Source organism: Anabrus simplex, chromosome 2 (assembly GCF_040414725.1).
Source record: "Anabrus simplex isolate iqAnaSimp1 chromosome 2, ASM4041472v1, whole genome shotgun sequence".
Classification (NCBI taxonomy): domain Eukaryota; kingdom Metazoa; phylum Arthropoda; class Insecta; order Orthoptera; family Tettigoniidae; genus Anabrus; species Anabrus simplex.
The window spans coordinates 1137983600-1138055688 of record NC_090266.1 but is presented as its reverse complement, the minus strand read 5'-3'; the positions used below and the strand labels follow the sequence as shown (position 1 = coordinate 1138055688).

The window sequence follows — 72089 nt, the reverse complement described above, 5'->3', positions numbered from 1 at the left end:
AATGCAATGATGCACATTAGCGCTCCTAGTGGTCCTTAAGTGAAACAATGCACTGACTCACATTATTGCTCGTAGTGTTGCTTAAGTGAAACAACGCACTGATGCATATTAGCGCTCGCAGTGTTGCTGAAATGAAACAAAGCACTTATTCAATTAGCGCTCGTAATGGTGAGAAATGATACAAAGCTCTGATTCACGTTAGCGCTCGTAGCGGTGCTTAGGTAAAACAATGCATCGACTCACATAAGCGTTCGAAGTGGTCGTTAAGTGAAGCAATGCACTGTTTCACGTTAGCGCTCGTAGTGGTCCCTAAGTGAAACAATGCAATGACTAACATTAGTGTTCGACGTGGCCCTTAATTGAATCAATGCACTGATCTCGTATTGGTACTTAAGTGAAACAATGCACTGACTCACATTATTGCTCGTAGTGGGGCTTAGGTGAAAAAAAGCACTGATGCATATTAGCGCTCGCAGTGGCGCTGAAATGAAACAATGCACTGATTCACATTAGCGCTCGTAATGGTGCTGAAATTAAACATGCACTGATTCACATTAGCGCTCGTAATGGTGCTGAAATTAAACAAAGCACTGATTCACATTAGCACTCGTAATGGTGCTGAAATTAAACATGCACTGATTCACATTAGCGCTCGTAGTGGTCAATAAGTGAAACAATGCAATGACTAACATTAATGTTAGATGTGGCCCTTAATTGAAAAAAATGCACTGACTCACGTTAGAACTCGTAGTGGTCCTTAAGTGAAACAATGCACTGACTCACATTAGCGCTCGTAGTAGCCATTAGATGACACCATGCTCTGACTCACATTAGCGCTCGTAGTGGTGCTTAGGTAAAACAATGCATCGACTCACATAAGCGTTCGTAGTGGTCGTTAAGTCAAACAATGCACTGATTCACATTATCGCTCGCAGTGGTGCTTAGGTAAAACAATGCATCGACTCATATTAGCGCTCGTAGTGCTCGTTAAGTGAAGCAATGCACTGATTCACGTTAGCGCTCGTAGTGGTCCCTAAGTGAAACAATGCAATGACTAACATTAATGTTCGATGTGGCCCTTAATTGAAAAAATACACTGACTCACGTTAGAACTCGTAGTGGTCCTTAAGTGAAACAATGCACTGACTCACATTAGCGCTCGTAGTGGCCATTAGATGACACCATGCTCTGACTCACATTAGCGCTCGTAGTGGTGCTTAGGTAAAACAATGCATCGACTCATATTAGCGTTCGTAGTGGTCGTTAAGTGAAACAATAAAATGACTCACATTAGCGCTCGTAGTGGTCCTTGGGTAAAACAATGACTGATTCACATTAGCGCTGGCCGTGGTCCTTAAGTTAAACACTGAAATTACTCATATTAGCGCTCGTAGTGTTCCTTAATTGAAAAATGCACTGATACACATTAGGGCTCGCAGTGGTCCTTAAGTGAAACAATTCTCTGACTCACATTACCGCTCGCAGTGGTCCTTAAATGAGAAATGCAATGACTCACATTAGCGCTCGTGGTGGTCCTTAATGAAACAATGTAATGACTCAGATCAGCACTCGTAGTGGCCCTTAGGTGAAACAATGCGCTGACTCACATCAGCGCCCGTAGTGGCCCTTAAGTGAAGCAATGACCTGACGCACATTAGCGCTCATAGTAGCCCTTTAAGTGAAAAAGTGCAATGACTTACATTAGCGCTCGCAGGTTTCCTGAAGTGAAACAATGCACTGATACACATTAGAGCACCCAGTGGTCTTCAATTGAAACAATGCACTGGCTCACATTAGCGCCCCTAGTGGTGCTTATGTGAAGCAATGTACTGATTGACATCAGGGCTCGAAGTTTTGCTTATTTGAAACAATGCATTGACCCACATTAGCGCTCTTAGTGGTCCTTAAGTGAAACTTGCATTGACTCACATTAGCGCTAGTAGATGTGCATAAAAAACAATGTACTGATTCACATTAGCGCTCACAGTGGTGCTGAAGTGAAACAATGCACTGACTCACATTAGCGCTCACAGTGGTGCTGAAGTGAAACAATGCACTGACTCACATTAGCGCTCGTAGTGGTCCTTAAGTGAAACAATGCACTGATTCACATTAGCGCTCGTAGTGGTCCTTAAGTGAAACAATGCACTGACTCACATTAGCGCTAGCAGTGGTCCTTAAGTGAAACAATGCTCTGACTCTCATTAGCGCTCGTAGTGGCCCTTAAGTGAAACCACGGCCGACTTGATGCGTCGCTATAGCTAGCGCTTCGAGGGATCCAGTCGGCCGTTATGTAATCGAGCGGACAACGATGATTAAGAAAAGGGTTGTAATGTTTAGGAATAAGTAAAGAATATATCCTCATTTTTAACCTTAAATTCGTAGCTTATATCCCTAGGATGTGTCCAACAATGATTTGCTTGCCTCAGTGGCTGGAACTGTGGATTTTTTTTTTTTTTGGGCACCTCCCTGTTATCAGTAGCGATGACGGTAGAACACAATGAAGGTGCGTGCATGTCTTGTCATTTCAACGGCACTGATAGAAGTGAATTGCAGATCTCCTCGTTCTACACTTATGTCTGTAATGTTTATTTAGTTTATTGTCAGTTTCTGTTTAGTTTTTTGTAAAAATTCCATGGGGTTCCTCCCCCGCACTGGCTAAGCGCCTGCCTTTTAATGATAGTTTTATTACTAAATGGAAACCATTTTCAAGTGAATAGGAGTCAACCAGCCATATAACCAAATGTTTATATCGTTTGCCAATTCGAGCACAAATAATGGTAATGATAATTTCGTGCGGCTATTTCTAGTCGAGTGCAGCCATTCTAAGGCAGACCCTCCGATGAGGGTGGGCGGCTTCTGCAATGTGTAAGTAACTGCCTGTTATTGTGGTGGATGATAGTGTTATGTGTGGTGTGTGAGTTGCAGGTATGTTGGGGACAGCACAAACACCCAGCCCCGAGCCACTGGAATTAACCAATGAAGGTTAAAATCCCCAACACGGCCGGGAATCGAACCCGGGACCCTCTGAACCGAAGGTCAGTACGCTGACCATTCAGCCAACATGTTGGACACAAATAATGGTGATATCGAAGTAGTACGTCACATTAGCTTGGGTATTCGGATGGGGATAATAGAACTGAAGGTAGAGAAGGAACAAGAGAATAAAGATTAATTACGTTTCCTTTGATGATATATTTTAATATAATTTCACTTAATTCAGTTTCACTACCACGTCACATTGTTTCCACAAAATACAATCACGTAAACATAATAGTTGACTTATTTTATTTCACTCTTGGCAATATTCGGAATATTAAATGAATGAATTATGCAGACTGTAAACGAGGAGCTTACTCTTGTTGCAAGCCATCTCATCACACTAACGGTGATCCCTAGTTGGAATTGCCTGGTAACTTACCATTAACTAGTAGGATGGAAGACTCTTCTCTCGAACAAAAGTATTTGTGTTCTACCGATTCACTGGCAGGGCAAGAGTAAGTCACGCCTTAAAAATGCGTGTTTTCGAATTGATCCGATGGTTATAGGAATTTGGAAATAAAGTAATTAGTGAGGTCGAACTGGACCGACGGTTAGTACAGGTGGTGGGGTCGAACTGGTCCGACGCTAAAATATCAAAGACAAGAATCGAAGAAGCCTATTGTCCGCTCATATACTTTACCGACTGTCCCAATAAAATTACACAGGACACGGAAAACATTGTACACTTCTACTAGTACTTCACTGCACTCAGACTATCTGAGAACTGACACTGAGCTTAGAGAAATGAAGCACTTGTTGAGGGATGGTGGGTAAGGTTAGTAACCCATTTGGCAATTCCTTCCTCTACCTGCCAACTACCAGTCGGTCCAATTCAACAGCGACCTTTCGTTATGGAACAAAAATATCTTTGGGATGTTTTGACCGTCGGACCAGTCCGGTACTACCCTTAAAAATAACCTGTGAGAGGTAATGAAGTGGGATTAGTTGCATCACACTCTTCAATTCTCTCGCTCCGAATATTGCATCCCGAATGGTCACCTTCTACACACTGGCCTTTAGATACGTCAAAGAATCCTGTTTCACACCGGTCCATGACTGGATGGTAGTTACCATTCTCGTCTTGAGCGCAGAAATAAAACAAACGGTCGTTATTTGGTACTGGAAATACTGCACTGGAACCGTTACAAAGAGGTTGAACTTTAGGACAGCCTTGGGAAAGAACATCACACATCCCCGTACAGGAATCATAAACTTCATTCCCGGAACATTCGTGGCAAGGCACAGCATCCGTTCCTAACCTGCAATCGAGGGAACGCTTACAATCATACAGATCAGGGTAAATCCCTTCCTTGACACAAGTTATTTTATCAGAATTTGGTAGGCAGCTTCCCATTTCTTGAGTGCAATCACACACACCATTTACACAAGAACAGTAATCACTTCCACAGTCACGTATATGGTTCCAAATGTAATTATTGTCCCCATTCGGATCAATACAAACTCCCATTCTTCTACAAGTTGGATCACATTTGATGCCATATGTGTCACAAACGTCAATGGCACTCTCTCCGTCTCCAATGAAGACCAATGTTACCTGAAAACAGATAGGAACATTCCATAGATATACAACTAACAGATAAAGACTAGAAACTTGATTTCAACAAACACAGAATAATTTTCTGGCTGCACGATCTAAAGAAATAAAACCGGTTAGAGGCTGTGCAGATTATTTTAGTTCCTTGAAGTCACATCAGTTTACACCGCAAAGCTGTAATCAGGGCCGAAAAACTATTGCAACGCCCCTGGGCCCAAATAATTTTGAGCCCCTTCTTTAAACTTGATATGACAAAATTGCAATTACTATTATATTTATATAATGAATAAATTAATAAAGTAGAATGTCTCCAAGGTAAAATATCAAACATATATACAGTTAAATAATAATAATAATAATAATAATAATAATAATACGACATGGCGTTAGTTACAGACTCATTAGATAATGCTCAAGAACAAATACGAGAATTACAGAAACAAGCGGCCAAATTAGGACTGCAAATATCATTTGAAAAACAAAATTCATGACAAGCATCATTATTGCCCCTCAAAATATGATAGTTAACAATAACATAATATCTCGCTCATATTGCTTTAAATACCTGGGGAATGGATAACAAACAACAGAAAAGAAAAGGTAGCTATAGATATAAGAGTAAACAAAATGGAAAGGATGTTTCATATGACAAAAATATATACAATAAGAAATCTCTATCCTTCTACTTGAAATTAAGACATCAAACAGTGGCCCGGCCAGAAATTGTATATTATAATCTTTCAATGGTCTCTAGATCGAGTATGAAGGAGCCATTAAAAGTTATAATAACAAAGATCAACGGAAACTGTGCAGAAGTACACGTCCAGCAAGAATACGTCCAATCTATACGTCCAACTAGGTCCGTAAACCGAGATAACTCACTCATTTAATAGGAAATTTAATGGAAATAAATGAGGAGAAATTCATAAGCTCAGAACCCCGTGGTGTTCGTATAATTGAGTTAATAAAGCTTGAATTGGGATACGAATAGAGGCCAGCAAATAAAAGATTACATCAACAGCTGAGAAGAACTCAAATCTTGTATGTAACATTCAGGTCCAGGAATGTCACACGGCGGAGGCCATGGAACGGTTTTGAGTAGTGCAAGTTTAATTTTCAAGAAGGCGTATGTGGAGTAATGGATGGTATGCATTAATATGAATGAATAGCAGAATGTGTTCCTTTGCGTATTTCCAAAAATTAAGAGAGTGACCGTGTTAGATAAAATGTTCCTCAGATGCCAAACAGATGGAAGGGAGATTACAGTATGGTAATTTTGATAGGAAGAATGAAATGCGAACTGATGTATTATTGTAGTATTATAAAAATAAGATTTTGTTTTTATGACAATGAATGATAAAACATCGAAAGAAGGTTGTCTAAAAGAACAGCTCTGGTACACGTTGAGAGAAGGAATTGAGGAAATTGTAAGGAATAGAAAGATATTATAAGATATTAAGAGTTCAGTAGCATATTGTGTAACATTAATACGCGAAAATAAGGCGAGTGTCGTACATAAAACTAAGATACTTTAAAAAATCTTATTGCATTGTATTAATATTACTTGTACAAGCTTCAGATTGGAAGGACGACGGACCTGGTTTATCATTATAATGAATCCAAATAAGATTATACAGAATATACAGTACATTGCCTCTTGTTCTAGAACCTGAATATCGTATAAACGTTCATGTGGAAATGGAAATCTACAACCTGTATTCCAGTCAGTGACCGGGTCAGAGATGGAATGAATGAATCCCCCATCTTGCGGCGAGGATAGAAATTGTGCCGGCTGCCGAAGCCTGTCGCACTCCTCTGGGGCAATGATTAATGACTGACTGATGAAATGATATTGGAGAGTGTTGCTGGAATGAAAGATGACAGAGAAAACTGGAGTACCCAGAGAAAAATCTGTCCCGCCTCCGCTTTGTCCAGCACAAATCTCACATGGAGTGACCGGGATTTGAACCACGGAACCCAGCGGTGAGAGGCCGACGCGCTGCCGCCTGAGCCACGGAAGAAAACGTTAATGTAAATTTCACAAATACTGTATTTTCCTTAAGGATTGTATTTATTTTGTATCCCCGTAAGAGCTGAAATTTTGTAGTGAAGAAAAAGTAAGGTCTGATGAAAGAGTCAAAGTGAGCTCTACTTGTAAGCTTGACTGCCAACCCTCATACTTCTCAAGTATCTACTCACCAAGCCCAGGAGGAACACGTACGAAGACATCTTCGTTGTTTAATTCGTTTTGGAGTTTACTTCTGTGAGACTTCTGTTCCTTATAAGGTTGGGATAAAATCAGATAACAATACTTCAACACGCACATTATCATCAGTTTGAGTGGGGTTGATAATAGGCCTATAGGTAGAAGTCCTCATTCATCTTTCTCTTCTTATCAATGGACTCGTATTACCGATAAGACTTGCTGGGGCGTAAACACACGTATCAATGGGAACATTTTAATTGAACTTTGTCCACTATGCTTCAGTTCTGTCAAAACAAAGTTGATTTCATAGCTGCAATCGAAGAGTATCACAAATAGAAGGAATGAGAAAACAATCTCTCTTTCTCTCTCTCTCTCTCTCTCTCTCTCTCTCTCTCTCTCTCTCTCTCTCTCTCTCTTTCTCTCTCTCTCTCTCTCTCTCTCTGTTCAAAAAGTATATATACACAGTTCATTATCGAGCTTGAACTCCTAATATCCCTATATCGTCGAATGCCTTTGCACGTTTATTGTGATGTGATAGGGCCTGTATGACGCTCGAGCCAAATATGCTGAAGATGGAAATTTATAACGTTATGGTCACTAGTAGCACACAGTGCCATGAACTTCCAAACGAGTATAAGCCCATCCAACTAGAAAATTGAACATTTTAAATGAAATTTTTCGATGACTATTCTTAATAATAATAATAATAATAATAATAATAATAATAATAGTGGCTTTACGTCCCACTAACTACTTTTACGTCCGGCTCCATGGCTAAATGGTTAGTGTGCTGGCCTTTGGTCGCAGGGGTCCCGGGTTCGATTTCCGGCAGGGTCTGGAAATTTAACCATCATTGGTTAATTTCGCTGGCACGGGGGCTGTGTGTAGGTGTTGTCTTAATCATCATTTCATCATCATCATCATCATCATCATCATCATCACCACGACGCGCAGGTCGCCTACGGGTGTCAAATTGAATGACCTGCATCTGGTGGGCCGAACATGTCCTCGGACACTCCCGGCACTAAAATTCATACGCCATTTCATTTCAACTACTTTTACGGTTTTCGAAGACGCTGAGGTGCCGGAATTTAGTCTCGCAGGAGTTCTTTTACGTACCACTAAATCTACCGACACGAGGCTGACGTATTTGAGCACTTTCAAATACCACCGGACAGAGCCAGGATCGAACCTGCTAAACTGGGGTCAGAAGGCCAGCGCCAAAACCCTCTGAGCCACTCAGCCCGGCATGGTTCTTCTTCTTCTTCCGCAGCTTTCTCCCACGTCCTGGTAAGGTCGCGGGTGCAAACTGTGTCGCACAGGTGGATTTAGCCCTGTTTTATGGCTGGATGCCCTATCTCACGCCATCCCAACATGGAGGAGTATATTCACTATTGCATGTTTCTGAGTTGGTTGACAGTATGGTGTGCTTTGAGTGTATGAAGAGTTGTAGATAGAGGAAAAATAAAAACACTTAGTCGCCAAGTCACAGGAATTGATCAAACACGCTAAAATCCCCGACCAGACCGGGAATAGAACACGAGCCCTCTGAACGGAAGGTTACGACGTTGACAATTCAGCCGAGAAGTCGGACGAAAAATTATCATTATTATATATATATATATATAATTAGCTGGAGCCATCAAGGACCACGTTAAGTCTTGTTGCATTTGACACTGAACTTGGCCTTCTTTATAGACCAAATTTCCCTCATTCTTTGTGAGTGGGCCTGCTTACGCTCCTCTGTCCAAGGGGCACCGTGTCTTCTCTTCGGTTGCTCGTCTCGGTTTAGCCCGTTCGTCAATATATTCTTGCGGATGAGATCTCTGTTAAAGGCGTCTTCAGCTGAGATATGTAGCATTTGCAGGTCTTCTTTGGTATTTCTAAACCAGGGAATTGTGGTTTTGGGTTTTGAATCAAAAAAGTGAAAGATTTCTTTAGTTAACTTTCTTCTGTCCATTCTTTTCAGATGACCGTAAAAAGTATTGTGCCCGTCTTTTTCTGATTGTGTCTGTAATTTTCTCTATTTTGCTCTAGACTTCCTTGTTGGATCTCTTTTGATGGATTCCATTTCTGTACTTTGATCCCAAGATTCCTCTCACAATTTTGCGTTCTCTTTTCTCCAGTTCTTCAAGGAGTCCTTTGTTGGCATTTAGAGACAGGGTTTCGGCTGCATATAGAACTACTGACTTCAGAACTGTTTCATAGTGACGTATCTTGGTGTTTTGGGAAAGGCATTTTTTGTTGTAGATTGTGCGGGATGTTTGGTAGGCTATTTCCAGTTTGCGTACTCGCTCCTGAAGTGCTTCTTTGTCCAGTCCATTTTTCATGATGATCTCACCCAGGTATTTGAATTGTCTACTCGGGTGATGTCCCCGTATTTTGTATGGAGTTTTGGTGGAGCCTCTTTGATGTTAGTCATTACTTCTGTTTTCTCAAACGATATGTGCAAACCAGTTTGTTCGGCAATTTCCTTTAAAATTTCAACTTGAGCTGTAGCGGTTTCTATGCCGTTTGAGAGAACAGCAATATCATCGGCAAATGCTAAGCAGTCTGTTGCGATCCCCTTGGATTTGGTTCCTATTCTCAATGGACTGTAGTTGGTTTCCTGTAATCTCACCCGCCAGGTTCTGATGATCTTTTCAAGAACACAGTTGAAGAGTATCGGGGATAGCCCATCACCTTGTCGGACTCCTGTTTTGATGTCAAAGGAATGCGAGAGACATCCGTGGAACTTCACCTTGGATTTTGTATCGGTCAGGGTGGCTCTAATTAATGCCAGCAGTTTCAAATCAACTCCAAATTCATTTAAGATCTTTAGCAGGACTTCCCGGTCAATGGAGTCGTACGCTTTCTTAAAGTCCACAAAGACAGACACATACTGCTTGGACCTTAGTGTACAATATCTGATGATCGTTTTGAGATTTTGGATCTGTTCAGCTGTTGAGCGACCTTTTCTGAACCCTCCTTGGTATTCACCTATTTGATGTCCGACATGTGCTTCCAAACGCTCCAGGATGGCAAGTGATAGAATTTTGTAACTCACGGGTAGCAAAGATATTCCTCTGTAGTTGTTGATGTTCTTCATGCTGCCTTTTTTGTGTAATGGATGGATCAAAGCTATTTTCCAATCTTCGGGTAGGGTCTCCTTGTTCCAAATTTCTTCTATTTGCTTTTGCAAGATATCAAGTGATTCTTCTGGGGCATATTTCCATAGTTCTGCTACTACTGAGTCTACCCCCGGCGCTTTGTTATTTTTGAGACGGGCAATGTGGCGCTTTATTTCATCTCTGTCGGGTGGTCTGGAATCTGGGTACCTGAGTAAGGGTTCCTTGGTCTCAATGGCGCTTTGCGGTTTAGAGCAATTAAGTAAATTCTTGAAGTAATCTGCCAGAATGCTGCAATTTTCTTCATTTGACGTCGCCAATGTTCCGTCCGTTCGCTCAAAGCATAGAGATGGTGGTTTATAGCCAGTGAGTTTGCGTTTGAAGGCTCTGTAGTACTCTCTGCTTTCATTCTTCCTGAAGTTTTGTTCTATCTTTTCAATGAGAGATTTTTCGTATTTACGTTTCTCAGTTCTGAACACCCTAGCTGCTTGGGCACGTTGGGTTTTGTAGGTTTCCCAATCATTTTCTGATTTCGTAGAGTTGTACTGTTTCCACGCAATGAGTCTTTCTTGGAGGACTGATTCGCAGGTACTATTCCACCAGGCATGCTGTTTGCTTCTCTTGATTTCTGCAACGCCTTTGGCGGCCTCAACAAGGAGACTTTTGGCGTTGTTAAAGTCACAGTCATTTGGTCTAGCCTTCTCCTGGAACTCCTCGACCCTTTGCCAAAGTTTATCATTGTCGAAGCGTGTGATCTGTTTGGTTGTCTTCCTTGTGTTTGCGGGAATTGGTTTGAATTTGATAAGAGACATATAATGATCTGAGGCCACATTGATGCCTTTCTTTACTTTGACATTCATAATCTCAGGGCTGTTTCTCCTGGAGATTGCAACATGATCAATTTGGAACTCTCCGAGAGCTTGGACGGGAGAACGCCAAGTCATTTGCTTTCTGGGTAGATGGCGAAAGTGGGTCGACATGACTTGCAGGTTGTGATTTGCGCAAATGGTCACCAGTCTTTTGCCGTTGGGATTGGTTCTTTTGTGAGCAGGGTAATTTCCTATAACTTTCTTGTACTTCTTCTCTCGAACTTGTTGGGCATTGAAGTCACCCAAAAGAAGCTTGACATGGTGTTTGGGGATTTTGTTCAATTTTTCATCCAGTAGGTCCCAGAAATTATCAACTTCGTCTGGATCAGACTTGTTCTTATCGTTTGTAGGAGCATGTGCGTTAACTAGGGCGTAGGTTTTGTTCGCGCATTTAATTGTGAGTATAGACAATCTGTCATTCACAGGTTCGAAATTTGCAACCGATTTAAGGATCTTGGTTCTAACAGCAAACGCGGTTCCAAGCATCACAGCTCCATTGAGGATTCCTCTTTGCGCTTTGCTCTTGAAAAATCGGTAGCCTTCAGATTCAAAAATCTCTTCATCTGGGTACCTTTTTTCCTGTAGGGCCACTATGGATATCTGATTTTTGTGAAGAGCATTGGTGAGGGTTTTCAGCTTGCCAGTTTGTGTAAGTGAATTTATGTTGAAAGTTGCTAGAAAGGTTTTAGATTTTGGCCTGAGTTTTTGACACTTCGGGGTACACCGAGACGCTCCGACTCGTCTCATGCATGATGTCGAGTCTCCCCCAGAATCCGAACGAGACTCGTGCGCCGTGGCGTTCACGACGAGGGATTTATCCGAAGATTTACCCCCTGGGGTATGTTTCTTGAAATGTTGTGCCATCATGCTTTTTGACTTGACTTTGCTTTGGACGGGTACCCATCCTTTTACAACTAGGTTTGTTAGCCCTAGAGGTTGCCTCAAGATGTTTTCTGGCTTCTGGTCATTTAGCAGTCTTCGCCGTAACCCTGGCAAGGGACTAGTTTTTTTTTCACGGTGGTATTTTATTTCCCTACTACCCTCTGACTCTGCTGGCGAGCTTCCCCAATTCCAATGGGACGCGCCCGATGGAGGTAACCGGTAAATCCCCACACGGGTATTATTATTATTATTATTATTATTAGTATTATTATTATTATTATTATTATTATTATTATTATTATTATTATTATTATTATTATTATTATTATTATTATTATTATTACATCCATTTAGGAAGCCTCGGCTTGTGCCGGGCCGGTAACATAATGGGCTGATTCGGCCTAAGCAAAGAGTCACCCTCTTCATTATGAAACTATAGGTACATATATCTACAAATATTTACAACATATACATGTATGCAATAACTATGCACAGATGATGTCGCTAAACAACTTCTTATCTCCCCGTTTTGGGAATCTATTCTTCAGTATTACTGGAACTGTGGCCTGGAACTCCATGCTGTTTGGCGTAAGTCAGAGGAAAAGTCGTTTCTAGAAATGTTCTCACAATGTGGCAGGTGCTCAGGAGGGTGGCTTTCTATAGATCAACGTATGTGTGATGATGTTGGTTTAATGCGGCCAGAGAGCTGTGCAAGCTTTTTGGAATACACCAGTACATGATATTACTATTGGAACTGTGATGACTGATTCTAGTTTCCACAGGCGTTGTACTTCTATTGCCAGTTCTGTGTATTGTGATATCTTTGTGGCTATTGTTGTTTGTAGATTGGATGTGTTTGGACAAGCAATTTCTATAAGAGATGCGGATCTTCTTGATTTATCGATTAGAATAATATCTAGCCTATTGTTGCTGAGCGTGACATCGGTTGTGACTTCTCGGTTCCATAGTACTTTGTATGGAGAGTTATTATTATTATTATTATTATTATTATTATTATTATTATTATTATTATTATTAATTCCAGTGGAAAAGACCCATTTTACATATTAATCAATATCCAAAATACTGATGAAATATTTTAGGTGGCACAGAAACGAGATCTGTTGAGTAACAATGAACATGACCTAAAACTCAAGAAAACGCTATACACAAAAAAGTACAAAAATTGTTTTTAAAAAAGCGCGAAAGGTGGAGAAGTATTTTTTACTAAGAAGTTTAGTCTATCCAGAGGCGCATTATATGGCGATTGAAAAACGCAAAAGAACTTTCCTTTAAAAATTATATGTCGGGTGATATCCCGCTTCCCAGCCTTTGAATACATTCGAGTGTGCCATTTGTTTCATAGCTTGTCTTTACATGCCTCCAACTGAAAATTTCTCTTGGTCTTGTTCTGAACGAACAGCGGAAGTGCGCATTCTCCACCAATTCTGGGCCGTCAATTAGCACGAATATATCCTTCATTGACTATTTCCAGCCATGTCCTCAAAATGAATCGAAAGCTCTAATTCTTTAAAGAATCGATTGACCTTCAGCATCTTTTAGTGTACTTATTTTTCTCATAGTGATTCGAACTTGCGATTAGAAGTTCATTAAATATTTTCATTAACATGCGAAAAGTTTTAGTCTTCTTTGCTGAACTTAATATCAGCCTTTATTCACTTTGTAGATAATGTTTTATGAATCTTATTTGGAGGCCTAATTCCAAATCACATATCTACAATAAGATATTATATAAGCTTATCATAAGTGTCATCAATCTTGCCTAGTAACAACTCTGATCTTCAATTTCCTTGTAAGAGATAATTCCACTTAAATCGAGGACGAAATTCCTGGAACTTCAGTATCAGTTTGATGTATTAATTATAGGCTGTATCCATACATGTACAATTCGTATTGTAATCGGGAGATAGTGGGTTTGATCCCCACTGTCGGCAGCCCTAAAGATGGTTTTCCGTGGTTTCCCATTTTCACACCAGGCAAATGCCGGGGCTGTACCTTAATTAAGGCCACGGCCGCTTCCTTCCAATTCTCAGGCCTTTCCTATCCCATCGTCGCCATAAGACATATCTGTGTCGGTGCGACGTGAAGCAAATAGCAAAAAAAAAAAAAAAAATCGTATTACAGCATTCCTCTTAAATGCTGTGATGTAAATTAATGATTTAAAATCAATGAACGCAACTTAATACGAAATATTGTGTCAGTACACTACAGGGGTATTCACTTTTAATATCAGAGTAACTGTAAATGAGACGATAATGAATTGCTACGCCGCTTACATCGATTATACAGTACACATCGATGTATTATGTGTTGAGTTTCCTTTAGCATTTAACATAATTTTACATACAAGCTGCGTCTAAAAATTCGGTGAATGATACCATAACAGAAAGAAAACGGAAGTTACATACAAAAGACCTTTAGTCGCCTTCAAATTATTCTCCAAAATACACTTCTGGCAACGTGTATACAGCTGCTGAAAAATTACAGCGAAAGCGTATTTTGGAATCGACCGAAGCACACATGTCGCACATCTTTGTATACCGGGTGAGTTGGCCGTGCGGTTAGGGGCGCGCAGCTGTGAACTCGCATCCGGGAGACAGTAGGTTCGAACCCCAATATCGGCAGCCCTGAAGATGGTTTTATGTGGTTTTCCATTTTCACACCAGGCAAATGCTCGAGCAGTACCTTAATTAAGGCCACGACCGCTTCCTTCCCATTCCTATGCCTTTCCTTTCCCATTGTCGCCATAAGACCTATCTGTGTTGGTGCGACGTAAAGCAAATAGCAAAGCATCTTTGTATGTCCGATACGTCAGCACAATGCGTGCCTATCAGGATTCCCTTGTGGTGGAAAAACCAAAAGGACGGAAACGAACTCCGCAATTCAGAAAAGGTCGAGGTAGTGTCCAGTAATCCCCCTACCCGAATCCCGCAACGTGTCCTTCAGGTAGAAAAACAAGTGCGTCCGGCTAGCTTGTACCTGACGGCAGAGAAGATCATAGTAGTGGTGAATCTAGTGCTGAGAAGGTAAGATACTGAAAAATGTTAGACGTTTAGGATAGTGAGACTGAAGATGGAGAACCGTGTAAAAGTAATGTATAGTGAAAGGGGTCAAACACTCCTACTTTTAAAAATCTTTACATTCAGACATTTTAGGAAAGATTCGGCTAAATAGTGTCGGCTCTGGTTCCGTACCAAAAACTGACAAGAAAACCAAAGAACGACATCCAGAAAAAAAAAAAAAAAAAAAAAAATGTGCGATGGTGAAATGGACAGAATGCACTTTTTGAAATGTGTTTCGTACGAAGTTTAAATACTATCGTTAGATTAAAAATATATTCTGAATGGAAGTACTTGCAAGTTTCGTACAGATCTTGAATGTCATCGCTAGCAGAGAAAATCACAGCTCTGCTGTTAGTTGAGGAGTTCGTGTACTGGCGGTAAGGGCAGTTTTGGGCAAGTTGCGGAATTCGAGTGTTGAGCAAGTAAAAGTTGCGGTGTTCTTGTGAGCCGAAGAGAAAGAAGCCTGCAGGCGCCAGAACCTGGGAATAGGGTTGATGTTCATGACGTGACGCATCACCAAGAGTGTCCTGTCCATCCGGAAAGCGTTTGAACTAGTCGTAAACACATTTTGTGCTTGCAGCTTCTCCTCCGTATTGAACCAAAATCGCATTCGTCCCCGTCGCCGTTTTCCTCATTTGTATGAAAATGAAAACCTACAAACTGTTTTCCAGTCATTGACCGGGTCAGGGATGGAATGAATGAATCATACATAGGCTATTAGTACGATGGGGTCGCCACTCCCAAAGTGATTTATTAATGACTGATAGATGCTATGAAATGAGAATGGAGAGTGTTGCTGGAATGAAAGATGACAGGGAACACCGGAGTACCCGGAGAAAAACCTGTCCCGCCTACGCTTTGTCCAGCACAAATCTCACATGGAGTGACCGGGATTTGAACCACGGTATCCAGCGGTGAGAGGCCGACGCGTTGCCGTCTGAGCCACGGAGCCTCTCCTCATTTGCTGCATTGTACTATGCAGTAATACGCAGTACGTCCGAATGGCCTGCTTCAGCTCCGTGTGTTCAACGCTACGTGGCGCTTCTCGAGATGTCTCTCTATTCACACACACGCGTGCACGCAGTGTTACCACACGTTGCCATTTTGATATTGGCCACCGTACATTTTAGACACACCTTGCATGTAAATAGACCTCACTACTTTCTTATCCCTTTCCCACCTGAAAACATTTTTGATGGTGTTGATTAATATACAGTAGTGCATCTTTGGGATGGCACAAGGTCTGAAAAAAAATAGAGAAAAATACTTTTAAAATTATTTCTGCCATATGTGTTCTGGAAAGGAATCAGTACACTCGTGCTGACTGGGTCTTTATTGTGCAAGTTTTTCCACTATTTGACACAAAGGAGTGGCAGAAGTAAAACATATTAAGTGGCTTGTAACTAATTGTTTGGGAAGGGAACATCAAATAATGACAAGAAGTTATATTGCTGACTATGTTTAACGTTACATTAAGTAATTAATATTGAAAAGATTTAGTCAAAGGTTCCGTTTAATCAATTTCTAGCAAGTCATTTCTCAACATTACACACGTGTGTGGAATATTTGGAGAGACAAAGCGACCATCATGCTTTATACAGGGAGTTCTGGTTTTAATTTTCCATTGACAAATTCCAGGTCTGGCACCTAATAGTCAACCACAGCAACAGAAACAATAACGAACACACTCCGCAAGACCCGCATATTAATTTCAGTCAGGGTTGATGTGGCGAAGGCGTCTCGTTAGCGCGCCAGGCTTGTTTTAAACTTTGGTACTTCGATACATAATGCGTGTGTTCTGGAACAGAGGTTCTCAATTTATTTTATTTCTTATTTTTATTTTTATTTTTGTTTTTCTAACTTTTGTTCACTGGCCTGTGTACTGAGTTTCCGCATCGCACCAGCGTGGGGAAGGGTTATGAATTCGGATGTTCAGGAAATGGCGTTATTCTTTTTCGTCTTTCTTTTTGGTTATTTGTTGGAATTAAGCACGAATTGGACGTTACTGATCACATTCACCTTTATTTTATAGGGCATATAAATGCATATTTTACCTTTCTTATTGTTTTGGTCACATTTCTGTCATTTTAGTTGCTTAAGGTCTTATTTTGATCATATTTTGCACCGAAAAATACACTGTACTTTCAATGTGATGTTCCATCTGTAAATGTGCTTGTGGCATGTTGACAAAACTAGAAGTTCTGGCCTCAAAGCTGAATAGTTGATATTAATTGTATCTTCTCTGAATTTATATCACTAGTCTTAGAATAATTCCCTTAAGTCATTCCCGTCTTCCGTGCAGGTATTTACGTCCAATGGAATGTCCCCCTTATTAAGCGACAAGGAAATACCACAAGAGTCTATCTTCTTACTGTCTTAGTACTTGTAGCTCGTAACCACTTCATGTAGCACTTAAATTACCTTTCTCGCCTCACCTTTCTTAAAACATTTAACAGAGACAATTTTCCAGACTTCATAGTTACGATAACACTGATAGAGCTGACATAAAGATACCTAAAGAAAGTGTAGTGAAAGTGTTAAATTAAGAAATTGCGTTAACGAAAATCCTCTTCTGCAAAGAATGTAAAGTAAGTGCTATAAAGCATTTTAATATCCAGAAGCATAGCAACACTGCTACACACAAAAATACTGAAATGAGTGGGGAATGAGGGGAAAGCATTTTTTCGTGTATTTTGCTTCAATTAAATGTTTTTTGCCCACGGCGACTGTGCGCGAATTCTTATTTCCGGTAACTAATATGATTTTCGTTGGTTTTCAAGAGCAGTGATGTGGTCTGTCACTATCGTGTAAGACTACAATATTAATTAAAATTACTGACCACAGTTTAATGGATGATAATGAATTTACGATGGAGACTAGTGGAATTAAGTTAAAAGAACTAGTAAGGAAATTAATTGAAGTACTGCAATAAGATATTGTAATCAAGGGCGTATTTTGAGCATTTCGATTGGCGGGAAATGATTACCGGAGGGTCCATGGGCTTGGCTTTTGAGAGCAATTTGCGACCACAAAATTATTCCTAATATTCTATATTAATAACTTTAATTTAATAAAGAAACCTATGCAAAGGAAAGAATGTTCACACAGAATTAAAAACAAACCTAATTCAAATGTATTTGCTACTTGGCCTGTTTTTATCCTAAAAGAAAGAATCAAGCAGACAATATGGACACAAAACAAAACTTTTCTTTAGTTTACATAATCCGATCACATCATATTTTTACACAAAATGAAGACTTCTCTTTTCATTTGAATTAAAGTCATTAATTACTTTTGAAAAGGCAACATCAGTACTCCTTCTGATAACCAAACAGCCAAAGAGGATTACCTCTCCTGGGCGATCGTGTCCCTGCAGTATGTTTATAAACGCCGTGGGCATGAAAATTGCCTCTCACAGGTTGATGAATACATTAGAACTGTAAAAAAAGGGGGAAGTTCAAAAATGAGAGCGAACACACTTTTCAAATACTTCTGTGCAAGAACGGCAGATTTTTCTCAGATACGTTTGTTTTTTTAATCTTTCGTTTGGTTCACTGAGCAAGCATTAAACAGAGTAACGAAAAAGATATTTATAAATTATGTATTCCTATATATGTAACTATGTTATAACAGAGAAGTAAAGAGACTAAGAAGGAGGTGCAGGTTGAAAAGAAATAAGAGTTACAAGTGGCTGTGGGGGTAAGGAGAAATTGAAGGAACTTACTAGGAAGTCGAATCTAGCAAAGAAGTCAGCTAAGGATTAAATGATGGCAAGCATAATCGGCAGTCATACAAATTTTAGTGAAAAATGGAAGGGTATGCATAGGTACTTTAAGGCAGAAACAGGTTCAAGAAGAAAATTCCAGGAATAATTAATGAACAAGGGGAGTGTGTATGCGAGGATCTTCAAAAGGCGGAAGTATTCAGTCAGCAGTATATAAAGATTGTTGGTTACAAGGATAATGTCCAGATAAAGGAGGTGACTAATACTCAAGAAGTATTCAAATTTACCTACGATTATTGATTGAGTCATCAGTCCATAGGCTGGTTCGATACAGCTCTCCATGCTGCCCTATCCTGTGCTAACCTTTTCATTTCTGCATAACTACTACATCCTACATCTGCTCTAATCTGTTTGTCATATTCATGTCTTGGTCTACCCCTACCGTTCTCACCGCCTACACTTCCTTCAAAACCACCTGAACGAGTCCTGGGTTGTCTCTTCTTCTGGTCAAATTTCGCCAAATCGATCTCCTCTCGCCAATTCGATTCACTATCTCTTCATTCGTGATTCTATCTACCCATCTCACCTTCAGCATTCTTCCGTAACACCACATTCAAAAGCTTCTGTTCTCCTTCTTTCCGACCTAGTAACTGTCCATGTTTCAGTTCCATGCAATGCCTCGCTCCAGACGAAAGTCTTCAAAAAAACCTTTCTAATTTCTATATCAATGTTCGAGGTGAACAAATTTCTTTTCTTAAGAAAGGCCTTCCTTGCTTGTGCTAGTCTGCATTTTATGTCCCCCTTATTCTACCATAATCAGTTATTTTACTACTGCGACTATCACTCACTAATTTAAAAATATAAAATTGAATTAGAATGAAAAAATATTAACATATTCATGTAACACAATACTCAATTGTCGGACTATGTACTCACACTCAGTTCTTACCTGATTACTTACACATACAATATATGATGGGCGCCAGCTACAACTCAATGCAGTAATAATAGAATGAGAGCCTTGAATATCTCTAGGGTGTGAGGTAATAAGCTTACTTAGGCAGCATAACATATAGGTTCTAGGAAGAGATTGTCGTTTTGGTTCTCCATTAAATTTGAGGTTATCTAATTCTACCATTGAAATAAAACGATAAATTTGATATTGAACAAAATACTGTATATTCTTTAAATTTCGTCTTAAAATAGTAAGATTTGCTGCGATAAAACAGATGAGAATATAAAATTATGGCATTACAACTGAAAGAAACTAGGCATTAAATTTGAATTCCTCTTGACAAGACATTTAAAAGTTGTACAAGAAATTTATCCCTCACTGGTTGACATAACAGTACCTTTAATACTTTGAGTGCAATTACGACGTATTCCTTTGAGATGGTGTCATCTGTAGGTATCTCAAGCCTAATTTGGTGATGTATCCTTTTTGTTTCACTGACGGGATATAGCATGGCTTGAAATTAGATTCACACTTGACAATCAACTTTACAAGTAATTCACTGATAACTGTCAGCCTGAATTACGACGACTCAATATTCGGCTGTCACCACACTGACACAAAAACTCGACCGAACAGATATACGAAACACACTCCGAACATTTAATCCATATGATGACTGACGACTAAGTATCCATGTGACTGCTGCTTCTCCATCTCACGGACTGACTACTACCATCTCAGTAGCACTCCGTATGGCAAAGTTCGGTATCCAACTGACTTCATGGCAAGTCTCTCCATTTATCTCCTTCCACTCAACTGCTTCCGACAAGCTGAACTCTCCAAGTGACTGACAGACTGAGGCCTCTCCATCCAAATGACTCCTCACTACCATCGCTACAACACTCCTTGGCAAGTCTCTCCATCCAAACAACTGCCGCAATAATATACGGTCAGCTTATATAGGCATTAATTGACACCCACCCGTAATCTCCCAAATTAACAATGATGACACCCCCACCCAACTCAAAGTGTTCCAGGTTATTGTGAAATTGCCTAGGTCACTCTAGGTGTTTCCCCGAATATGAGCTCATCGCTAAATGCACACAATGACAGAGCGATGACTCGACAGCAGTAATGCAACACACATATCCACATCTAATATTATGCATCAACTCTTATTTTACATGTTTTCAATGCTAATCTACACATATATACAGTATATACAGTACACACATAACAAATTAACTACAGTCAAGCAAGCGATAATCAATTACTACACAGAGAAATCAGATTAGAGAATAGAATTAAACAATAATAGTTACAATAATAGTAATAATAATACAAATCTAATAATAAGAAGAAAAAGAAGAAGAACAATACAGAGACATTAATAATAATAATAATAATAATAATAATAATAATAATAATACAGATATAAACTTGTAACGGGATTTTAACCGTTACACTACCCAAGTAACAATATTCATCTACTTCCTTTAAGACCTCATTTCCTAATCTAATTGTTTCTGCAACACCTGACTTTGTTCAACCACACTCCATTACTTTTGTTTTGGACTTATTTATTTTCATCTTGTATTCCTTCTCCAAGACTCTGTCAATACCACTCAGTAATTTCTCCAGATATTTTGCAGATGCAGATAAATAAACAATATCATGGGCAAATCTTAGGGTTTTGATTTCCTCTCCTTGGACTTTGATTCCCTTTCAAATTCCTCTTTGATTTCCTTTATCGCCTGTTCTATGTAAACATTCAAAAGGAGAGGGGACAAACTGCAGCCTTGCCTCACTCCTTTCTGTATTGCTGCCTCTTTTTCAAAGCCTTGGACTCTTACCACTGCAGACTGATTTTTGTATGGATTGTAGATAATTCTCCTTTCTCGGAATCTGATCCCGATCACCTTCAGAATCTCAAACAGCTTGGTCCAATCAACATTATCGAATGCCTTTTCTGGATCTACGAAAGCCATGTACGTGGGCTTGTCTTTTTTTAATTCGGTCCTCTAAGATCAGACGTGTCCGGCCCCGCGGTGTAGGGGGGCAAGGCGTCCGCTTGTCACCCGGCGGCCCCGGGTTCGATTCCCGACCGGGTCAGGGGCCCTGGTCTGGGGACTGGGTGTTTGTGTCGTCCTTAATGTTCCTTTCCTCACATTCAACACTCTACACTTCCAGAATTCCAATCACACAGCAGGTTCATATCATATGGTGCAAGTAGGGGAAAAAGATCTCTATAGGTCGACGCCCGTACAAATAGCTTTTTTTTAATTAAAAAATAATAATATCAGACGTAAAGTCAGGATTCCTTCACGTGTTCCCACATTTCTTCTGAAGCCAAATTGATCTTCTCTCAACTCAGTTTCAACTTTCCATTCCTCTGCTATTTGGTTTACGTCGCACTGATACAGATATGTTTTATGGCGACGATGGGACGGGAAAGGCCTAGGAATGGGAAGGAAGCGGCCGTGGCCTTAATTAAGGTACAGCCCCGGCATTTGCCTGGTGTGGAAATGGGAAACCACGGAAAACCACCGTCAGGGCTGCCGACAGTGAGGTTCGAACCCACTATCTCCCGATTACTGGATACTGGCCGCACTTAAGCGACTGCAGCTATAGAGCTCGGTCCCTTTCTTCTGTAAATAACACGTGTTAAAATTTTGCAACGTGACATACTAAACTAATGGTGCGGTAGTGTTTTCAATTGTCAGCACCGACTTTCTTGGGAATAGGTATAACAACATTCTGCCGAAAATCGGATGGCACTTTTCCTGTATCATGAAATGTCGTATGGCTTTTAGTGCCGGGATATCCCAGGAAGGGTTCGGCTCGCCAGGTGCAGGTCTTTCTATTTGACACCCGTAGGTGACCTGCCGTCGTGATGAGGATGAAATGATGATGAAGACAACACATACACCCAGCCCCCGTGCCATTGGAATTAACCAATTAAGGTTAAAATCCCCGACCCGGCCGGGAATCGAACCCGGGACCGTCTGAACCGAAGGCCAGTACGCTGACCGTTCAGCCAACGAGTCGGACTTCCTGTATCATATATCTTACACACTAAATGGAATAACCTCTCCATGCTGATTTATCCTAACGCAGTCAGAAATTCTGAGGGCATGTCATCAATTCCCGGTGCCTTACTCCTACTTCGGTCTCTCAAAGCTCTGTCGAATTCTGACCTTAAACTTGGGTCTCCCATGTCATCAGAATCAACAGCCTCTTCTGGTTCCAGAACCCTATCATCTACTTCTTTACCTTGATACAACAGTTGGATATTTTCCTGCCATCTTTCTGACGTGTCTTATTTCCCTAGAAGTGGTTTTTCTGATATTTTAATATTCATATACCTAGTTTTCCTTTCTCCAAAGGTTTCCTTGAATTTCCTGTATGCAGCATTTACCTTTCCTAGGACGACACAACCTTCAATATCTTTGCATTTCTCTTTCAGCCATTAATCTTTAGCTGTCCTGCACTTACTATCTACTTTATTCTTTAATAGCCTGTATTCTTTTCTGCCCTCCTCATTTTATTGCATTCTTGTACGCTCGTCGTTCGTCAATCAGGTCTAGTATCTCTTGAGTTATCCATTGTTTCTTAGTTGATCTTTGCTTTCTTCCTAACTTTTCTTCAGCAGCCTTACTGATCTCATTCTTCATGACTGTCCATTCTTCCTCTACTATGTTTCCTTCAGCGTTTTCATTTAGTCCTTGTGTTACATGTTCCGTGAAACAATCCCTCACAAACTTTTCTTTCGACTTGTCTAGAGCCCATCTCCTGGCATTCCTTTCTTCAATTTCTACAATTTCAGATGGCATTTCATGACCAACAGGTTGTGGTCAGAGTCCACATCTGCTCCTAGGAAAGTTTTGCAATCCAACACCTCTTTTCTGAATCTCTGTCTAACAGGGTGCGAAATTGCGGGGGGGAAGGGACGGCCCCCACACCGACAATTTTATCTCAAAGGTCCCCCCCCCCACTAAAATTGCCCGGAGGGATTCTTTCATTATAAAATTATGAGGAAAATGTAGAACACATATAATTTATGACTGAAATTAATGATTTTTACTATACATATTTTTATGAACACATCAGCAATAATTCAAGTGACAGCCAGACCTTCAGCAATAAAACAACGCAGCAGTGGCAATCCGGACCTGAAACCTATTATTCATGTTTCACTCTGACAAGTCCATCTGAAATCCGGGAAAAAATATAAATTACTTGCAGTTCTCCTCCTTTGTAATTTCTCTAAGTAGCTCGAGCTTACACCACTCCTGTACTTCTTGGAGAGGGTGTGTTTCCGATAAGTAGCCAATAGAACAATATTCACTTAAGCAGTGTACAAACCGACAAAATTTTTCAGTCAAACCTTAGCCCTGATAGAGGAAGGTTCCACAAATAAAGCAATAAATCAGGACAAATCGCGCATCGTCTGGCCTTTCGTAAGAAAGCGACAGTCTCTCAATACTTCTCAGCTGATTGGAATAATGTTCTATTGTTTATCATTCTCGTTATAACAACAAAATTCAAAATTCAAAAGAAAGAGGTGCAATCTACATTTGTCTGAGGGGGAGGGGGTAATTAAATTACAGGAGAAATTTAATCCCCCCCGTGCAATACTCTCTGAATAAACACTAGTAGTTAAGCCCTATGTCCCTCTCCCCATTTATTTCTGATTTCGCACCCTGCTGTCTAATCATAATAAAGTCTATTTGATACCTTTCAGTGTCCCCAGGTCTCGTACATGTATACGGCCGTCGTTTGTGGTGTTTGAGCCAAGTGTTAGCAAGGACTAAATTATGATCGGAACAGAATTCAACCAGCCGGCTTCCTCCTTCATTCCTTCGTCCCAGTCCGAATTCTCCTACTATGTTACCTTCCCTTCCTGCCCTACCACTGCATTCCAGTCTCCCATCACAATTAGATTCTCGTCACCTCTTACATATTGTATAAAATATCCTATCTCTTCATTTATTATTTCGATTCCTTCATCATCTGCTGAACTAGTAGGAATATAGACCTGCACTATTGTGGTGGCCATTGGCTTGGTGTCCATATTGACGACAATAATTCTTTCACTACGCTGGCCATAGCAGCTTACTCGCTGTCCTATTTTCTTGTCTGTCTGTTAGGTCATCAGCCCAGAGGCTGGTTGGATCCTCAAATAGCACCACCAAAAGTTATGCGGTTATAAGGAAACCTCAAAAACCAATGGCACCACCAAAATGAGGCGTACTAGGCAAGACGAGGAGTGAGGTAGTTTGCCATTGCTTTCCTTACTGGGTCAGAAAGTGCTATTGTAGCACGACTGACCCTATGAATAACACCTTTCATAACACTCAGATGCACTAGTCGTGCTCTGAATGTCATTACTCAGCACCATCCATACCCCAGCAGCTTCCATATTGTCACAGCCATGGATGAGACTGGGACTTCGGTGAAAGCTACACTTTACTCTGGCCTGTACCAAGATATGGATACAAAAGTACTGTGTCCATCAAGAAATGGCAGCAGGCAACCTATTTTCTTATTCATCATTAAACCAACTCCTGCATTTCCCCTGTTCGATTTTGTGTTGATAATTCTGTAGTCGCCTGACTAAAAATCCTGCTCTTCCTGCCAACGTACTTCACTTATACCAACTACATCTAAGTTTAGTCTATCCATCTCCCTTTTCAGATTCTTTAACCTACCACAACGATTCAAACTTCTAACATTCCACGTTCCGACTCGCAGAATGTCAATATCATTCTTCCTGATGATTGCCCCCTCTCGTGTAGTCCCCACCCGGAGATCCGAATGGGGGACTATTTTACCTCCGGAATATTTTACCCGGGAGGAAGCCATCATCAGTACATCGTTCATACAGAGAGAGAGAGCTGCATGTCCTCGGGAGTTAGTTACGGCTGTAATTTCCCATTGCTTTCAGACGTGTAGCAGAATCAACATAGCTAAGCCATGTTAAGTAATATTACAAGACCATATCAGTCAATCATCTAGACTGCCACCCTTGCAACTTCCGAAATGCTGCTACCCCCTTTCGATGAACCATTCGCTAGTCTGGTCTCTCGACCGATAACCATCCGATACGGTTGCACCCACGACTCAGCTACTTGCTTCATTGGGACACGCAAGCCTCCCCACCGCGGCAAAGTCACATGGTTCACACGATAACAACGATATTTACAGTATACAGAAGTTGAAAACTGTTGTAACCAAGGTTGCAGTTTACAGAACACAACTTTATTTGCTTCACTTTATGATATTTACACAAATAACTGAAATTTATTTTGAAGCAAAAAGGAATATTGAATCTTGAGAAAAGTCTGTCTTTATACAATATGTACAGGTTTGCAGTCTTTATATACACTTCTATCTTGAAAAGATAGTCTTTGTGAATTGACACGTTGATAGTCGAGAACTATCTGGCACACTAACATAAATGTTCATAAGAGTCCTTGTTTGTTGAAGTGCCTGAATTCCTAAAAAGCAAGTTCAATTGATTGAAGAAATTCCACCTAGCGAAACTAAGGGAGCTTGTATAAATTAGGGAATGAAAATGGCTTGTAAAAGAATTACGGAACATAGGCAGCGGAAACAGGTAAGGGAGCGGTGACCAGAGGTGAAACCTCGTACTGCCAGAAATTCAGTCCACCTGGTCGAAGCACATTTTCAAGAGGAGTAGCCTCCGTGCTCGACGTAGGGTGTATTCTGGAGCTGGACACCGGGGCAAGTGGGCAAGTGAGCAGGCCGGGAGCTCCTATTTATAGTACACTCGATGGTCAGGCACGCGCACTGAGGGCTGCGCGTCGAAGCTAGCAGAATGATACACAGGCGCGTGTGCAGCTGGCCGGCGGAGCGAGAAGGGAGCGCCGGACATACAACAAAAACTATAAAAGCAGCCGGAATTAATAAGATTTCGAGGGATATACTAAAGACTATGGGTTGGGAGATAGTATCATATCTGAAGTACTTATTTGATTATTGTTTGCATGAAGGAGCTATACCGAATGAATAGAGAGTTGTTGTAGTAGCCCCTGTGTAAAAAAAAGAAAGAGTGATAGACATAAAGCTGAAAATTACAGGCCAGTCGATTTGACATGAATTGCATGCAAGGTTTAGGAAAGCATTCTTTCTGATTATATTAGACTTGTTTGCGAAATTCATAACTGGCTCGATAGAAGGCAGTTCGGATTCAGGAAAGGTTACTCCACCGAAGCTCAACTTGTAGGATTCCAGCAGACATAGCAGATATCTTGGATTCAGGAGGTCAAATGGACTGTTTCGTGATTGACCTATCTAAGGCATTTGATAGGGGAGATCATGGGAGACTACTGGCAAAAATGAGCGCAATTTGACTAGAAAAAAAAGAGTGACTGAATGGGTGGCTGTATTTCTAGAAAATAGATCTCAAGAAACTAGAGTAGGCAAAGCTTTATCTGACCCTGTAAAAATTAAGTAGGGAATTCCTCAAGGCAGTAATATTGGACCTTTACGTTTTCTTATATACAAAAATTGTTTAAGTAACGAAGTGGAATCAGAGATAAGGGATTTTTCAGATGACAATATACTGTATAGAGTAATAAATAAGTTACAAGATTGTGATCACCTGCAAAATGACCCCGATAATGTTGTGAGATGGACAGTAGGCAATCGTATGATGATAAACAGGGTTAAAAGTAAGATTGTGAGTTTCACAAAGAGGAAAAGTCCTCTCAGTTTTAATTACTGCGTTGATGGGGTGAACGTTCCTTATGGGGATCATTGTAAGTAAATAGGTGTTGACAAAAGGAAAGATCTTCATTGGAGTAATCATATAAATGGGATTGTAAATAAAGGTTCCAGATCTCTGCACATGGTCATGATGGTATTTAGGAGTTGTAGTAACGATGTAAAGGAGATGGCATATAGGTCTCTGGGAGGATCCCAACTGAAGTATTGTTCCACTGTATGGGACCCTCACTGGGATTACTTGATTCAAAAACTGGAAAAGAAAAACAAAGAAAAGCAGCTCGATTTGTTCTGGGTAATTTCCGACAAAAGAGTAGCGTTACAAAAATATTACAAATGTTAGGCTTGGAATACTTGGGAGAAAGGAGACGAGCTGCTCGACTAAGTGGTATGTTTCGAGCTGTCAGTGGAGATATGGCGTGGAATGTCATTAGTGGACGAATAAGTTTGAGTGGTGTCTATAAATGTAGGAAAGATCACAATACGAAGATAAAGTTGGAATTCAAGGGGACCAATTGGAGCAAATATTCATTTATAGGAAGTGAGTTAGGGATTGGAATAACTTATCAAGGGAGTTTTCAATAAATTTCCAATTTTTTTGTCATCATTTTAAAAAAATTCTGGGGAACCAACAGTCAGAGAATTTATTACCTGGGCGATTGCCCTAAACGCAGATCAGTAGTGAGTGATTTGATGAATGTCCTTGGCTCCTAGTAAGAGTGGTGAATTCGTGCGGATTCCAGAAGCTAATAATAATATATATCAAATGGTTAATAAAAGTTTATTCGTTAAAACTCCTGGGGTGTCTGGACTCCTTGGACCCTGCCCCCCCCCCCACACACACACACACGTTACCTCTGGATACGTTCGCCCCTTTGTTCATCTATTATTCTCTTCCCAACGCAAGTGCAGCATTTCATGTATTCCGAATACAAGTGAAATGAAGGCAAGAATAAATAATTTGTGCAAAGATGCAATATTCTGATTTAGATTAAATAGAGTAATTTTATTGCAATAATGTTCATCGGACAGTGACGATGTCGCTGCGTTTGTGAAAGGGAATGAAGACAACGAAGTATTCCAAAAAGAAATCAAAAGTTAGCCAATCTTTTAGGATTACGAGGGAGAGAGCAAACGTAAAACAAAAACAAAACCGATTTTGTTAACACCGAGGATTATAACTGAACTTCGTTATGCCTCAAATGTCCTACGTCGTATCAAAATGTTCCTGGATTAGCTTTGCAGTGCGCCAACAGATGGCAGCGCAAGGTTACGTTAGCAGCCATTGTGGCCTTCAACCTTGATAAGGCAGTATACCACGAGAAACCGCTGTGTTAACATCGGAATTTGCTATAGTGGTGTTTTGGTGAACATATACGTGTGGTAGTCCCCTATTACATCATGGACAGAAAGAAGAAACAACAAACCAACGTGAAATTTTGCGTAAAACTGGGCAAATCGGCCACAAAGACAATTTTATTGAACATGCCTCGGCATGCGAAAGGTGATGACGCAATGAGTCGTACGCAGTGTTTCGGGTGACGCTGGTGGTTCACAGGTAGAAGAACTTCTATTGAAGATGAGCAATCTAGAAGCCTTTCCACGAGCATCGGCCTCAAAAATGTGGAATGAATAGGGGAACTTGTGCGTGAGGATCGTCGGAGGACGCTCAGCGATATTGCAGACATTATTGGTGTGTCGTACAGGTCAATGTAAACAATCCTAACATCCAACCTGAATATGCAGCATGTCGCTTCAAAGATTGCCTCCCTACTGCTCACCCCGGAGCAGATGGAACATCGCTTCGCAGTGTGGCAAGATCTCCATGGGCGTGCCGCAGAGAATCAATTGTTCACATCCGGGATCATCATCGGTGACGAGTTTTCAGTCAACGGGTACGACCGTGAGACAAACAGCAGTCGTCGCACAACAGAAGATCCTATCATCTCCACAACCGAAGAATGCGAGAATGAACCACAGCACAACGAAGACCTTGCTCATGTTATGTTTTGACATCCGTGGCATTGCTCATCGCGAATTTGTTCCCCCAGGGCCAGACCACAACAGAACGTTTTACTGAAATGTTCTGAAGCATTTGAGGGAGAATATTCGGCGAAAGCGAATAGATCTGTGGCGTGTGAAGAATTGGTTTCTCCAATACGACAATGCATCTAGTCACAGAGCACTCCTCGTCCGTGAGCTTCTCGTCAAACGGAACGTGTTATCACTTTCGCACCCGCTCTACTCATCAGATATAGCTCCCGCCAGCTTCTCCCTTTTCCCAAAGATGGCGATAAGGCCGAAAGGTCTCCATTTTCACACCATTGCCGAGATCAAGTGTGAATCGCCAACATTTCTGGATTCGCTGACGCAGAGTGTCTTCCAGGCCACATTCCAACAGTGGCAAAAACGGTGGGACAGTTGCATTACTGCGCAAGGTGACTAATTCTAAGGCGATGATGTTCAAACTAGAGTAAGTACTTCATCGTCAACAGAAATAGTTCGGGAACGTTTTGTTCCGACCTTGGACCTCAAGATTCCATCACTGATACTAGATTATTGTGACGTAATATTGAATGAATTAATTAATTAAGAAAAAGTCTACCGATCAGTAACTGGGAAGAGATTACTCATTTTTATATTGTTTTATTTTGCTATATATCTGTAGGCCTAAGGACCCGGTATGCTCTCCTAAAACTTTATTCACCGAGCTCGATAGCAGCAGTCCCTTAAGTGCGGCCAGTATCCAGTATTCGGGAGATAGTGGGTACGAACCTCACTGTCGGCAGCCCTGAAGATGGTATTCCGTGGTTTCCCATTTTCACACCAGATAAATGCTGGGGCTGTACCTTAATTAAGGCCACAGCCGCTTCCTTCCCAGTTCTAGCCCTTTCCTGTCCCATCGTCGCCGTAAGACCTATCTGTGTCGGTGCGACGCAAAGCCAATAGCGAAAAAAACTTTGTTCACGGACCGATGACCTAGATGTTAGGCCTCTTTAAACAACAAGCATCATCATCGTCATCATCAAAACTTTGTTATAATATTCATTAGTCTAAACATACGAGAAATTAAGTGTGCATAGGTCAGTAATATGTCCCTTGTGAGTGAGCACTCGTACGGTGAAATAATGTCTGACATGGTCTCTTGAGGACAACAATGAAGATGTTCATTGTCGATATATGCAGTCAGTTATTCAGAATACAAAATACTAAAGAAACATCACACTATTACAGAAATAAATAAAGTTGAATGGTATACTTGCATCCTTCTTGGACGTATCTTTAATCATTGAACTTAGATTTCGTGAAGCTTTTCCTTGACTTTAACAACGTCATGGAGTCTAGGATACCACCTCTAGCAACAAGTATCGTCTGTGTTTTCACCTTCCATCAATTTCTTTTCCCATATTTCTTTGGTAATATTGTTTCATTTTGTTGCTCTTTCTTTCTTCCATTCTCTGCTGCATAACTTCACAAGAATGTAAATGTCATGCTTGTTTTCAATTCTACAGAAATCTTTCTGATTGATATAAGATTGTTCTCTGATTTTTCTTTCTTCTGTACAGTCTGTTGTGCGTCAATTCTATATTTCTGGATTTTATTCATTTATTTTCTTATGGCCCAGATCCATTTCTGATGAGACATAGTTTTTACTCTGTGCGTTCTAATATGAGCTGGAGCAAATTTGTTACTTTCATTTACCTGTCTCAGTTTTATGCTCAGCTTGGTTTTGACGGTATGAAAGTGACTGAGGTATGAGCAATGTCATTATTTATGCAGCCAGTCCTTGTGATGAATGGTATGAAAATGTTGCGCATAGTGTGAGTGATGCTTGGAGTTCACAGACTTATATTGTCCCCACTATGGCAAACTAGCGAAAGTAACGAATTATGGAACCTGTAGTTCTGAAGTTTTTGTTTAGATTTTATTATTTGTACTCTAATATCTACCCTCTGATAAAGTCTCACATCTGCAGCTTGTTCTGTATGGCTAACACATAAAAAGAATAATGAAATATAAAAAATTTATTTGACTTGAGTAATCTCAACTTCTTTCAGCTCTCCTAATTATTTGACAATTTGCACATTTGTTAGTTTGCTAGAAGGGGGACAATATGAAATAGTAATCTCTACCTCAGTGATGAAAGCAACGGGAAATATCCGACAGTGAGATGGTTCACCCGGCCTAGAAATCCAAGAATAACGGCCGAGAGGATTCGTCGCGCTGACCACGAGACATCACACAGTCTGCAGGTCTTCGGGCTGAGCAGCGGTCACTTGGTAGGCCAAGGCCCATCACTGTTGTTCATCTATAGGGTACGCGTGCATGTAGTAGGGGTCTCTTTTCCACTACAGTTGTCTGAAGATCACAAACAAGACTTTTTTTACCTTATTTACGGGGAAAGGTCACGAATTTCATAGATCGTCTACAATAGTTACGGTGATACAGGCTGCGTGATGAGTGTGTTGATGCTAATATCTCAAAATCAGACGCCGTGGAGCACACATGTACCTCTTTTCCGCTGGGCCGCTCAATTGCCTTATGCTGCTAATGAACAAATGAATCCAAACATCTTAATTGTTGATCGCACGATTGTCCTTACTATTCTACATTCCATTATGTCATGGTATCAGTGATGGCCATTAACAACGCAAATTTTGAGAAGTTCTATGTTCTTTTGTCCATTTGTTATTGTATTCTTGGTCAAATGATTGGTTGTTTTCTCTACGTTAATTGTTGTGCTGCCCAAGCAGTATATGACTTGGCGAATTCTAGAATAATAGAAGTAACAAAGCGTAACAGGTAAATTTGGTGTTGTTTTTGTATTGGTGGTAACGTGCGAAGCATGTCAGTTGTTAACAACTGGTGATAGTTTCAATTTCAACCTATGTCAGCGCTGCTGCTAGTTGGAGGTTAGGGTGTATTTAGTGGCACTAGATTTGAATATGCGTTTTGCCTCTCCTCGTTTGTGGTTGTACACTTCGGCTATAATTCTAGTCGTTATAGGTTTAAGAGTCTTAATAATAAAGTTCTTTCATATTAAAGAAGTAGCTTCCTCGGTTAAAAACATTATTTGGAGCGAAGAATTCGTTGTACCTAATGTAGTTCATTACATCTTTTTCAACAAGGATGTGGATTTTATGGCTTTCTTGAGTATACTGTCTGTCATAAAGGTAAGCATAGGTATTCATAAGAAGAAAAGTCTGTACATCACAGTTGTCCATTAATTAGGCCTATGTTTTGTTCTTACTCCTAATATTACTGTTTGCAGGTTCAGCATCCTGAAAGATTGGTAATCCATTGTAATTGTAAATCCTTCTCTGGGCGATACTGGTCTTCCCTTAAGGCAATACCGTCCGTCGAACTTCATTATCTTTCGCAGCCTACACACGTCTATGGACAAGTTCTCAGTTCAGTCTACCATGCCACAGATGTGGCTAGGATTATGGTGCTCATGGAGTGGGGAGGAATTTATGTAGACAGTGATGTAATTTTGATACAGTGTCTTGATGAGTTTCGTCATTATGAGATGGCTCTTGGGTGGCCTCATGGCCAGTATATTGGAACCCAGGTATAGTGTACTTCATTACATTTATAATTTGTTATGTTTCTGTATTATGTGACATTGTATTAGTTATTCATTTATAAGCTGTTAGATGTTGATTTTCATGCTGGTTGCAGTAGAGGGGGAGGGGTGTTGGAGATAGATTGAGAAACCTAACTTACATATTTACTACCTATTAATAGAAAATAGAGAGTCTACTTTAAACGCTCAGTAAATTATAATCTAGACAGACGGGTGGAAATGGCAGATTTGAGGGCTTAGAGTGAAGAATCAATTGTAAGTGTCAATTCCTGATTACTTTAAACCCTCAGTAAATATAATCTAGACAGACGGGTGGAAATGGCAGATTTGAGGGCTTAGAGTGAAGAATCAGTTGCAATTGTCAATTTCTGATTACTATCACTCAGTTGTAGGTCATTAAGGTGTTTATTTTTGTAGTAACTTACCTCTTGGAGGCCAAAAATATGGCAAAAGTATACAATTTCCTATCAGCTTTGACCAATAGAGCATGCTGTGCATATCACTGTTCTCTTCTTCCTACTCACCTTAACTTCTTTGCTGAGCTGAGTGGCTCAGACAGTTGAGGCGCTGGCCTTCTGACCCCAGCTTGGCAGATTCAATCCTGGCTCTGTCCAGTGGTATTTGAAGATGTTCAGATTTGTCAGCCTCGTGTTGGTAGATTTACTGGTACATAAATGAACTCCTAACTAACCAAACTAACCCCATGGCGCTACAGCCCTTGAAGGGCCTTGACCTACCAAGCGACCGCTGCTCAGCCCAAAGGCCTGCAGATCACGAGGTGTCGTGTGGTCAGCACGACGAATCCTCTCGGCCGTTATTCTTGGCTTTCTAGACCGGGAAATGAACTCCTGTGGGACTAAATTCCGGCACTTCGGCATCTCTGAAAAACTGTATACCGGTAAGTGCTTAATGGGACATAAAAAACAAATAACATTATTATCCTACTTTCTCACACAGTTGCCACCTGTTGACTAAATACACCATTGCATTGCTAGACTTTGTTAATGTGTGTATATTCATTATTGTTCTGTGGCTTGTTGTCGATAATGACAAAACCCATTATTGTAACACTTCAGGGGTGCATAGCATGGAGCCTCTTGAAGGGAATGTGTCCCATTTCATGTGACATTCTTTCATTTCAAACCATTGGCCTACAGCAAAGGTGTTGTTATTGTTCATTAGTAAGGAAATCTATCTGTGTTGGATTATGGGAGTGATTTATTAAATTTCAGCCTGTGGCTGTAGCTCTTCACTCAGGATATATGGTGAATTTCTTCAATATTGCAATAAATATATTTCTAGGGTAGATTAGTAGGTCCTTGACACTGACAATGAACATTCTCTCTCTGTCTCACGCTCACACACACACACACACACACACACACTCTCTCTCTCTCTCTCTCTCCTACATGGTATACGAGGCAAGATTCACATGGCTAAACTGTATGCTTTCTGCTGAGGGAGAACTGCTTACCTTTACTGAATATATTTCACCATAAAATTTTACATACAAATTTATCACCCGTTGTAGGATCTGAAAAACTGTACCAAACATGTTTAGCAACTTCTTTGATATTCTGTATAAATCATTTAGTACTACCATCACAACTATTTTTAAAAGGATATGTGAAAATTATGCACTGTTTTCATGTATTAAATGTGCAGAGGGGGGGTTGCAAGTATAGTCCAAATAGAGCATCAAAGAATGAGCAGAAAGTAGTTTTCTAGCACTAACTTGTTTTTGTGGTAGAACTTCAGTATTGCCCCTGCAGAGTAATAATTTGTTGTTGTTAGCGGCTATGTCATTTGCTTGGACACAGCTACCACTTGTTCAGATAAATCCCCGGAGAGACTGATATGCACATGTCCTGATTAGTGACAAAACTTTACTGAACAAAAGAGATGTTAAGAATCCAGAATGGCATGGCATTCATGACACAATGGTGACAAGAAAAATACTTGCACACAAATATACATATATATTTGTTCAGACAGAAAATTTCTTATAATATCTCTCTGAAAGCAAAACTGCTCCCTGAAAAAGTTAACATTAAATACATATATATTTTTCTGCTAGTTGTTTTACGTCGCACCGATATAGATAGGTCTTATGATGACGATGGGATAGGAAAGGCCTAGGAATGGGAAGGAAGCAGCCGTGGCCTTAATTAAGGTACAGTGTCTCAGATGGTTAGGACGCTGGCTTTCTGAGCCAAAGTTGACAGGTTCGATCCTGGCTCAGTCCGGTGGTATTTGAAGGTGTTCAAATACATCAGCCCCATGTTGGGAGATTTTCCGGCACATAAATAAATGAACTCCGACGGGACAAACTTCCGGAATCTCATTCTCCGAAAACCGTAAAAGTAGTTAACTTGTTAAGTTGTTAACTTGAGGAGAGTCGCTGCTAAGCATCAAGAACTTACACCTGCGCAAATTTTAAGGACAGAACTGCTGTCTGTTTTATTGGCGGTTTTAAGTCAACTACCTGATTGGGAGAATTGGAACAAATCTCTGTGGAGAGAGTGAGATAAGATCTTCTGGCTAAACCTGTATTATTAAGTAGTAGAATGTAGCCATTCTGAAACAAAATCATGGTTACAGCATTATAATAATAAAATTGTTCAAATTATTTGGGTAATGTTAATTTCTTTTCTTTACGTCGCACCGACACAGATAGGTCTTATGGGGACAATGGGATAGGAAAGGCCTAGGAGTTGGAAGGAAGCAGCCATGGCCTTAATTAACGTGCCCCAGACCACACGGCAAACTCGCCCGGTAATGTTAAATTGGGAGTACTGATTTGGGTATATCAAATTGGGAAATATAATCATTGGTAAGAACGTCCATTGGGATTACTGTTTTCTTTTTTTTTTTTTTTTTTCTATTTGCTTTACGTCGCACCGACACAGATATGTCTTACGGCGACGATGGGATAGGAAAGGCCTAGGAATTGGAAGGAAGCGGCCGTGGCCTTAATTAAGGTACAGCCCCGGCATTTGCCTGGTGTGAAAATGGGAAACCACGGAAAACCATTTTCAGGGCTGCCGACAGTGGGGCTCGAACCCACCATCTCCCGATTACTGGATACTGGCCGCACTTAAGCGACTGCAGCTATCGAGCTCGGTCACTGTTTTCAGATTAATATATTGAGAAAAGTGTCCGGTAATGAGACTTGTGTTCATCTCATACTAGCACACCCCAGGAGAACGAACACTTCTCACTGCTGCTCCAACTATTCCCCACCTTATTGATATTCGGTGAGTGAAAGAGAGACAGGTGTATGCTGATGGTCATGGTAGGCGGAGTTAAGCAGGTGTGTTTGTGGTGTGGTCAGAATTCCTGTCTGTTAGGTCATCATCCTGGAGGCTGGTTGGATCCTCAAATAATATCACTAAAGTTTATGCAGTTATAGGAAAATCACAGAAACCAATGGCAATGCTAAAATGAGGCAAACTGGGCAAAATGATAATTGAGGTGTGTGGTAGTTTACCATTGTTTTCCTCACACGGCCACAAAGTACTATTGCTGCATGACCAGCCTTATGAGTAACACCTTTTGTAACATCCAGACGCACAAATCATGCTCCAAATGTCATTACTCAGCCCGACCCATACCTCAGCAGATTCCATGTTGTCCAGCTATAAATGTTTTGTTCTGGCCTGTGCCAGGAGACAGATGCAAAAGTACAGTCTCCATCAAGAAATTGTAGCAGGCACTGTAATGAGACTGGTGAAGTGAAATCCACATTCACAATCTTTGTAATCAAACATAATATATACCGGGCGAGTTGGCCGTGCGGTTAAGAGCATGCAGCTGTGAGCTTGCATCCGGGAGATAGTGGGTTCGAATCCCACTGTCGGCAGCCCTGAAGATGGTTTTCCTTGGTTTCCCATTTTCACACCAGGGCTGTACCTTAATTAAGGCTACGGCCGCTTCCTTCCCATTCCTAGGCCTTTCCTATCCCATCGTCGCCATAAGACCTATCTGTGTTGGTGTGACATAAAACAAATAGCAAACATAATATGATGTCAAACATGATACTATGGCCAGGAAAGGTAATTTTAAACAAGTTTGATGAGTTTTCACTTTACTTGACTTACTTGACTTATATCCTGTGTCTCCTTTCGGAGCAAAGGGCTGCAACAAAAGTCCTCGATTGATTCCGTCTCCTGGCAATCATCTATAAGTCTGCCCAGGATTTGCCGTCCTCCCTCATCTTGTCCTCCACTCTTCTTCTCCAGGTCATCCTTGGTCTTCCTCTTTTTCTTGCTCCTTGCGGATTCCATCTAAGTGGGGTTTTTTATCGATGGCATCCTCTCTCCTATCTGTCCCCATTTTCTCCTTTCTACCTGCTGTTTTATGCAGGTTTCTCCTGTCCTCTTCAAGAGTTCCTCATTTCTGATGGTCTCTGCCCAGTGTATCCGCAGAATTCTTCTGAGGCAACGATTGATGAAAACCTGTAGACTCCTGGCGATCCGAGTTGTTACTTTCCAGGTCTCACATCCATACATTGCTACGGAAAATTCGTAGTTTTGTCTTGGTTGGGATGTCATGGGCTTTCCATATCGCATATAGCTGAACAAATGCAAAATTTGCCTCTTGATGCGACCCTTTAACATCTGTGCCGGCACCACCATCCTCTGCCATTACACTACCTAGATATTGAAACTCTGCCACCGTTTCAATCTCTTCTCCATTTATCTGGAACTTCCGATCTGGATCAATTTTGCTGGTTTTTTTTACATTTCCTTTGTCTTTTTGCAGTTGATCTTCATTCCTGCTCTAGCTCCGTGTTCTTGTATGCGTTTCAACTTTTCTTCCATATTTTTGAAACATTGAGAGATGATACATAGGCGTACATCGTCTACAAAATCTAGGTCCCCCAGATGCTGCATTAGTTTCCATTGAAGTCCAGTTTTGGCTCCAAACATTACCTCCCTTATGACCAGATCCATGGTGATAAGAAAAATTGTGGGAGAAAGAATACACCCTTGTTTCACTCCCGAGTTCACCTTGATTGCTTCGGTCAGTTTTCCCTCGTGGATCACCTGGCATCTATAATTCTCGTAGAAACTCTTGATTAGGTTGATAATTTTTCCAGGTATTCCATACCTGGCCAGTGCCACATGAATGTTCTCCTCGGGGAGTCAAATGCTTTAAGGAAATCCACAAACATCAGACACAGTGTCATATTCCATTCCTGACATTGTTTCACTATGATCCTTGGTCAACACGTGATCTATTTTTACAGAAGCCAGTTTGCTCTCTCCTCTATTCTTGGTCTACAGTATTTACAATTCGATTTAGCAGGATCCTTGTGAACACTTTGCTTGAAATTGACAGTAATGTAATACCTCTCCAATTGTCACATTTTGTCCCATCTCCTTTTTTTGCAAGTTTCACAAGCAGTCCTTTTTTTTCCAATCCTCTGGTATCTGTTCTTGTTCGCACACTTTGGCAAGCAGCGGGTAAGATATTTCAGCTGATAGTTCAATGTCTTCCTTTAGGCATTCTGGGTGAATATTATCAATTCCTGGTGCTTTACCATTTTTCATCTTCTTAATAACCGTGATGATTTCCTCCTTCATAATTGAGTCTGTGTTGATTCTTGGGTCTACCTGTTCTGGCACTATTTGTTCTTTCCTTTCTTCTTCCATTCGAACATTTACCCAGTCCATGTTTAACACTTCCTCAAAATGCTCCTTCCATTTCTTCAGTTGTTTATTTTCTCCAGTAAGCATATTTCCTTCCTTACTCCTCTCTGGGTCTTCTTTCTTGATAGGATTTTTGTCACCTCGTATAAAGTCTTCAAGTTCCCTGTTCCAGCAGCAGTCTCTGCTTTGAGCGCTTGATTCTCCACCCACATTCGCTTATCTTTCCCAGCACTTCTTTTCACTGCCCTATCTTTTTTATTATAATCCTTCTGTACAGTTTGCTTCTGGTGATGAGTTTTGCATTGATTATGTTTCTGTTAAACTTCCTTCCTCTCTTTGATCTTCTGTCATGTATCTTCTGTTATCCAGTCCTTTACTCCTCTTTCTCTGAATCCAAGCACTTCTTTACTAGTTTCCACAAAATTTGCTTACACTTTTTCCTATTCCTCTTCAATTGTACCATCATTTTCCTTGCCAAGAACTTCAAAATGGTTTCTTAACTGTAATCTAAATTGATATTAATGGATTTCATTTCTTAGTTTCATCACATCATATTTTCTATGCTTGCTTTCCAGTTCTTGCTTGCACACTTTGATCTTAATTCGAAACTGTGCTAGGATAAGATGATGGTCGCTCCCTACATCTGCACCTCGGTTATTCCTGATGTCGTTCATTGACCTTCTCCATTTTCTTGAAATGGCCACATGTTCTATCTGATTTTCCGTCATACCATTGGGAGACATCCATGTTATCTTGTGACAATTCTTGTGCGGGAAAATAGTTCCACCTATCACAAGATCCCTCTCTGCACAAAAGTCAATGAAGCGTTCTCTGTTGTCGTTTCTTTCACCCAAACCATGGTTTCCCATTATATGTTCTACTCCTTCTTTGTCAGTGCACAATTTAGCATTTAGATCTCCCATCAACATTTTTAATCTCTTTTCCTAATCACATTCATCATTTCATTTAGTGACGCATAAAAATTATCCTTGTCTTGGTCATCTGCTGCTTTAATTGGTGCATAACTGAATTATACTGACATTCCTAACATTGGTATTAAATCTTGCTGTCGTAATTCTTCCTGAAATCTGTTTCCATTCTATAAATCTTTTCTCAGCTGTTTTGCTTAGGAGCATTCCTATGCCTTCTTTATGGTCATTTCCCTCTTCATTGCCAGAATATAGAAAGGTAAAACCTTCTGGTGTTCGATGCTCTCCAAAGTCTTTCTATTGGACCTCACTTAATCCCAAGACAGCAAGTTGGTGGTTCATCATATCTGTGCAGACCTGTTTTAGTCTTCCTGTTTGTCGCAATGTTCGTATATTCTGACATCCAATTTTTATGACCTCTTTCATGCTGAAAATTGTCATCTGCTTTTCTGTCCGGTTTCTCTTTGTTGCAGTTTCAATAATAACGTTTTCTCGGAGATGCGGGTACTTGGCCTACAGTCCCCAAAGCACAGTTGGGAGGCTGCCCCCTTAGCGTCTGTGCCTGCCCTCTGATTACCTCACGATTTGGTGTTCATCGCTACTCCCTGCTCATAATGTTGCCAATTTAGATCTCTACAGGGTGTAACCAGACTCCCTCCTCCTTTGTCAACTGGGCTTGGGACTGGCTATGGCAGAGTTTTTCACTTTACTACCTAAGTTAAAATACTCTTGTGAATTTTGAATTCCTAAGACATTCAAGTCGTGAACTTCAAATCTAACTCTTTGATATGTTCATCTATTGTACTAGGACATTACACAAAGTTTACATTTACCCCACTAATTCAGGGGTAAATAGAAACAATGAACTCTGAGTGTAATCTAGGTAAAGACTTGGGATCAGAGTTCATATTTGTAAACAAACACATTTTAGTAACTCATGAATGTCTTCCTGAATGAATACAACAATGTTTACATTTCCTTCACAGAAACTATTACAATAATTTAAATATTTAAAATTTATTAAGAATGTACCCGTTTATAATACAAATATAAAATTATCTTTCGGGTTGCATGTGTAAAGGGGGGAAGCTCTGCATTGAGCAAAGTACAGGGCAGAAAAGAGAGGGAAAGTAATAGCAGTTTTTGTTAAAAGATGGCTGAGTATAGTGGTACAAACCATGACACAAAATTTCTCTCCACTTGAATTTGATACCAACTGTAACATTATATTATTTAGTTCTCCTTTTTGGTTAAGCCATAGTGTTGTTTTATTTAACTCATGTATAGGTTACCAACATTTCAAATATATTGCAGTATTCTTTATCCAGGCGACTAATGTACCCCTGCTAGATCCAAGGTAAGTGGTCTCCCCGGGCATTTAAAATCAACTACAAAAGTGATCACTGTTCCTTGCCTTAAAAAGCCTCTCTGTCATAAGTCCCAGCAGGGCAGCCTGTAACATCAGGAACATTCATCTCTCTCACCGATCGGCTTGTAACGGATCAAACACCCAATATAGATAATTAACAACAATTGCACGCTGGACGCCAGGCTTCGAAATTAAATGTAATTTAAAACCGAATTTAGATCTAAAAAGTACTAAACTTAATTTAATGAGACTATCCCGGTCGTGAGGTATAAAGATACTGACCATTCAATACCATGTGAATAAACAAAGGGAACCTACTAAAAAGTCAATTATTTAACGATGTAAAAAGTTTTATTCCAAAAAAAATGAAATTACGTAAAAACGAGTCTTTTCCAAAATTAAACATTACTGACTGAGATTACAATTCAATACTACACGCGCGGACTTGCGAGAACAGGGCTAACTCATGCTCACCAGAGGTTGATCTTTTCGTCGTCTGCTTCCGTGGTTGATCGTTGTCGTCCTTCTTCCAACAGCATCATCCTTGGCATCTGCTTCATGGAATGTATTCCACCCTGAATCTATAACTCCCTATTGTGCTAAAGTACCAAAAACATAGTACCAGTCTTACAATGTGAAATTCCACATCGGAATTAATTGAATAGAGAGAACGGAAACATCTAGTCCTTCTATATTATATGAACTTGTCTTTCTAAATAATCTGAATAAGTCTCACAGAGCCGATAAGAAATGTTGAGTATAAGCACATCGTAAGCGATGCACTCAGATAGCAGAGTGACTCTTTAAAAGCCCGTGGACTACCTGAGAATGGAGACTCAAGAAAGCTGGATGCAGAATGCAGAATGATCTTCACCACCTCGTGTAGATCTATATAAATCCTCTTCATATTCCCACTTCCTCCCTTGATGTCACATGACATCTCGTTCCAATGAGAGCCGATATACATCACCACCCTATCGATATATAGATGAAGTGTCTGTCCTTGACAGAAAAAGCCCTCCTGATAGGAGCACTTGATATGGAGTAATTTAGCGTCCCAACAACGAAATTATGTATCTTCCTCTTGCTGTTGCGTACGTTTCCAAGAACCATTAAAAATTAACCTTCCTGGACTATTGCGAGACACCAAGTAGCCTGTTAGCGCAAGACCTGTCTTGACATTACCACAGAATATTCTAATATATTACAATTAAATATTATTTCTCGTTCATACGTACAATTACATAAATGATGATGATGGACATTAATAATGAATAAAATGACATATGATACATGATACATATATATACAATTAATTCAGGTGGGCAATCAAATTATGTAAATGTTGTTGCGACCACGATATATTACATTCGCCCCCGTGATTCTGACATGCGTAACACATAGTGTCGGAATCACTCTCAACAATGTATAACATAGAAAATATACTAGTTTGTCATACATCGAATCATCATTCACCGCTTGTCAAATTTACACTCCTCTCGACGTCTCATACAGTTCATCTTGCATCAGTCTATCATGTGGTATCACCTCTATCTAAACCGACACACATTATTTACCCAACTTTAACATGCCAACCGTGTATACATATATCTCAGCCTCCACACTCTCGAGTGTTCAACTGTCCTTCAACTTCCATCAAAATTCACACATTACACAATTACAAAAACAATACCTAAAAATACTACTATACAACATCTCCTCTGATTTCTTCACTCTGAAGCGTTCATCAGTTTCAAGATTGTCTTCACCAGATTAAAATGGCACAAAAAACATATAGCGCAACCACACGCTATTCAATATGTGAGAGCATCATTTCACCTGGTGTCATCCAGTACCAAGTGTATCCCCACACATGACCCTACAAGCACTGTTACACACATTCACCCACGCACAGTTGGAACATGTAACCGTGCTACCGCAAGTCCTCTCACGGCACATATCCGCCTGCGATGATTCTATTTTACAAAAACAAACTTTTTTACGTAGGTCTTCCCATTGGGCAAGTCTGAATTATCCCTTTTACATTTACAAAAACAACAACTCATGGCATCACATACGCACCGATTGACATGACTCACGTGCGCAGCAGTACAGTGAGCTCACTCCAGACAGCACACCACGCCCCCTACCTGTCTACAGACATAATCCGGAAAATCCACTTCATACATACACACAGTTGATACACAAACACACCAACACCTCGAAACAGTAACCAGGCTGACTTCCCGATATCTAGGTTCTGACTACTTGATGACTCAATCACACCGTCCGATAGCATACCTCTATTTGCTCGTCTACTGCTTTGGAAAACTTGTATGGAATACACATGTCACCCCATACTATCACACTATTTCATGGCTGAAACCTGACAAATGACGGATGTATCACATACTGATACAGATATATAGACTGCTCTCTGAAGACAGACCACTATACATTTCATCCCAGCTTAAGTATTTGTCCTCCTTTCACAGCAGTAATACCCGCTGTGGTTCCTCCCGCTCCTCCATGTACAACAACTCCTTTGTTGTGGCGGGTTCCAGACTTTGGAATTCCCTGCCTGTCAGTGTCAGAAATTCCACTTCATTACTTAAATTTAAGACTGCTTGCCGAGACTACCTGCTGAATGCAGCTGACTAACTTGTATGACTGGAAAGAATGAATGATCGTATGAATGTGAGTTAGAAAAGTGTAAGGTATTTTTGTGTAGGTTATCATTTATTATATAATATGTAATCAAACTCTGCTCTCAATGATGTGTACAGTGGTTAAGTGTAAGAGAGGGCCAAGAGCCCTAACTTCGCCACCTACAAAGGCATGATAAATAAATAAAAATAAATACCTCGGTCCACTAAAAAGGCTACTATCCAGTACAGAAAAAGAATGCTCATACACAGGAGTTCGGTCAGGTTTCACTGAAAATACATGGACGTGTTCAAGCAACACCGCCAACAACTCGTCTTGCCGTCCTTCCTTCAAGCAACTCTTGCTTACAGCTTCCCATAATGTGTCCTTTTGACCCTTATCAACCAACACATGACACAGAACGAAGCTCTCACTAAATTCTTCTTCTTCCCTGAAGCTCTCTCTAGCTTCCTTGATAGCTTGTGAAACCCTGACAACACACCCCATGGCACAATCACTCTGTTTCCCCTGAATGTCACCCTCAAAATTGACTTTAATATGAGCCTCGTTCCACGTTAAGTTAACCACAGCTTCTTTGTAATCTAACTGTGCTGAGTGTGACATCAGCCAGTCACATCCCAAGATGATATTAAATACAAGATGCGGAATAACTAAACATATCTGAACCATAATAGAACCAGCAATACTTAAAGGTAATGCCACCTGCTTACATACTTGTTTGGACTTCTTGCCAACAGCAGTGATGATATACTTGCTCTTAACTGGCATTTCCTCCACATAAATACCTCGTTGTACAAAACTCATATACCACTCATAATTAACGCATGACCTCTGACTACCTGAGTCAATAAGTGCCTGAACACCCGCCCCCCATACTTCTAAGTTAACAATGGGATTAACAACTTGCTCCTGTTTATTAATATGTTCTTGCTGTGGCTCAAACATTAAATCATCTCTTACATCTAGGTCATACGATAACTCCATAACACAACTTTAGGTTATCGGTATATACGGCTGAAATACAGACCCTGAATTACAGCCCGTACTTGGTTTAAATGTCTTACTTGGCCCTGACCATTCGTCCCGCTAGTGCTCGCATTCCTATCCGCCTGTTGTTTATAAGTTTCATTTCCGTATTGATGGATATTACTTTACATAAAAACGATATATATACAATTCTCCACCTTATCAATACGAGTTTAATGACTAGTTTCGACCCCTATGGGGTCATCCTCAGTTGACAATTGTAAATTGTTCATAAAAACATCACATAGTAAAAATTAGACTAGTTTAGGCTGATCATTAATGTTTGGTGTGTCTAGTACATGACTAGTGTGCATTGTTCATACTCGTATTGATAAGGTGGAGAATTGTATATATATTGTTTTTATGTAAAATTCCTATCCGCCTGTCGGTTACCTGCTTGCAGATCCGCTCGTTCTTGGTTCCTGTTACCCCTAGGGTTACCTTGATTTCTATTTTTGTAGTTCGGCTGCCTACGGTTTTCCCTGCACTCATACTGCGGGGCATAATCTTGCGCGTTCCCGTTTCTATTCTCCATATTACCCAACCCATCAAATTTAGTGAGCAGCTGTTCCATCTCCTGAATAGTGCTGGTTTTCTGCATCACCACTGCAGTTCTTACTCGTTCAGGAAAATGCCTGAGTAGTAGCCTTACTACGTCAGTATCCATCGCTATTCCAGCTAAATTCTGGCATATCATGACGTAAGCCAAGAAGTACTCCGTCATGGATACCCCCTCATTCGCCCTAAACTTGCCAAAAACGACTCTTTCCCTCTCACGACTCTGAATTGTCTCGCTCCAGTATTTTTCTTCAAATTTATTCTGGAACTCGTTGAGGTCTTTCATACTGTTACGGTACACCATGAACCAGGATCTCGTTTCTCCCATGAAAGCACTGCTGATAATTTCCAAAACCTGCTCCCATTCAATATACCCCTCATTTATGTTTCGCTCAAACCGCTTCTGAATAAGGTTAAGGAAGTCCAGTGGGTTAGTTTGTCTTCCGTTAAACTTTGGTAATTCCTCTTCTCTTACATAATTTCCTCCGTGCTTCACCCCATCATAGCTACCTTGTTTCTCTCTTATCTCCCATCTCAGCTTCGCTTCTACATTATTGACTCTCTCCTCAACTTTCATATCTCTACCTTTTATCTCATTTAACATGCTTGTCTGTTTGTTTCTTAATGCTTTAATTTCATTTTCCTGTGTTTCTACTCTCTCCCTAGTTTTATTATTTTCCTTCCCAATAACTTCTAAAAATTCTCTTTTTTGCTCTACCAACTTCTTCTTCACTTCTCTCTTATGTTGTTCAGTCTTCTCATTCTATTCCTCTAACTGTTTATCGTAATTCTGACTCTTTTTTAACAGCTCGTTTATTTCCTTACTATGTTCCTTCATTTTCTTACCAGTTTCTGCTTTGTACTCTCTAAGTTCGTCACATAGCTCTTTCTTAGTTTTCTCTAGGTCTACCTTAATTTCCTTCCCCTGCTGCTCTAAATTTTCATTGATTTTCTTCCCCTGCTGCTCTAATTTTTCATTGATTTCCTTCCCCTGATGCTCTAATTTTTCATTGATTTCCTTCCCCTGATGCTCTAAGTTTTCATTGATTTCCTTCCCCTGATACTTCAACTCCTATAACTCTTTAAACATAGACTGTATAAAACCTCTTAACTCAATGTTATTTTCTTCGGTGGTAGGGATAACCTCCGCTCCGCCCTCCAATTTATTACCCTGTGAGTCATCATGTTGAGCTTGGTTATCCGTCTTATCTACTCTCATCTCTTCCAGAGACTCATCTACCGTGTCTTTATCGTTAGTTGACGAACCACCTCTAAGCACGCTACCATCACGTAACATCATACCTTGCGTTTGATCTGCCATGGTTCCCTAACATCAAACATATACTGAAATATGGATTTATTGATAGCACTTTCGCCCCTTAACAAAACACAGACCCTATCTACAGATTTCCTGTTCCCTATATCGTATTTAATGGTTTTCGCGCCCCACATTATGGTGTCATAATGTAACGGATCAAACACCCTATATAGATAATTAACAACAATTACACTCTAGATGCCAGGCTTCGAAATTAAATGTAATTTGAAACAGAATTTTAGATCTAAAAAGTACTAAACTTAATTTAATGAGACTATCCCGGTCATGAGGAATAAGGATACTGACCATTAAATACCCTGTGGAAAAACAAAGGGAACCTACTAAAAAGTCAATTATTTAACGATGTAAAAAGTTTTATTTAAAAAAATGAAATTATGTAAAAACGAGTCTTTTCCAAAATTATAAATTATTGACTGAGATTACAACTCAATACTACACGCGCAGACTTGCGAGAACAGGGCTAACTCATGCTCACCAGAGGTTGATCTTTTCGTCGTCTGCTTCCGTGGTTGATCGTTGTTGTCCTTCTTCCAACAGCATCATCCTTGGCATCTGCTTCATGGAATGGATTCCACCCTGAATCTATCACTCCCTATTGTGCTAAAGTACCAAAAACATAGTACCAGCCTTACAATGTGAAATTCCACATCGGAATTAATTGAATAGAGAGAACGGAAACATCCAGTCCTTCTATATTATATGAACTTGTCTTTCTAAATAATCTGAGTAAGTCTCACAGAGCCGATAAGAAATGTTGAGTATAAGCACATCGTAAGCGATGCACTCAGATAGCAGAGTGTCTCTCTAAAAGCCCGTGGACTACCTGAGAATGGAGACTCAAGAAAGCTGGATGCAGAATGCAGAATGATCTTCACCACCCCGTGTAGATCTATATAAATCCTCTTCATATTCCCACTTCCTCCCTTGATGTCACATGTCATCTCGTTCCAATGAGAGCCAATATACGTCACCACCCTGTCGATATATAGATGAAGTGTCTGTCCTTGACAGAAAAAGCCCTCCTGATAGGAGCACGTGATATGGGGTAATTTAGCATCCCAACAACGAAATTATGTATCTTCCTCTTGCTGTTGCGTACGTTTCCATGAACCATCCAAAATTAACCTTCCTGGACTATTGTGAGACACCAAGTAGCCTGTTAGCGCAAGACCTGTCTTGACATTATCACGGAATGTTCTAATATATTACAATTAAAAATTATTTCTCGTTCTTACGTACAATTACATAAATGATGATGATGGACGTTAATAATGAATAAAATTACATATGATACATGATACATATATATGCAATTAATACGGGTGGGCAATCAAATTATGTAAATGTTGTGGTGACCACGATATATTACAAGCTGGGAGTTACCGGTGCTGCTGTATAACTGAAGGGTCCACAATTTGATGTACCGTAATTGCTACCACTGTGGTGCTGATTCTACTTGTCTTGAACTTCCTTGAAATAAATAAAATAATTATAATAATCTGAAATATCCATAATTTAGGCGTCAGAGTTCATCAAAGTGAATCTCTTGAATTTAGATAGAGTATGATAAATTTTCTCTTCTCCCCCACGGCATGTATATGAAGCTGTACTGGTACATCCACTATGGGCCTTACCTGTCCCTCTGAAAATGATTAGACGGGTGGGAACTGCACCACGGTTATCTATCTCAAGTTAAGACCTCCACAATGACTTGGAATAAACTACAGGGTATCCCTTATAAACCCAGACTGAACGCATTGTGTTTGTACTTTGCGCTACAACAGTTGCCTCAGCCCAACTTATGTCGCATGCAGCCGCCTTGCTTTAAGTGGGTATACAATCTTATATGAAATCTTACCTTATAAAAAATGCTGGAAGTGTCATCTTTCATAATTAGGGACTTCACAAACACCATTAGGATTTTCTGCATGACAATAGCAAGAATTATGACTGTTCACACGACCAATAAGATGAAACCTGGCCTCATCCGAAAAGAACACAAGCTGTGGGTCGAATAAACATCATTCAATGATGCGAGATACCACTCACAATATCTCACTCTTGTGGCTGCATCAGCACGTTTTAAACAATGGGCCTGTGTAAATCTGTACGGTTTTATGTGTAAAGCTTTGTAGCTCTGTGTGCAGAAGAAAACGAAACTTCTATTTGTTGTGCAAATTTTGTGAGTGATTTATTCAGTGATCGTTCAAGATTCGCACCAATGTCATCTAGCTTTTCCTGTGTTAAAACTGTTTGTGTGCGCACATGGTTTTATTGAGCACTGAGCCAGTAGTTTAAAATTTGTTTACAATTACGTGAATCTTTGTTCATGAAGGTGCAGTTCATCAGGAAATTGCTGAACAAATGCATTGCGTCCCCTTCGAGCCAGCTCGTACTTAAAATAACTTTTACATACGAAAATATGGTGTTTTCAATTATAGCTGTCTCACCATGTGAAAAGCTGAGATTCAGACTGGCTACTGATGCTAGTTGAACACATGCACACTCCTTGCAAGGTTAAAAACTATGCACGCGCCTCCCATACAGCCGCTTAGGTCTCATAGATTAGAAACATCGCTGGACAGTCTGGTTTTATAAGAGAGACCCTGTAGCTATATGCTAAAATGACATAATCTGCAGAGATCTGCTTCAACAAACTCTTGTAACAAACATATAAATAACACTTCAAAATAGATGAACGAAAGACTAGAAAGTTTTCTCCTAACACATTAACATGATAACACAAATCTAAAGCTGAAATATATGCATGGGATATCAGGCACTGCGATCCACTGTAATTTGTAGTAATCAGTTATTACAACACACTTGAATACTTTGTGCAATCTGCACAGTTTTCAGGGATTATTCCACAGACATGTGGTGTCCTGATTTACATCACCTTTGTTATACAGTAACCTCTGTAGCCTTCCCACTGGTTTTAACTCTTTGGATGCCGACCCATAGGGCATCATATGCATAGAATGCCAAGCATGTTTCATGGGATTTTGCATCACTGTATAAAAGAAATTATTCACGTCTCAGTTTAAAAGATATGGAGGTGAAATTTGGTATGTGAGCTTGATATATTCCAAGGAATATAAACATGTGACTTACATTTCAAAAACAAAATTTCGTGGATTACTGTGCAAAAAATATCATTCTTTTTTTATTTTTTAAAAGGAAAAATCATAATTTGAAATTAATTAGCACATTTTACACTAAATACAAAGTGACTAAGTGAAGATATTTAATCTTAACTCTTGTCTGGGATCATATGTACCAATTTATATTGTTAATGTAGGTCTATCTTCCAATTTATAATGTAATTTCCAAAACCATTGAACATGTGGAGGGGAAGACACCAACAGTGTAACCTGTCAATGATTGGATATTTTATGAATTTTGGGAGAGTAATAGTAATTATTTGAGAGAACTGTGTCTAGTAGCAGTATTTGCTACTACAGAACAGTTCAGAAGATCAGAGCAACATACAAAATCAACTAATAGTGTCAGGAATGAAAGTGTAAAGAACAGATTGAAATATTCTATGGGTGGAGCATCAGGTTGAGGTAGGCCTACTATCTGCGCACTTTTTAGCGATAGATTTGTGTACGGTTTTGAGGAGTAAGGAGGTAACACTTCCGGTTCCGTTAGCACTGCCAACTGAATGGAAATGAAATCTGAATTGAATCGATAATATGATCGATCGATATGACTTTTCTGAACCTTTGTTATTTTAAGCCAACAACTGTGTCACACACACATTATATAATATTCTCGATGCGAATCCTATTCCTAGAGTGAATTCTATAGTTTGGCTTTGCTGTGTAAATAACAACAGTACTAGTATGTAAAGTGTACGCCAGATGTCGCACATCAATTCATAGTTTGTGTTTCAAAGATTGCCAGTACGAATCTCGAAGATTGCCGAGGTCGACTGCTTCAGCACTAGGATGTAAATCTATCGGTAAAAAGTGCGCAGATAGTACATGTTTTGGCCCTGAGATTTCACAAAAATGGTGGGAATGGACAACATTACTTGCAGGGAATATGCATTCAGTCCAACAATCATCTAATTCACTGTTACTATCATTTTCATTAGCACTGTCACGATAAATCTTTGACATTGCACGAAATATTGTAAGCCCATTAGCCAATGGCAGGGCTCCATCATTCTCTGGTGCACTATCTGAAGACCCAGAAACATCATAATCTTCACTTATACTAAAATTACAGTTGCTTACATCTTCAAAACAACCCAAAAGTTCCTCAATTTCTTCTCCCGAAATAGACCTATGTAACGACATGCCTTGTAGTGATAAATGTACTATTTACAACTTTATGACCTAAATAAATTGCTATGTAACTATAACTACAGTAGAAATAACAATAAACTTAATATATTATGATAAATAACTCAAATGCGTCATTTAGAACGTAAAATGATCGAAAAATCACAACACACGGACATAAACAAACGAGGAGGCTGCCATATTGGATCAGAGACGTCAAGCGCTCACAGATCATACACTCACAATTGACGAGTAAACTAGCAGAAATGAAGCTATGTCAGTGCCATCTAATGACATAAGAAGGAATTACAAACATTCTACCTTCTTTCTACTTGATTTGTAGCACAATCTAGTGCCTTACAGCATAACTACACCACTTATAAGAGGGTGCCGATCGAATCGGCATCCTGCATTTTCTGTACAGAATGTAAGAGCCGATGCATCGGCATTTTGGCACTGTAAGAGTTAATATAATCATACTATTTATTCTTTTAAAAAAAGCACGTCTCATTCATAAGATTTGCCTATGCCTTGAAACCAGGCCATAGACCGTAGCAGCTTACCAACGCATTCCAGCTATCAGCCAACAGACAGTTGCCACTATAGACTGGTCCATAGGCAGTCCATGAACATTGTACAACTGACAGCAAATAGTAGATGATTCACTAACTGACCCATGATTAATGACACTGGCACATGTCCAACACAAGTTTAAATGTACCTCCTTACCGGGCGAGTTGGCCGTGCGCGTAGAGGCGCGCGGCTGTAAGCTTGCATCTGGGAGATAGTAGGTTCGAATCCCACTATCGTCAGCCCTGAAAATTATTTTCCGTGGTTTCCCATTTTCACACCAGTCAAATGCTGGGGCTGTACCTTAATTAAGGCCACGGCCACTTCCAACTCCTAGGCCTTTCCTGTTCCATCGTTGCCATAAGACCTATCTGTGTCGGTGCGATGTAAAGCCCCTAGCAAAAAAAAAAAAATGTACCTCCAGCTTGACATGCTGTACACAGCGTGGGTTACAGCTGCCCAGTCTGGAGAGCGAGAGATTTCCCATTCTCAGATTCATGGAGTTGCAACAACCAAGACTCGGATAGCATTGTGTTCTCTCTGATGACTTGTGCAGCTTTCCGGGTTATAGTTAGTCTTGATCTCTGATGTGCTGCACAAATATATAATCTAGTATGGACAACTTTCCAGCTTGTACTTTTAACACATGAACTGAATAAATACAGTGCAGCGGAGTGATATATGTACTATCACAACAAATCCCCCAAGATTACAATTTCTAATGAAGTGTTTTTATAAAAATTGTGCACATTTTGGGATTGCAGAAATATGCCCTTCAACAGTGCATTACCCTACAGATCTATTAGTTAAATCTTGAAGTAATGGGGAACATTCTCGGCCAAAAGCGAGAAAGGTGTGATAAATAAATCAAAGTCAATCTTGAGACCTTTGAACTCTTGAAATGTGTTCAAAAGCAGACAGGCTGGCAAGGAGACTATGCTACTATCACATGGCCAAACTGCTAAGGTTGGAGTGCGGCTAGAGCGCTGTTTGGCCAGGTCTGCACTATACTCTTCCCAATTTGACACCTCTGAAGAAAATCTTATAACCACATACCTCTTTTTTCTTTTCTGTTCTTACCCATATACAATTGATATTGCTTCATCAAAAACCAGTCCTTTGGTCGAGTTGTGTCTGGGGCATCCCATGGCTCTCAAATGCAAGTGAGACTCTCGTCCCCTCCAAAGATATATGACTTCCTAAGCATGCTTTTATGAAGGTCTGTGAAGCATGGTGCTGGTCTTACTTGTCTCACTTAAAATTCAAAACCTTAGAGTGTGTCCAGTGAATTGAGAAATCAATTCCATTGGTAAGCCTTACTTGTCCACACCTGGAGACATCTGTAGAGTTAAGATAAATTGGTCTATAGATGTGTGGTCTGGACGGTAGAGCATTGGCTTTCTGAGCCCAAGTTGACAAGTATGATCCCAGTTCAGTCCTTTGATATTTGAAGGCGCTCAGATACATTAGCCTTGTGTTGGTAGATTTACTGCTCGTAAAGGAACTCCTGAGGATAAAATTCTGGCACCTCAGCCTCTCTGAAAACCACCAAGGTAGTTGTGTGATGTAAAACCAGTAACGTTATTTTCTTTTGATGTTTTCAAGACTATGGTCAACTGCTGGTAGAAGATTTTGTTAAGAAAGATACAATATCTCCCTTCTTTTATATCCTTTACAACCAAAAACTCTCATTACTAAAAACAAAGCAAAACTGAAAATAATAATAATAATAATAATAATAATAATAATAATAATAATAATAATACACTGACTGACAGAGCAAATGCAACACCAAGAAGGAGTGGTCAGAACTTTATGCCAATTGCAGGGTAGACTGACGTCACTGAGGTATGCTCATGATGTGAAATGCGCCGCTGTGCTGCGCACGTAGCGAACGATAAATGGGACACGGCGTTGGCGAATGGCCCACTTCGTACCGTGATTTCTCAGCCGACAGTCGTTGTAGAACGTGTTGTCTTGTGCCACAGGACACGTGTATAGCTAAGAATGCCAGGCCGCCGTCAATGGAGGCATTTCCAGCAGACAGACGACTTTACGAGGGGTATGGTGATCGGGCTGAGAAGGGCAGGTTGGTCGCTTCGTCAAATCGCAGCCGATACCCATAGGGATGTGTCCACGGTGCAGCGCCTGTGGCGAAGATGGTTGGCGCAGGGACATGTGGCACGTGCGAGGGGTCCAGGCGCAGCCCGAGTGACCTCAGCACGCGAGGATCGGCGCATCCGCCGCCAAGCGGTGGCAGCCCCGCACGCCACGTCAACCGCCATTCTTCAGCATGTGCAAGACACCCTGGCTGTTCCAATATCGACCAGAACAATTTCCCGTCGATTGGTTGAAGGAGGCCTGCACTCCCGGCGTCCGCTCAGAAGACTACCATTGACTCCACAGCATAGACGTGCACGCCTGGCATGGTGCCGGGCTAGAGCGACTTGGATGAGGGAATGGCGGAACGTCGTGTTCTCCGATGAGTCACGCTTCTGTTCTGTCAGTGATAGTCACCGCAGACGAGTGTGGCGTCGGCATGGAGAAAGGTCAAATCCGGCAGTAACTGTGGAGCGCCCTACCGCTAGACAACCCGGCATCATGGTTTGGGGCGCTATTGCGTATGATTCCACGTCACCTCTAGTGCGTATTCAAGGCACGTTAAATGCCCACCGCTACGTGCAGCATGTGCTGCGGCCGGTGGCACTCCCGTACCTTCAGGGGCTGCCCAATGCTCTGTTTCAGCAGGATAATGCCCGCCCACACACTGCTCGCATCTCCCAACAGGCTCTACGAGGTGTACAGATGCTTCCGTGGCCAGCGTACTCTCCGGATCTCTCACCAATCGAACACGTGTGGGATCTCATTGGACGCCGTTTGCAAACTCTGCCCCAGCCTCGTACGGACGACCAACTGTGGCAAATGGTTGACAGAGAATGGAGAACCATCCCTCACTACACCATCCGCACTCTTATTGACTCTGTACCTCGACGTGTTTCTGTGTGCATCGCTGCTCGCGGTGGTCCTACATCCTACTGAGTCGATGCCGTGCGCATTGTGTAACCTGCATATCGGTTTGAAATAAACATCAATTATTCGTCCGTGCCGTCTCTGTTTTTTCCCCAACTTTCATCCCTTTCGAACCACTCCTCCTTGGTGTTGCATTGTCACTGTCAGTCAGTGTAATAATAATAATAATAATAATAATAATAATAATGTTGGTTTCACATCCCACTAACTACTTGTATGGTTTTCATGGATGCTGTGGTGCTAGAATTTTGTCCTACTGGAGTTCTCGTAAGGGCCAGTAAATGTACCACACAAGGCTGGCATATTTAACTCCCTTGAAATATCACAAGACTGAGCCAGGATTGAATCCATCAGCTTGGGCTCAGAAGGCCAGCACTTCTACCATCTGTTACCAATTTAATGGTCCGTTATTAGAAATTATAAATTTTCCAGCTAACTCATTCTTGGTTGCCTGTGTTTCGCCCCTGTGTGCTAAGTTGGGCTCATGAGTTGGTACTTAGCACACCCACCAAGACGCATTGTTAGTGCATACCGTGGAGGCCACTGCATAGGCTACTTGTAGCCACCAGCAGTGCCAATGCACTATGAGAGACTGTCTCACTTCCAAAAATTGATGCCTGCCTGCCCATCAGATGATATAGATGTTGATTCCCACAGGGAATATGAAATACTTGTGCTGAATGAGTAAATTTATAATACCAATTTAATGGTCCGTTATTGGACATTATAAATTTTCCAGCTAACTCATTCTTGGTTGCCTGCGTTTTGCCCCTGTGTGCTAAGTTGGGCTTAGTACTTAGTAGCCTATGCAGTGGCCTCCACGGTATGCACTAACCATTCGACTTGGTGGGTGTGCTAAGTATTAACTGAGAGCCCAAGTTAGCACATAGGGGCAAAACGCAGGCAACCAGGAATGAGTTAGCTGGAAAATTTATAATGTCCAATAACGGACTATTAAATTGGTATTATAAATTTACTCATTCAGGACAAATATTTCGTATTCCCTGTGGGAATAATATATAAGTAATAATAATAACAATGTGGGAATCAACATCTATATCATCTGATGGCCAGGCAGGCATCAATTTTTGGAAGTAAGACAAAGTCTCTCATAGTGCATTGGCACTGCTGGTGACTTCAAGTAGTCTATGCAGTGGCCTCCACAGGGTCGGCAGGTGCAGGGTGGGTTTCAGCCCTTGGGTTTTGTCCCTTAAGAGGCCACGACTTGTCCGTGGTCCATCAGCTCTGTACTCTGACCGGCCAACCGAGCAGAGGAAAGTTGGCCACAGCTGTACCGTGGCTCTACGCTTCTGCATTTGGGAGTCGGGTCTGGAGCACAGTGCCGGACTACACGCCTGGCCCCACCTGTCGGCTCTCCTGAGAATGGTTTTCCGTAGTTTTCCATTCTCCTGCACTAAGGTGAATGCCGGGACAGTTCGTAGTGTAGGCCACAGTCGCCCACCCCCTCACCTTCTCCACACATCTCCTTCACCGAAACAAATCTCCCGGCCTGAGCGTAAACCATGTAAGAGGTCCGCCTCCCTATTCAGGGGAGAAATGAAAATGTTTAGTAGTTAGTAGTAATAGTAGCCTCCACGGTATGCACTAACCATGCGTCTTGGTGGGTGTGCTAAGTACCAAATGATGAGCCCAACTTAGCACATAGGGGCAAAATGCAGGCAACCAAGAATGAGTTAGCTGGAAAATTTATAATGTCCAATAACGGACCATTAAATTGTTATTATAAATTTACTCATTCAGGACAAATATTTCATATTCCCTGTGGGAATCAACATCTATATCATCTACAGTCTGTGCCACTCAGCCTGATTAAAACAGTTCTCTTGAGATTACTGCTGGTAAAAATCCAAATATGACACACTTTTGTAGTACTTTTGCAATCAGCTACTTTAATTGCTTTGGTTGGGAAAGCATATGAATATTTGCTTAAATGTCCGGCTCCATGGCTAAATGGTTAACGTGCTGGCCTTTGGTCACAGGGGTCCCGGGTTAGATTCCCGGCAGGGTCGGGAATTTTAACCTGAATTATTTAATTTCGCTGGCACGGGGGCTGGGTGTATGTGTCATCTTCATCATCATTTCATCCTCATCACGACGCGCAGGTCGCCTACGGGTGTCAAATCAAAAGACCTGCATCTGGCAAGCCGAACTTATCCTTGGACACTCCCGGCACTAAAAGCCATATGCCATTTCATTTTTTCATTTGCTTAAATGGCACTAGATGACTTGTTCTACTTCAATAAAGGGACACCCGTGACATTGAATGCTCTGAACGACACGAAAATATCCTTAGAATGTAGTTTGTTCATCACAAAAACAGTGGTCTGCCACATTTCCATGCAAAACTTAATAGTTAACGGCTAGCATACTAGCACCATTAGACGGTGGTATGTTGTATCTACATTGACAAATATAGCTGCAGTATATGTGATTCTCTTGGAGTGTCTGGTTGTATACATTGCCATCATGAGGAGAATTAATCCCATAAATGTTGTCAAAATATCAGAGACAACGTTGCGACGTGCTGAAAATGGAAACTCAATCGGAGTCGAGAATGTGGAGTTTGCGGATGTATTATATACCATAATAATACAGAAATATAATGAGGATGACACCTGAAAGTGGCTCCTTAAGCAGTACAAGGCTTTCATCTCCAGAGCAACAGGGGAACAGTCAAGTCAAAGTGACTATGAACTATTTCCACCCAAAAATATTGATTTCCAGTGTATTAGAAGATATGAGACTACTATGATCATGGCATCAACTCCTATAGCAAAATAATTAGAAGTAAATCAACTTGCAAGTTAATTTTAAATTACATGCCTAACAAACGATGAGGAGCTCATTTCAAAGGAAGCAGACTGTCACAATTACAAACTTTAAACAAGCATCTAATGTCAAAATTTGATAGCTCTAGGGCATTTGAATCTACAGTTCACTATTGGTATCTGCAACTGTGGGGACTAGGAGCATCTAAACTAATTGGCCTTAAAAATTTCAAAGCTTCAGTTACTTTTACTGACAGTTTTAAGACTGAAAGTGGAATTTCATCCAGGTATATTGCTACATTTGTCACACATAACAACATAGAAAAGGACAATACTATACATTGGAAAACACAAGAGTTTGTGGAGGAAGTGGACAGATTTATAACAGAGAAGAGTGTGGACCAAAGACATGTTTGTAACAGTGACCAAAGTCTATTTCATTATGAAATGTCATCAGTGTCAGTACTATCTCACAGAGGAGAGAAAACTACAGATTGTGTGTTGCAGCCTGTACACAGCTCTGAACACAACTCGTCAGGGTGTATCCATGATGATGTTACAAACTTTCAGGGATGGTGGAGGTCAGCAAATGGCTCAATTTGACATGAGGAACTGTAGTACAGAAACGTTCAAGGCAAAAGTTATTAAGAATCCAAGTTGTTTAACATCCGTCCATTCTTAACAGACGCCGGGGTGTTGGAATTTCATCCCACAGTAGTTCTTTAACGTGTGTAACCCTTTTATGGGGGTATATGCATATATATATATTTATTTATAAATCCTGCCGAGGGAAATCCAAAGTATCGGTGACACCGAGTACTTTCAAACGGTAGGCAGTAATATTACGCAGCGAGTAAAACGCCAAATTGAGGATGGAGGCCGTGGTAAAAAAAAAAAAGTTCTCCAATAAGCATTCCAGAATAACCACAGATGGCGCAGTGGAAAGCAAGCTAGATAATATTAGAAAATTAAAAGAGAGTGGGAGGAGAAATAAGGGACATGACGGGTGAAAATAGATGAGAAACCAAGATAAAATTTGGAAATAGATATATTAGAAGAATTAAATCAAGCTCTTACAATATAAGATGAATAGAAGTCTGTACAAATACGGAATTTTCCCAACCACATGTAATACAAATTTGTTACACCAAGAATAAAATATCCAAGAGAATGAAAGCAAATAAGAGAATAGGCCAGGAGAGGAAAGGGATAGACAAGAAAGGGATGAATACGGTATAAAGAGAAATGTTGAACAACGAGAATAAGAAAAGGATGTACACAGTTACCAGATTGGAGTATACCAGCATGAAGTCTTCTAAGCAAAAGTCTAAATGTAATATGAAAGTTGCCACCTTCAATTATCACCCGAATAGGCACAAATTAACGTTGTCATACCGGCGTAAGTCACTGTATACTATAATGAAACAGTTTCAAAGTATACAAAAACATAAATGGTGAAGCACTGATTAAGCACAAGTGTGTATAGGAGTCGCAGAGTTGCCGATATACCACACGCACATTTGGAAAGAAAATTGTCACTAGTTAGTCAATAGAGGCTTAGATATTGAAAATACAAGTGAAATCTCGGCCTGGAAATGCACTGCTCCCAGTTAGAATATGTAAAGAAAATAGCTCCAAATGCAACATAGAAGTATTTACATTAAGGACATTATCAGTTTGTCATACCTCATCTTGAACCAAGTAGTTCTGCCCGAAAATGGAGAGTCCAGGGGACATGTCGCTAAGGACAGAGATGACGTTAAAGGTTCCTCCCTCCACACAGGCCAAAGTCCATCTCAACACATTCAGAGGAAGGCCGGGTATTTATAGTGTGGAATAATGAGAAATATGTCTGGAAGATTCCAGAGGTTAGTGGAACATGCGTGACAAAGCAGGCGATGTCACATGACGTCAGGCGGCGAAAAGGAAGTTAGTTTATCATAGATCGTAAAGGTGGATAGAGCAGAGTTCGTGCAAGGTACGGTGTGTGCAAATTCACATAAGTATGTAAGTTCCAGTTGGAGAGAAAATGCGGTGTGTATCATGATGAGGGTAAGTCCATATTAATAGTAGAGGTTCATAACAGTAGTTGCCGGTGAAGTGAAGAGTCCGTTACACGTGCCGGAAGCTAATGACATGGGGCTGTCACCTATAAAAACCCTTAAAATCCACTGACCTCAGTCATGTTTGAACCCGCTAATTTGGGATTAGTACACCAACGCTAGTTTCCACTACACCACTGCAGCCGGCAGTCAGAAGTTAAAGTAAAAATCGGCCTGATACCTCCAACTGTACTGTACACTACATGTGCTAAGAGTACAATATACCGGGCGAGTTGGCCGTGCGTGTAGAGGCGCGCGGCTGTGAGCTTGCATCCGGGAGATAGTAGGTTCGAATCCCACTATCGGCAGCCCTGAAAATGGTTTTCCGTGGTTTCCCATTTTCACACCAGGCAAATGCTGGGGCTGTACCTTAATTAAGGCCACGGCCGCTTCCTTCCCATTCCTAGGCCTTTCCTATCCCATCGTCGCTATAAGACCTATCTGTGTCGGTGCGACGTAAAGCCCCTAGCAAAAAAAAAAAAAAAAGTACAATAGGGGAGATAATCCCAACGAGCAGAAGAGGCTAGTGTAATTACTCAACAACTCCAGTGCAGATGGCATACTGTGTACTGATGTGATCAGTGTGCGATGTCTGTACTGTAGGCTTCAGTCTGTGTTTACGTGTTGAAGTGGTACGTTGATCAGCCCTATCCAGATGGAGTTGTACCCGGTTACGTAACTTGCAGATATAATGTTAGTGTATGGGCAAGCAAATGGAAGCAGCAGAGAAGTCGAACGGTTATACAGGACCAAATATCCACGTAGCAGGCATGCGGCTCACACCATGTTTCCACAACTGTTCCAGTGATTAAGTAAAACAGGGCAATTGGTACCACAGTCCAAGGACCAAGAAGGACAACACATTACACGGACTCCCAACTTAGAATATGCAGTACTTGCTCGCATGGATGAGGCGCCTGCAATCAGCTGTCAAGCAATTGCACATGAAATGAATGTTTCGCATATGACTGTGTGGCGAGTATTACATGAAATGCAGCTACACATGTACCATCCATAGAAAGTTCAGGCTGTGAGTCCTGCTGACTTTGCACCTCAAGTCGTGTTCAGCCAATGGGTCTTGCAGCGCCTTGCAGTCGATCCTCACTTTCCTACGTATGTGCTTTTCACAGATGAAGCCTGTTTCACCAGAGACGGAATGCTAAATAGTCACAATGGTCATGTTTGGGCCAATGAGAATCCCCACGCTACAGTTGCGAAGAGCCATCAGTGCAAACTTTCAGTCAACGTGTAGGCAGCCATAGTCAGTGATTACATAGTAGGCCCGTTTCTTCTTCCTCCCCGTCTATGTGCAGCGGTGTACACAGTCATGCTCAGAGATATATTACCCACGTTCCTGGAACACATCCCACTTGCCCTTCGTCAACAGATGTGGTTCCAACATGATGGAGCCCCACCTCACTTTGGACTGAGGGTTCATGAACACCTGGATCAGACATTCCCTGCAAAGTGCATGGGAAGAGGAGGTCCTGTTTCATAGCCTGCTCGTTCACCTGATCTCGCCCTACGTGAATTTTTCTTGTGGGCCCATGTGAAAGGCCTTGTGTATGAGACACCTGTCGAGACTGAAGAGGATCTCTTGGCAAGAATTCTCACTGCCTGCAATGCTGTTCAAACGACACTGTGGATATTTGAACAGGTACAACAGAACTTTGTGCGACGATGCCATGCCTGCATTGGCGCAGAGGGACACCATTTCGAACATCTGTTTTAAATGGAGCGGCTTGTGAAACTTGTGCAGGTAGACATACTTAAATGAGTAGAATTTTGCTTAACTTTTGACTCTATCGTTTCCGGAATATGTTTCCTTATCTCAAATTGATCCATTTGCCGTCATCCATCATCCCTGAAAGTGTGTAACGTCATCACGGATACACCCTGCACAGTTGAGGTGGCTATATCAGTGAGTGGCAGATTAGCTAACAAGCTAGCTGTATATCTGTTTTCAAGGGACTCAAGACACTTTCAGCATTAATGTTTCAAAGAAACCTGAAAGCAAACGAAACATTCATATGAAGGCATGAAAAGGTGGATAAATGACAAAAGATCACATGAAACTTTTTCTGACTTCACTCCTTGATGAACATGTAAGTGAAAAGAGCCTATTGCTGTGTAAGTCCTGGTCAGGTCATACAAATCATGACCTTTTAGATGATAGTTTTCCAATCAAAGATGTTATATGTAAGATATTACCACCGAAAACAACAAAATATTGCCAACCTCGTGATGCGAACTTCTTTCAGCAATATAAGCTTTATGTGAGAAATATTGCTTATTTTGTAAGATCACAGTATGGAAAACCACAAGTAACGTTACATGATCGGCATTTCATCATTAGAATTCACTCTGTGATATACAATCAATTTCCTGCACCAAAGTACAAGCCTAATTTGGCAGTATGCTTGGCAAAAGGCAGATACACGTATCTTGTTAATTTTTTTTTCTATTTGCTTTATGTCGCACCGACACAGATAGGTCTTATGGCAATATCTTGTTAATTAGTGTGTCTGTTGATATTGGACTGCTTGAATGCAAAATGGATGTTGAATGTAAAAAAAATGTGGTTTTAGTGAGATTTGCATGTGTGTCCTCTTCCACTTTGCTTTAACCACTTCATTGAAATTCCACATTTACACTTTGAAGACTTAACAGCAGCACTGTCAGGTCAGTAGAACAGGTGTGTTTTACATAACATAATCACTTTAAGCAGAGGGCTTTTGACAATGTTGATGGAAAATGTAACTCTATACTCACGGCAGTGAATTATGTGTGTTTTTATTCATATTATATATTGATATTATGTTTCCTTATGTTACCCAAGTTCCTGTCAGGCGTGAATAGAAGATTATTTAGCGAACCCCACTGTCAGCAGTCCTGAGGATGGTTTTCCATGGTTTCCTACTTTCACACCAGGCAGATGCTGAGGCTGTACCTTAATTAAGGCCACAGACATCCTCCTTCCCACTTTTAGCCCTTTCCTATCCCATCATCACAAGTTCTGTGTCTGTGAAACATATGGCAAAATGTAATAAGAAACAAACAAAAATATTATTCATATGTCTCTTCAGGTAGTATTGCTTAAGAATGACTCAGACCACCGTTATTGTGGTGAATGAAATTTGAAGCTTTTTTTTCTATGCTTTTTAGAGCATTCAAAATCAAGGATGTCCCTTGTCAGAGCAATTGCCAATTAACAGCATTAATTTTAACATTACCATACATTTAAGCACAAAATAAATACCGTCTAGTTCCCTTTTCCGCAATTGCTAGGGCTGTACCTAAATTAAGGCCACGGCCACTCCCTTCCCACTCCTAGGCCTTTCCTATCCCATCGTCACCATATGACCTATCTGTTGTCAGTGCAACATAAAGCCAATTGTAAAATATAGTTCCCTTTTCAGTGTTTAATACCTTCAGTTACTTTACTTCTCAAGTATCGATTGTTATTCCCAGTAAGAACTTAAAATTTGCAAGCGTAAAGCAATAGTAGTATTTGATATCGCTTCTTCATGCTGGGTTATCTTGATGTGCACAATGCAGTTGTTACGGACATATTATGTATCACATCATTCATTTCATCTCATTAACTCCTCTGATGAGGTTGGCATCAGGGAGGGCACCAAGTCATAAAAACTCACTACAAAGATTCATCTCACTTCATACCCAACCCGGTTGAGAAATGGGACAAGGGTTGGACACGGAACAGAATTATTGGAGTATTAGAATACTGTATAAGCAGTGGATGTGATCATCTCTAACATGTCTAATTTGCTCATTGCCAAAGCAGCACTAATTTAGTAATATTTGCAAGTCACTACAGTTGGCTAAAGGAACACCCAATTGCGTTGTTTTTTGCTATAACACTGCATTTCCTTCCCAACGCTCCAGCTTTTTTGAGCATCATTATGTGCATATAATTTAATCTTACAAAAACTTTTATTTCACCTATTCAATACTTCATGATATTTGCAATGCCTATATTTAAATTACATTGAGTCGTTAGGGACTAGTTTCGACCCTACTTGGGATCATCATCAGCCATCATTAGATAAGTACACAATTACTTCCTATTAAACAATAAAACTAATGTTGTGAGCTATATGAACAATATTATGACATGAGTTAGGATGTGTGATTGAATTGAACCAAGCACTATGGTTCTTAAATATTACATGAATGTTAAAATATTATGTGATACAAATTCAATACATTGTGATAAAAGTATACAAATTTGTTAAAATGTCTGAGTACAAAATAATACCTTAATCATTATTCCTGTTTGGTAAGAATGCATGAAACATAAAAGATCGGAAGTTATATTTTGCACTCTTGCGATGTTGACACAGACACACAGACAAACATTGAACTGAACCTGCTTTTGACTTTTATATAACTAATCCAAGATAAAGGAAAACTATGAAGCAAAATTTTGAAGTTTACAAACAAAATTATAGTTTTATTTATATAGTGATATAGGATCACCTTCTATCCCTCCCGCTGTATTACAGGTAACATGTAGTAAATCTATTGTTTCAGATCTTGCTGGCCAGAAAGGGTGCCCAGTTTCTGTCGCTATGGTTAGATGGCTACAGACGCTATCAACCCAGAGCCTGGTATTACAATGCTGGTCAGTATCCCACAGAGCAGATCTTGGAGAAACACCCAGGTCTAGTCCACTATGAGCGTGTTGTGTTTGGAGTCCACAACTTATTGGATAAACTGTATGGTACTGCCCCTTGGCCTGAGTGGCACAACATGACAGCCATTCATACTCTCGGCAGGCATCATCCTGCTCCACAGAACATGAATGAGACATTTGTTCTTAACTATAAAACTCCTTTTGGTGAAATTGCTAGGTGGGTTTTGTATGAGCTAGAACCAAAAATTATCCCACAGAGGTAGCTACATCGATGCCCATACTTAAATGTACCCTATATGTGAGTGTTGAAATATAGCATATAATCCTGAATACCACCCGCCACCGAATAAGACCCGCACCCTAAATTTCACATGGTAAAATACAGAAAAAAATAGAAAATCAAATAACTTACATACCTATTTAATTTTTTTCAAATATACCACAAATATAAATTCAAACAGCTTACAGTTAATAAAATCGTTACAAAAATTGTAAACAAAATCAGTCCAATACTCAGATCATTCACAATTCATCGTCATCTGAAGTTTCACCATAGGAACTTTCGTCGCTGGCATCATTCCACAAATAGTCGTCCTCACTACCGTCCACTGAATTTGAAATTCCACATTCCTTAAAGCTTTTGGACACTAGATTGTTGGGAATGCGCGGCCATGCGGTCTTGATCCAGCTGCATATTAGTCCCACTTCAGGCCTCTTCGCTCGTCCGGTTGGTGTTAACACGTGATCCCCATCAGACATCCATTCGGTGTACAACTGTTTTATTGCTGTTTTGAAAGGCCAGTTTACGCACACATCCAACGGCTGTAGATAGAAGTAAGTCCTCCGGAAATTATCGCAAGATCGGTTTTTCCTTTCCTCATCATACCTTTTACGGCATCAGTTGTATGTCCTTGGTAACTGTCCAACACAAGCATGTTTCATTTTTGTAATAAAGCTCCCGGGTGACGTTGCCAAACGCACTTCACCCAGTCCTCAACTAACGCACTGTCCATCCAGCAGGACTCATGTGTTCTAACAATAACACCGGACGGCAAGTTTCGGAAGTGTTTTCCTTTTCAGAACCACATATGGAGGGAACTTGGTTCCATCCGCTAATACGCACATTACCGTGCATCGTTGCTTTTCGTTACCACCTGTTCTGATGGTTACAATTTTAGAACCCTTCGTATCCACTCTTTTTTCCAACGGCATTTCAAAATAGACAGGTGACTGGTCAGCATTCCCAATTTGCGACAGCAAATAAGAATTTTGCTTCCTCAAATGAATAATGTGACGCTGAAAGGCCGTTAATTTTTCTTCATACGCCCCCAGGGAGACGTGAAATAGACGTACGTCTCCGAATGCACAATCCCTTTCTCCAATAAAAGTTTCGGGTCCATCCGCGGCTTGCAGTAAAACCCTGTGTTTTGAGTTCTTTTGAGATCTCTAGTGCTTTCAATTGACACATTTCACTAGAAACACCCTATCCTAACTCACGTTTTTTTATCACAAATTTGTGGAGTTGTTCTTCAATTTCCGGAAACACTGCACTCTGCCCGCGGAACGCTCTGCGATCGCCGTTACTTTTCAGAAGATTTTCCTTCTTCTTCTGCCAATCACAAATACACGATTCATCAATATCGTACTTTCTGCCAACAGCACAATTTCCATATATTTCAGCGTCGCTTACAACTTTAAGTTTCTCACGCACACTAAATGACCACAGACACCGTTTCGAATCCATTGCTTACTATTGAGACAGCACTTTCACGGGACAGATACTGAACTCGAATGTGAGCAAGGTAGACTTCCGTAAGCAACAGTCTCGACTCTCGCAAAGTACGACATCCTGCGAGATCAGCTATTCGCGCACCCAGCATCCCAGCAACACTTCTGAAACAAATGACGATCAAGCATCCGCAGCAGCAACTTTCATATTTACTGCATATTTACCCATATTTTTTTATTTACCATATTTCATTACCTTACATTTCATGTTTAAATGCCACTGTAACCGTATTGAGAAAAGATCTATCTTGTTTTCTAGAATGCAACTAAGACACAATAAGACGTGAATGCCCATTTACATGTGGTATATTGAGTAGGGTAACCATATTCAAATCTATTTCAATACTCCATGTAAACGTAATAAATATTTACAAGAATGAACGGTTTGAATACGACCCGCACTGAAGATTTGGAACCAATATTTTGGGGAAAAAAGTGCAGGTGGTGTGTCCTCTATCAACATAAGAGACAACTTCCAAGTGCATTAGCATTGTATTCATTCAGTTATGCTAATTTTGTCATATGCTAAGGGCTCAAGACAGGTCCTATATCTCCTTACCATTAATCATCAATTGTTCCTCTTCTCCCCTGCCCTTAAAGATGTCATTTTGCATCAGATGTAGAAACTGCACCAAATTTGAAATACCACCAGGTTAGCTTATAGATCTTCTGTTTCTCTTTAAGAACCCTAGCATGACTTGATAGGTCTTGTATTGATATCCCTGTATAGTCAACTGGGATTTAAGGACACTTACATGCGATACATCCATAATACTGGCATGTCAATAAACTAATTTTGAAGGCAAAATACATGTACCCCAGTTTCTCTCAAAACTGATAGTTGTTAAAGGGAAGCTAAACACATATTGCAATAATACGCAACCATGCACAGGGAAGGCCAGACTCAATTAGGCAGTTTTTCATAATTAATAACCAATCAATCCAACAATATATATACATACATACATACATACATTATCATTATAGACTGTCATGCCTTTCAGCGTTCAGTCTGCAAGCCTCTGTGAATTTACTAAACGTCGCCACAATCCTCGATTTGCAACAAGTGTTGTAGCCTCATTTATTTCTATACCTCTTATCTTTAAATCGTTAGAAACCGAGTCTAACCGTCGTCGTCTTGGTCTACCTCTACCTCTACTTCTCTTACCATCCATAACAGAGTCCATTATTCTTCTAGGTAACCTATCCCCCTCCATTCGCCTCACATGACCCCACCACCGAAGCCAGTTTATGTGTACAGCTTCATCCATCGAGTTCATTCCTAAAGTAGCCTTTATCCCCTCATTCCAAGTACCTTCCTGCCATTGTTCCCACCTGTTTGTACCAGCAATCATTCTTGCTACTTTCATGTCTGTTACTTCTAACTTATGAATAAGATATCCCGAGTCCACCCAGCTTTTGCTCCCATAAAGCAAAGTTGGTCTGAAAACGGACCGATGTAAAGATAGTTTCGTCTGGGAGCTGACTTCCTTCTTACAGAATACTGTTGATCGCAACTGGGAGCTCACTGCATTAGCTTTACGACACCTTGATTCAATCTCACTTACTATATTACCATCCTTGGTGAATGCACGACCTAAATACTTGAAATTATCGACCTGTTCTAGCTTTGTATCACCAATCTGACATTCAATTCTGTTGAATTTCTTACCTACTGACATCAATTTAGTCTTCAAGAGGCGAATTTTCATACCATACTTATTGCACCTATTTTCAAGTTCCAAGATATTAGACTGCAGGCTTTCGGCACAATCTGCCATTAAGACCAAGTCATCAGCATAGGTCAGACTGCTTACTACATTTCCACCTAACTGAATCCCTCCCTGCCATTTTATACCTTTCAGCAGATGATCCATGTAAACTATGAACAACAAAGGTGAAAGATTAAAGCCTTGTCTAACCCCTGTAGGTACCCTGAACCAAGAACTCATTCTACCATCAATTCTCACTGAAGCCCAATTGTCAACAAAAATGCCTTTGATTGATTTTAATAATCTACCTTTAATTCCATAGTCCCCCAGTATAGTGAACATCTTTTCCCTCGGTACCCTGTCATATGCTTTCTCTAGATCTACGAAACATAAACACAACTGCCTATTCCCCTCATAGCATTTTTCAGTTACCTGGCGCATACTGAAAATCTGATCCTGACAGCCTCTCTGTGGTCTGAAACCACACTGGTTTTCATCCAACTTCCTCTCAACGACGGATCGCACCCTCCCTTCCAAGATGCCAGTGAATACTTTGCCGGGTATACTAATTACCTCTATAGTTGTTGCAATCCTTCCTGTTCCCTTGCTTATAGATAGGTGCGATTACTGCTTTTGTCCAATCTGAAGGTACCTTACCAACACTCCGTGCTAATCTTACTACTCTATGAAGCCATTTCATCCCTGCCTTCCCACTATATCTTCTACTTCACCATTTCAGGTCTAATTTCATCTATTCCTGCTGGAGTTTATTTACCATCCTTTCCACTTCCACAAACGTAATTTCACCAACATCATTTTCCTCCTACCCATGAGTTTGGCTGTTCGCAACACCACCAGGATGATTTCCTTTTACATTGAGAAGATATTCAAAATATTCTCTCTACCTCTCCAGTGATTCCCTGGGATCTATTATGAGTTCACCTGAATTACTCAAAACACTGTTCATTTCCTTTTTCCCTCCCTTCCTAAGATTCTTAATTACTGTCCAGAAAGGTTTCCCTGCTGCTTGACCTAGCCTTTCCAGGTTATTACCAAAATCTTCCCACGACTTCTTTTTGGATTCAACAACTATTTGTTTCGCTCTGTTTCTTTCATCTACGTACAAATCCCTGTCTGCCTCGGTCCTTGTTTGGAGCCATTTCTGATAAGCCTTCTTTTTACGTTTACAAGCTGCTCTCACTTCATCATTCCACCAAGATGTTCGCTGCTTCCCATCTTTACACACAGTTGTTCCTAGGCATCCCCTTGCTGTTTCTACTACAGCATCCCTGTATGTCACCCATTCTCGTTCTATATCCTGAACCCGCTTACTGTCTACTGTTCGAAACTTCTCACTAATTATATCTATGTACTTCTCTCTAATTTCCTCATCCTGGAGATTTTCTACCCTTATTCGTTTCCAGACAGATTTCACTCTCTCTACCCTATGCCTAGAGATACTCAGTTCACTACAGATCATATAGTGGTCTGTATCATCGAAAAATCTCCGGAAAACTCGTACATTCCGAACAGATTTCCTGAATTCGAAGTTGGTTAAGATATAGTCTCTTATGGATCTGGTACCCCTAGCCTCCCATGTGTAGCGGTGAATAGCCGCCTTATGCTTGAAGAATGTATTCCTAACTGCTAAACCCATACTAGCACAGAAGTCCAGCAAACGCTTCCCATTCCCATTCCCATTCCCAATCCAACAACACACGGAAAAATGGGAAAGCACCTTTGGTTGTCGATAGAGGCAGCATCATACAGTATGCTGCAAACGAGATGAATACTCTGCCTACTTATTGCACATTGAGGAAGCATCATGGCCGGAAGATGGTTGACTGTTGAACAGCATGTAAAATGTGTTTGCCTTTTCTCAGTTACTAACAATGGTCCAGCACAGAATGTTGGAAGAGTTTGGACCACCAGCAGTCCACAGAGACACAATCGCCCAAATAAACAAAAACAGTTTGATGAAACTACCAGTGCTTTGAGTCCCAAGTATTCTGGTTAGCCAAGAACTGTCTGAACTGCTGACACACAAGCACGTCTTGCTGTGGAACTGACATCATTCTCCTCAGAAATCAAAAGTCTACCTGCCATTTTTCAGCCCTTCTGGACATTTCGGGGACATGTTTGCAGATTTTTGAGTGACATGAAGCCAATGCCATATCATCCACGGCTTATTCATGTTCTTAGCGAGGACGACTTCGACAGGTGCCTTGAGTTCACTGAGCTGATGCTGACCAAGTTTCAGGAGAACCCTGTTTGGAATGATGAGGCCAAATTTCACACATCACGATCGGTCAACAGACACAGCGGCGTGTTTTGGCAGCCAGAAAACCCCACTGCCACCACTGAAGATGATTTCCAGTTCCTGGGAGTGATGATGTGGTGTAGTGTGACATACGAAGGTCTGATTGGCCTGTTCTTCCCTGAATGTGGCATCACTGGGGGAACCCACCTAAAGTTGCTGAGGGAAAGGTGTCATCCCAGAACTACAGAGGAGACAGAAATTTGATGACCTGTGGTGGTAGCAAGATGGCACCCCACCACACTTCGCCAACATAGTTCAGGTGTTCTTGCATGAAGTTTTTCCACAACCCTGAATTGGCCATCGAGGGCCTGTGGAGTGGCCAGCCCGATCACCCAACATATCCCCACCAGACTTGTCCTTTGGAATTACCTCAAAGACAAAGTTCGCACTAATCCCATTGACAGTGTGCAACATCTGCGTGAGGTGACCGTTCAGGAGTTCAATAATTTTCTGGTGAATATGTGTAGAGAGGTGTGTGAAGATGTTGCTTTGTGACTGCAAGCCTGTGTTGACTTAGATGGTGCCCAGGTCACCACCATATTGAAAATGATGACTTATGTGTTTGCGATTTAATTTTTGTTACCCATTGCAATTGTTAACTCTTATCAATAAAAATAACATCTAAATAAAAACTGCCTAATTGAGTCTGGCCCACCATGTATGATTTTTCTGCCTAGTCACTTCTATCTATGTAATAAGACAGGATGAAAACTCATAAGATCTCCATCTAATTTCACACATTAATCTTCAAAAATTTTGGAGGGCCTATCAGAGCTGATCTTAGCCATAACATGGCCAATGCATGTGGGATTTTTAAAATGAAAAGTCATGTCTCTGTAGTTCAGTTTCCACATAAAACTGGAGGTCTAATGTCTATGATCATATCATTCATTTAAGACCACATAAGCTTGCTGATTTATTTCAGATGAGACTCCTGAAGATATGACCAGTGGCTGACGTATTATGTTTGATTGTTCAGCTTTCTCATTCTAATTTGGCAGTATAGTATGTTAACTTTTTAGCAATATTTAAGAACTTTTCCAGTGATAACTCTTTAACAAAGAAAGCTAATGAGGTAGCTGAGGTGACTACGCAAATGTTGTGCTTAGATACCAGGGGGTCTTCCAAGAAAAGGAAGAACACAGCAGCCAAAACAAACAGTTTAGTTGAGAGAATCGTTAGCTGTTACCAGGGTAATAAGAATAAAGAGTTAAGATAACTTGCATTTGGTGTTACTGTAACCAGGAACCTGTTTTAGATGAGGAAATTTGTCAGTTTGTATTTATTTCCAAATAAATTCTAACGTCACCACAACACAAAGTTCAGTTTCATTTTGTACCATAATTGTTACAATCAAAAACTGGTACAAATTGTTGTGTGGTACTAATAGACAGAGTTGGGAAGTAATCAGATTACTTGTAACAATTACATTCATATTACTTTTACTTGTAATTTACTTCTTGAAGTAAAATTGTAATCATTACATTTTAGTAACTGATATGCATCACACGGAAGCAGAAATGTGAAAACATAAATTATGTTTAAGATAAAAAATTTTAGTTCCGCTACAGAAGAACCAGTAGCTTCACCAGTTTTGAATGAGGCACTTTCTTACTTCTCCAGTACTTCCAAAGACATTTATTATTCCAGCCCCAAGCAGAAAAATAAATCAGTGATTTCCTTAAGACTACCATTCTGTAAAGTAATTGTAATTTTACTGATTACTTTTTTAAAAAGTAATCGAGCCTAATTATGTTTTTCTTGTACTCTTCCCACCACTGCTAATAGTACAAATTAACTGGGACTAATTTCTTTCTTTCTTTCTTAATCTGTTTACCTTCCAGGGTTGATTTTTCCCTCGGACTTAGCAAGGGATCCCACCTCTACCGCTTCAAAGGCAGTGTCCTGGAGCATGAGGCTTTGGGTCAGGGGGAAACAACTGGGAAGGAGGACCAGTTCCTTAAGCTGTTTTCAATATGGAACAAAATCCAAAGAAAAGCAGCTCGATTTGTTCTGGGTGATTTCCGACAAAAGAGTAGCGTTACAAAAATGTGGCAATGTTTGGGTTGGGAAGAATTGAGAGAAAGAAGAAGAGCTGCTCGACTAAGTGGTATGAGTTCAACAATGATAAAGGTGTTTTAATTTATTCCACCTATTCAATACTTATATTATCACGTATAGTTGTTACATAATTAAATTCTTAGTTACATGGGACATGTTTCGCCCTCAATTAAGGGCATCTTCAGCCTAAATACAATAATCAAGAATACAACTAAATTAAAAGTGGACGTTAAATACAATCATCAAAAATACAACTAAAATAAAAAGTGGAAGTTAAAAGTTTAGTCTGTTCTTAAAATTCAGAACAATAAAATTGTGAAAAATGATAAAATAAAAAGATGCTAATGGAAAACTGTCTTATGATTAAACTATAATCTTGTCAGAGACTAAAACTTCTATTAAAATTCGAATTAAAACAGTTCATATAAAATATTGGAAAATCAAAGTGGTAGTAATAAAAAGCCAAC

The 72089-nt window shown here is 40.5% G+C and overlaps 1 protein-coding gene and 1 long non-coding RNA gene across 2 annotated transcripts; one reads left to right on the top strand and one right to left on the bottom strand.

Annotated features, from left to right (window-relative positions):
• Positions 1 to 3165: 3165 nt before the first annotated feature.
• On the bottom strand, positions 3166 to 6919 carry LOC136863345 (uncharacterized). Its single transcript, XR_010859204.2, has 2 exons — positions 6797 to 6919; positions 3166 to 4597 (listed from the first exon to the last, which is right to left on the bottom strand). It is a non-coding gene; the product is annotated as an uncharacterized lncRNA (long non-coding RNA).
• A 25185-nt stretch (positions 6920 to 32104) lies between these two features.
• On the top strand, positions 32105 to 64623 carry LOC136863344 (uncharacterized). Its single transcript, XM_067139732.2, has 3 exons — positions 32105 to 32346; positions 32445 to 32744; positions 63639 to 64623. Exons 1-3 carry the CDS (start codon positions 32119 to 32121, stop codon positions 64002 to 64004), a joined length of 894 nt encoding a protein of 297 aa, XP_066995833.1. The 5' UTR covers positions 32105 to 32118; the 3' UTR covers positions 64005 to 64623.
• The last annotated feature ends 7466 nt before the right edge of the window (positions 64624 to 72089 follow it).

Bases quoted from the DNA above. Each gene is read 5' to 3' on its own strand.
- LOC136863344 (XM_067139732.2), top strand. From the start codon at position 32,119: ATGCGTTTTGCCTCTCCTCGTTTGTGGTTGTACACTTCGGCTATAATT. The intron at 32,347-32,444 runs GTAAGCATAGGT...TACTGTTTGCAG, and splicing joins GTATACTGTCTGTCATAAAG to GTTCAGCATCCTGAAAGATT. The intron at 32,745-63,638 runs GTATAGTGTACT...CTATTGTTTCAG, and splicing joins GCCAGTATATTGGAACCCAG to ATCTTGCTGGCCAGAAAGGG.